This window comes from Cinclus cinclus, chromosome 12, assembly GCF_963662255.1.
Source record: "Cinclus cinclus chromosome 12, bCinCin1.1, whole genome shotgun sequence".
Classification (NCBI taxonomy): Eukaryota; Metazoa; Chordata; class Aves; order Passeriformes; family Cinclidae; genus Cinclus; species Cinclus cinclus.
In genome coordinates this window covers 21,909,924-21,981,210 of record NC_085057.1, presented here as the reverse complement: position 1 = coordinate 21,981,210, position 71,287 = coordinate 21,909,924, and positions in this window count along the sequence as shown.

Sequence of the window (71,287 nt, the reverse complement as noted above, 5' to 3'; positions counted from 1 at the left end):
TTGGTTTACTATTACTAGTAAATATGTCTATCTTCCTATTTTTGGTGATTCTGTAAAATCTATTTGTATTCTTTCAAAGGGTCTGTAAGCAGTTTTCCATCCTCCTGACGGACCTTGTTGCATACCTTTTTTTATGAATTTTCTGACAAGTTAAACAACCTTGTCCTTGCACTACTCTCGAAGATCTGTCTATAAACAATTTTTCTCCATCCTTAAGTTTAACGTCTTCCAAGTCAGGTCTAGTTTTTCTTTGTAATTCTATAATGTCCACACAATTATATTTTAAGTTTTCTCCTGGTTCCCCATATAGGAATTGTGCAGCACTTTGAGCAGTTGTTACTTTTAGCTCTAAATTTGGGGAAGTAATTAGAATAGCTTCATATTTTAATATTTAGGCATCGGTTAGCCATTTCTCAGCTTTTTGATTCAGAATTCCCCTGACATGATGAGGGGAGTGTACCATTAGGGGTGCCCCAGAGGTGACTTTTTGGGCTTCCTCAGTTAAAAGTGCTGTGGCCACTAGGGCTTGTAGACATGAGGGCCAGCCCCAACTGACAGGGTCTAGCAGTTTAGAATAATATCCCACTGGCCTTTGACTGCTTGCCCATTCCTGAGTGAGTACCCCATATGCTGTTTGATCAGAGGTGTTTACAAATAACTGAAATGGTCTCTCCAAATCCGGGAGACTTAGTACAGGGGCTTGAATTGAATCATGTTTGACTTTTTAAAAACTTTTGTCATTCACCTTTGTCCATTTTCTTAATAAATTATTTTCTGCCTCTGGCAGTAACAGTAGATTTGTAATTCAATTCTGCTCTGGGTCTCAATTTGCATATATTTAATAATAAGGACTCAAAATGGTTCACTTTTTGCTCCCATCACAAGTGCTGTTTCTCTACTAGGTTTGCACGTTTTTGGTAGGTGTTTAATTGTGGATATTTTTTTTTGGCTCTTGTATCTACTAAAAGTTCCACCTCCTCTCCATGGGGACCGATTTTTTAAAAATTATTTTTTCAAGGGCTCTTTCGATGGTATAGTCCCCAATTCATACAGCCCTTGACACCCTTATTCGTTCTTTTGGAACATTTTTTCATCCCGTATCCTCTCTTTACAATTTTTTTTTTTTTTTACTATGACCTTTCTTGTTACAGTAAAAGCAGGTTCGACTTAGTGAATTATTTCCTGCCTCATTTCCTTGTTTCCGTGGGGGTTTTCGTGTTTTCCCTCCCCCTTTCTTCCCTGGTGAGTAGGATACTTAATGTAGATTGTAATTCCATCCAAGTACACATACTTGGTCCGAGGAATTGATTTAGTGTCTCAGATACCCCTATAGGATCTTCCAATAGTTTTCCCATCTCTTTTTCTAAGTTTCTTACCTCCCCTGTGTTCAAGGGAACATTTACAAATCCAGTTAATTCAGTCTGTTGTCCCGCTAATGGGACTTCCCTCAGGGGGTAAAGGGGAGCCTTTGTGTCATTATCTCCCTCCTCTCTGCTGATCCTATCGCTCCTGGTATTTCTTTGACTCCAGGGAGTCCTTTGAGCTATTGGAGTACCAGAAGGGGAGGGAGCAGAGACATTGGGGGGGGGAGGGGGGGATCGCCTGTATTTTTTTGTATTATATGGAGGTGGGAGATTATCAAGGGATTCCCAGGTAACCTTTTTTGTTATCCTCATCCTCTTTTTCCTTGACCGTACATCCCGAGAATGGTTTATGCTGTTCTGTCCACAGAGCAGCACAGTCACATTCCTCTCTGTTAAATGGTTCTTTACAAGCATCCTAAGTGTTTAATGCCCCACAACTCCATTTTTTTCTTTACTTTTTCTTTTGTATAATTCCCTTGTGTCCCAACGTCATTCCCAAAGTGCTGCCCGGTGGTATTTCTGGCAACCTACTGGCCTTCTTTTTTCTTTTTTTTTTTATTTTTTTTATTTTGTTTTTAAGAACTTTGAACCCTTCGTGGGTTGTTTGGACTTAAAACCTTCCTCTTTCTTTGTCCTATTTTTACCTCAAAGGACTATCTTGAGGTATTTGTGCTTCCTCTTGTATTCCACCCGGATCCTGCCTCTCCTTGGGTCAGGATGGGAAGGAATTCTGCCTCTACCTGGGCTTGGGATGGGAAAAAGCAGCTTTTTCCCTCTTCCCCCGTGACTCCTGTGTTGCTCTCCAATCTTTCCCCCCCCCAAGTCCCTCCCCCCAAGTCCCACCTCTGCCTGGGTTGGGATGGGAAAAGAACCTGGCCTCTACCTGGGTTAGGATGGGAAAAAGCAGCACTCGCTTCGTCCCTTCACCGGCCGGGCCCCTGGCGGGAAACCAGAACCGCGGACAGAAGGACTCCACACTCGGTTCGTGGAAAAATCCACGTCTCGTTCAGCAAGCACACAGTCACCTCCACCAAACCAGACAGTCACTTACGGCTTCGACGCTCCTGTCTGGGTCTGCGTGCACAAGAATGACAGGTGATTTTGCCGTGGTCTTCCGGGGAGTTTTTTTCCTTGCTCAGTCTATATCGTGAGGTACGTCCATGGGTCCTGAGAACCACTGAGGAACCGGGGCCGTGGGAGCGGGGCGCCTCCCTGAAATTGCAGTGCCTCTCAAGGCTCCAAGGATGTCCCAGGTTTCAGCACCAAATTATTACAAATGAGAAACAAAGTCTCGATATTTAGCAAAATTTAGATTGCTTTATTTGGTATAGACGGAGCAAGCAGCGCTGGGGAACGTGAGGGGTCAGCGCCCACTCCACGCTCCGTCGAACGCTGGTTGGCAGCTCCTTTTTATAGGATGGTTCTCCTTGTAGTCTCGGGACAGTTTGCCAAGCAGCCATGTGGTCTTGGTAGATAAGGAACAGTAGACATGGGGGTCTTGTCTTAACAGCTGAGTTGCAATTGATTACACCAAGGCAGGAAATCTGGTAGTGCAAAATCTTTTAGGCTGCAATTGATTATACAAATGCAGGAAATCTGATTTTGCAATATCTTTCAGGCCGTGGGAAACCCCCGTTTTACAAACTGGTATCAGATACAATTTAATAAAAAATCATAATATTCATAATAGGGGGATTTAAACAAAATTATTTAATCATATGTATTTTCTCTGTCTAATGTCCATGCTTCATTTCAGACCTGAGTATTCTGGTTTATACAAACCCAGCTACTTTTATGATTGACACGAATCTTTTATCAATTATCACACATGGAACAGGTCTGGCTGGCTTGGCCTCCCAGGGGCTACCTGACAGGTCTGGCTGCCCATGGAATGTCCAGGGCTGCCTCTCATCAGTCTCTGGAGCACTGGGGCTCTGTGCCTTCCTTCCTAGGGAAAAGAACCGGCCTTCTTGTCCTTCCTGACCATGACCTAAATTGGAATTTGGCCTCCCAAATTCCATATATCCAAGGATTGCTCCCAGACAAAAGTAGCCAGGATAGACAGGTCAGGCTGGCCTGGTCCTGCGGTGAATTTCTCAGACTATGAGCAGAATTGGTTTATTTGCCAACATCTTGGAGAAAGTCCAGAGATCTCCTGGGATGGGGTTTGGAGGCCTCAAGCACATGACCACGATACAGGGACAAAGGAGCTCTGTGCTCAGTGGAGTGGAGGCTGAGGATGGTGGAGGAGAGCCCTGGGAGTGCCTGAAGGGTGGTTTCAGAGATGGTGGATCCTTTTGACATGGCAGAAAACAGCCAGAGATAGAAAAGATTAATGCCAAGGGCCGCTGGGGAGGGCCAGACTGGACCCAAGGAGAAAGGAATTTCTCTGCCAGGGCAGGGCTGTGGTGCAAGAAATCCCCCAGAAAGAGTGTGGAGCAGCCCAAGGCTTTGTGTGGCCAGGCAGAGGCAGGCAGGAGGCAGAGCTGGCAGCAAAGGAAGGGGCCAGCGAGGTGGGGCAGCCGGGGGCTGAGGACAGCCTGCAGGGACAGAGGGGCAGGGCATGGGCACCGTAGGACAGCCTGGGCTGCAGAGGGCACAGGGATGGGCAGCAGCTGAAAGGCCCTGCCAGAGCCAACTCCTGCAGCACTTTGGCCATGGCTGCTGGCCCCGGGAAGAGCCCTGAGCAATGAGGGAGGGACAGGATCTGCCTTGCCAGGGACTGGGGCTCAGGCTTTGGCCTTTGCATTCCTGAAACACATCCAGGTGAGCTCAGCACCAGGGACACCTTTCTATTTCTTGTCCCCACCTGCCATCAGTGCCTCCAGGGTTCAATGATTTTGAAATTGGAGACTTTAAAAAGTCCACTTTATTGTTTAAGAACATTTTCAATTTCATTTGTCTAAAATGGAGTTGCCATGAGCAAAGTGCACTTGTGTGGGGACCAGCAGGTCTGACTGCCCTGGGCACAGGGAGCCCAGTTTTCCCTCGGAGCTCCCCAGTGTGCAGGCTGAGAGCAATGCTGAAGATGAGGCAGCAAGACAAACCAGAGCTCAAAAACAAAGAAGCTGCGCCAAGATCCCCCCTAGGAAGAGAAGTCATATTGGTGAGATTCCCAAGAAATTAGACCAGAAATGACCAAGGGAAATCTGTCCCAGCTTGTCATTGCCTTCTTTCTACAGTCTCCAATGCCCGGAGTGAAGAAATGTCCAACAGCAGCTCCCGCAGCCACTTCCTCCTGCTGGCATTGGCAGACACGTGGCAGCTGCAGCTCCTGCACTTCTGCCTCTTCCTGGGCATCTCCCTGGCTGCCCTCCTGGCCAACGGCCTCATCATCAGCGCCGTAGCCTGCGGCCACCACCTGCACACCCCCATGTTCTTCTTCCTGCTCAACCTGGCCCTCAGCGACCTGGGCTCCACCTGCACCACTGTCCCCAAAGCCATGCACAATTCCCTCTGGGGCACCAGGCCCATCTCCTGTGCAGGATGTGCTGTACAGCTCTTTTGCTTGCTGTTCTTTACCACAGCAGAGTAGTATCTCCTGACCCTCGTGTGCTACAAGCACTACGTGTCCATCTGCACACCCCTGCACTAGGGGATCCCCCAGGGCAGCAGAGCTTGTGCCCACATGGCAGCAGCTGCCTGGGCCAGTGGCTTTCTCCATGCTCTCATGCACACTCCCAGTCCATTTTCACTGCCCCTGTGCCGGGGCAATTCCCTGGGCCAATTCTTCTGTGAAATGCCCCAGATCCTCAAGCTCTCCTGCTCCAAATTCTACCCCAGGGAACTTGGCCTACTCATGGGTGGTACCTGTTTAGCATTTGCTTCTTCTGTATTCATTGTTTTCTCCTATGTGCAGATCTTCAGGGCCGTGCTGAGGATCCCCTCTGAGCAGGGATGGGATAAAGCCTTTTCCACCTGCCTCCCTCACCTGGCCGTGCTCTCCCTGTTCCTCAGCAATGTCATGTTTGCCTACCTGAAGCCCCCCTCCATCTCCTGCCCATCCCTGCATCTGGCACTGTCACTTCTGTACTCAGTGCTGCCTCCAGCCCTGAACGCCCTCAGCTACAGCCTGAGGAACCAGGACCTGAAGGACACCCTGAGGACAATGATCACTGAGTGGTTTTCAGAAGCAATGAACTGTCATTCTTCTGCATAGCTGTTACTAAGTTACTCATTAATGCCCACTTTGTGTCCCGTATTTTTGCTGCTGACACAGGTGTTACACTTCTGAGAACTTGCTCGCACCAAAATCTTGGACTGTTCAGGCAAATATTTCAGTATTTGCCTTTCTAGTGTGACCCAGAGACTGTAGAAATGGGGAGCTCTAGTACAGTAAGTGTGTGCTGAAACAACAGAAAGAACTCTGTGTTGTCTTGTTTGCCTGACATCTTTCCTCCCTGACATCTCTGGAGCTGCAGGGTCAGTGCCTGTGGGCAGAGCAGGGGGAGAAGAGTCCCAGCAGAACAGCATTGCCAGGGAGCCCCAGGGCTTCTCCTGTGTAACCTCCTCTTCCTTCACTTCCACACTCCCCTTCAGAGCCCCTGTGCTGGTTTAAGGCCTCAGGGCTCTCTCAGCTTGGTCCCTGCCCTGCTGGGTGACTGTCCAGAGACTGCAGGCAAGGACAGGTTGTGGGCACTGCTGGGACAGAGCTGGGCTCTACAACAGCATTTCCATGGTGCAAGGGCATGTCCCCGGAGCAGGGCCCGAAAGCTTCAATCTTCTTCCCAATTTGTTCTCAAGGATGTGCCCAACACAGTGCCCTGGAGAGGAAATCAGCAGTGAAGAGAAAAATGTGGCAGTGTTCAGGGTGGTGGTCCCCAGGTGTGCCCCTGCAAAGGCAGCGCTGCTTCCAGCAGTGGCCTCTCAGCCCAGGTCACAGAGGTTGCTCTTCCCTCCATGGTGGGACATCAAGTGACCGGGTCAGGAGTCTGTGTTTGCAGTGCAAGGACAAGACACAGCCCTGAGCATCCTCTGTGTGGGGTGGGGGTGGGGACGACGACGACATAAACCCAGGGAGCACAAACACCTTCAGCTCTTCCTGGAGTTTCCAGAGAGTAAGGTCCCCTGGGAACTCCTGAATGCAGGGCTGGGATGAGCTCCTGTGCCCAGAGCTCCCCGTGTCCATCCCTCCGGCTGTGGGGCACCTGGGGCAGGGGCAGGGCAGGGTGACACCAGCAGGGCTGAGCTCCCTGCCAGGCTCTGGCAGCGGCAGCAGAGCCCCGGGAGCCGCTGCCCGTGCTGCAATGAACTGTCTGTGTGTGTGCCAGGGAAGGACTCGTGTCCCTGGATGCCCCTGGGGCTGTGAGCGGGGCATGAGCCCAGCTCAGGGCTGGGCACCTGACAGAGCCCTGACATTGCTGGCTGTGCCCAGAAGAGAAGGCTTAGGAAAGGTGACCATGGTTAAACCTCTCTGTCGATCAAGTGACAGCCAAGTGTCTGTCACTGGCCCTCCTCAGTCAGACAACAGGAGAAAATAAGCTGAAAACCTGTGGGTCAACAGAAAGAGAGATTAATGGGCAGGGCAGGGCAAGGAAGTAAAAAGCAAAGGCCAAATGCAGAAGCAAAGGAAACCACAGGGAGGCAAGAATTCAGTAGATGTAGTGGTTGCTTTGGAAGACAAACGTATTAATAGAGAAAATTCAGAGACCATCTCACGCCCTTCCTTGCCCTCAGTGTATTGCTGCCCTTGACATCGCATGCAATGGGAGAGCCCTTGGGTCACCCCAGCCAAGCTGTCCCCTCCCTGTGCCCTAAGGAACACTTGCCCATCCCCAGCCCATTGGTTGGGGGTTGCAGAGACAGCCTGGGCAGAAGTCAGGGCAGGGTGGGCAGTGGCAGGGCAGAGCCAGGGGGGCAGCGAGATGGGAGTGTGCAGCCTGCAGGGGCACAGCAGCAGCTGTGGGACAGTGCAGGACAAGCTGTGCTGGACATGGCCAAGGGCCCTGGCAGGGCTGGCAGTGCCCAGGAGAAGCCAAGTCTTGGTGCCCTGGGGCACAGCAGCGTCTGTGCCACCAAGGGCTGGGAGGAGACACCTTGTCCTGAGCCACTGGGGCCTCCTGGCACAGCCCCAGCAAGGCTGGGCACTGTCACCCCCTTGTCCTGCCCTCAGCATCCTCCCCTGCCCCACACCCCGGTGGCCTCAGGGATCTGCTGGCATGAGTCCCTGGGGAGCCTTGGTCAGGAATGGCCCTGGGGGGCTCCTGAATGCTTCCAGGGACTGCAGGTTTTTCAAAGGACCTTGGCCTTTGCTCTTGCCTTGGAGTCTCTCAGAGCTTCCTACAATCCTGGTCTTCAATTATCTGCTCTAATGAGTCCCTGGAGATTCTTAGTCATTACCAACACTCAGTGGGGCTCATTAATGCTTCAGGGTACTCCAGATTTTTCAAGTACTAGGTGTTTCCCTTTTGATACCGACTCCAGGAGAGGTTTGTGCAATCTTGACCTCCAATTATCTACTTTAAGGAGTCCCTTGATTGCTCTGTATGGACACTGGGAGGGGCGCTCATTAATGCTTTGAGATAACCAAGGTATTTTAAGGCACTTTGCATTTTCCTTCCCACACTGAGTCTCTGTGAGGATTTTGTGCAATCCTGGCCTCCAATTCCCTCCTGCAAGGAGCCCATGAGCAGCCTGTGCTGCAGCTGGACCTCAGTGGGACATATTAATGCCTCCAGACCCTTTGCATTCTTTTTCTGACTTGGACTCCTGGAGAGGTTTCTGCAGTCTCCTCTCAGGCCCTGAGATTGTAGCATTGTGTGATGGATATTGCTCCAGGGTCTCTCCTAAGGAGGTCTGGCCTGCTCAGAGAAGCTGTGCCTTGAGGTTTGACCCGGTGGGTGTGGACAACCTTGCTCCACATTCCCCAACCGAATCCTGTCTGTCCTGACTCAGCTGACACCCCTGCTTTGCTTGGAGAACTGGCTGCACACACCCTAAGAAGGGTTTTCCTATTTTTTTTTTTTCTACACCAACCTACAACAGTTTTGATTGCTCCAAACAACGAAAAGTTCCCCACTGAAAACAGACACCCTCCTCAAGTGTGTGCCAAGCCCCAGGCAGCACCAAGACCATTCCAGAGCTGCCCTGCCCAGCTGTGAGGGTGGATTAGCATCCCAAGGTGCCCTGGGCCATTGCAAGGGACTGTTGCCAGGGACACTGCACTGACCCCCACTAGTGGGTTTGGGTGCCAGGGCAACCCTCATCAGTTCAAGTTGCCTTGGAAACCACCCCAAGGAGCCATTTGTGCAGTCAGGTTCCATGGGCACTTGCATGCAGACCTGTTGTGTCCTCAGCTGCCATGGCAAGCCTGAGGACAAAGCGGTGCCGGGGCTGGTCCAGCTTGAACTGCACTGACACTCATTGATGCAGTCAGGTGCCATGGCAACAGCCACAGAGACCCCTTCCTCAGTTTGGTGCCACGGCAGCCAACGCCTGGAGCCATTGTGATGGCTGCTTGTCATGGAAACCTGCCCTGGGCCCCTTGCTCAGGGCTGCTGTCACTGCCCAGAGCCAGAGGGGATCCCTCGCTGGGGGCTTGTGCCATGGCCACCTGCCCTGTGCCGCGCTGGCTGGGCAGGCGCAGCGGGACCAGCAGCAAACCCCAGGGCCAGGGCCAAAGGCCAGCTCAGCCAGACAGAAAGGTCAGCTGGGCACTGTTTCCATGGCAAGCCTCACTGGGACAGGACACCTGGGTCACCTGGCATGGCACTTGCCATGGAAACCCCTTGTAGGGCCTGATGCCATGGACGCTGGCACCGAGACACTGCTGGGGTCGGGTGCTGAGCACAGGCTCCATCACACACAGATGGTTTTGCTCTTGCTGAGCTTGCACAGAGCCAAGGCCTTTCCTGCCCCTCGTCCAGCCATGCTGGTGAGGGGCTGGGGGTGCAGGGGAGCTTGGGAGGGGACACAGCCAGGACAGGTGACCCCAACTGACCCGGGGGAGATCCCGGACCATGGGACATCATGCTCAGCGTATAAAGTGGGGGGAAGAAGGCAGAAACCAGGGGACATTTGCAGTGGTGGCGTTTGTCTTCCCAGGTAACTCCTAGGCACGATGGGACTCAGTTTCACCAGTGGCCAGGGTCAGCACCAAAGACACAGACACCAGCTGAAGGAATTGCGTAATTTATATAACGCAAAACTGCAAAGAATCACAACAGGAGAAGCTCAGCAATGCACCCAGACATCACTCCCAAGAAGTGCCCGCAGTGATTAAGAAAGATCCATCAGCAGTTCCCCCCAGACTTTACCATCACCCAGATGCACACATCAGCTGGGGGAAGCTGTCACAGCCAAGGACTGCAGAGCCACTCCCGGACACTGGGAATTCCTGCAGGTGCCTCCAGCCACAGCTGAGGCTTCCAGCCCTGCTGAGAGAGGGCCCAGCTCTGATGGTGTTGAACAGAGAATCTGACAGCACTCCTAGTGCAGGAACATGGGTTTAAGTCTCCTGTTTGGTTCCTCCCAATGCCTGGCCAGGGCTCAAGGAGGAACCAAGGGAGTTCACTTGGACCAAACACCCCCAAACAAGGCCAGATGGGACCTTGTTGGATTTCTAAATGCTGAAAGGTAAATCCTTCTTTCACCAATACACAGATACAGAGATCGTATTGCTAAAAAAGCCTCAATGATGAGCAGATAAAAATATAACATTTGCTTGGAAGGTGCATCTAGAGGTCAGCTTTGGCTCAGGGCCTGATGTTCAGGCCTTGGTACTTCAACCAGTGCTTTGACCAAGGCATGAACCACAACCTCCATAACAATTCCTTCAATAATGGATTCTTGGATTTAGGTATGAGGCACAAAGGCATCACCTCTTGTTCTTCAATTAAGCATTAATTGAAGAACAGTTCATTACTCAGAGCTGTAATTTGCAACTCTTTTAAAACATGCCTAATTAGTTGCTCTTCTCTGTTGTTTCTCAAATCCCCACTTTCTCTTGAGACTGTGTCTCTCTTGAGACAAGTCTCAGTGCTCCATTTCCCAGCACAAAGTGTCACAACAACTCTAACATGGAATCATTACACACCAAGGGCTCACACTGCAATGTTTGCAGTGACTGCCACAAATGCATTTCACAGCAGCCTCCAATTTGGCAGGCATGAAGGCAATCTCAGCAAGAAGAATTTTCTTCTTTCTGCCACTCTTCTACTGCTCTTCCTATTGAGGTGATTCCTGATTGCTGCACTTCAGACTCATCACTGATAGAAGTGCAACATTCCTGTCCCGTCATAGCCCAGGCTCCTCCTTGCCCAGCAAGCAGATGATCCAAGGCCATGAGGTTCTGTAGAGCCCCATTTGTGTTTGTTGGAGCTCACAGCATGTGCTACTGGATATTTGCACAGTATCCTTTTCTACTTCTTCAAATAATCCATGTAGCTCATTAATGTGAACTCCATAGGACGAGGCAGTGCTCATGGGGCACAGGGTGAACCAGAGTCTTTGGCTTTCTGAGACCAAAGGCACTCTGTGGGGGGAAATGTTCTCTCGGCCCAAACTCTTCCTTCTGCTTGTTGCTGAAGTACCCCCAAGGGAGGCATCAACACTGCCTGAAAAACAGGACCCAAACACATTGAGGGAAGCCTTTACAGGCATTGTCTCTGCACATCCAGCAGGTCCCATTCCCAGTACCAAAGGTCTGATTTCCCATTTCCCACTGTGGGCTGCTGATGCATCCAGGGCTCCTCCCTGTGCTCCTCTTGTGTCCCCCGTGCCTTTGGGCCACAGCAGTTTCACAGTGGCCCTGCAGCTGGCAGTGCTCTAACACTGACCCTGACCAGCTCCAGCACCCCAAGTTCTATGGACATTGGGAGTGATGGCAAAGCACAGAAATCCTTTCACACTGGGGCCTCTAACTCCAACAGGGTTCAGTTTCTACTGAAGGGAAATCTTAGTGAACCCTGTGAAGCTGATCATTGTATTCCTTTTTTGCACAGCACAGTTTTCTTTAACTGTCCCTGCACTGACTCTGTTAGGAGTCAGAGCCCATGGACAGAGCTCTGGCCACCCCACAGGGTGGGCCCTCCAAGGGACCCCCATTCCTCCCAACATTAGTTGAGGACATACCCAGCAATTACTTACATAGAGTATTTTGGCTACTAAGATCTTTACATTTTCAGAACAATTTCAGGACTAATCCCTGATGAAACTCTACAGGTGTTTCTGGCAAACAAAGATTCTGGCTGACTCTCAAGACACAACTTACAGACATAAGCACTACTTTAGTGACAAGGTGACTCATTCTTTTTCCTCAGTCTCATCCGGGTTAGGAACAGTAATTCCACTGTCCATGCAGCTGGTGCCCATTTAATTCCAGAATAATGTCCCGAGGGACCTTTGCTGTTCAGCTTTCCCGCGCTGTCTGCGGGTAACAAGGCTTGCTGGGGTCCTTTCCCCTTTGGCTGGAGAGGTGCCGGGTCCCAGGCCCTGAGGGACCCCCAGGCTCCTGGCTGGAATTCGTCTGGAAGTGCCTCAGTGTCACATCAGCCTTCACATGGAGCCCCGTGGATCAGAGCATTTCCCAAACGGGACCCTTGGGGCAAACACGCAGATGTGGTCTGGCACGATCTCTAAAACAATATCCCAAAACATCCACTTGTTCTCACATAGAGCACTTGGCTGCAGGGACATATTGCTAGGTTCCAGCATTCCAACAGTCTTGTCTTTCCCCAGAGCTGTTCCTGCAGCTGGCTCAGGAGGGCCACTTGGCCTCTCCACCCACACTTTGGCTCCATTATTAGGACTGCTGCATCCAAAGCCTTGATCTCCACAAACAGTGCTGATTTGAGCTGGATCTCCTTCCTTCACTGATGTTTCGAAAGCTGGAAGATCAATAATGGTGCTACTGTGCCACAGGGCTAAATCATCCAATCTTGTTCACTATTGCTGAAAAGGATTACTTTGATTTCTCCTTGACAATCTGCATCAATTCCTCTTCCCGTGACGTGAACCCTTTGCAAGGCCAAGCTCCAGTGAGCAGTTCCCCAAACAAAGTGTCCTTGAGGAATCTGAACTCCTCTTTCCGTATTGATAACTCTCATTTGCTTCTGATTTATCCTAATTAATTCCAGTGCATCACAGTCCAGCCCTGCAGCCTCTGGGGGGCCCTGTCAGGGGCCGTGGCACCCAGAACAATTTCCCAGGAAGTCCAAGTCTCACTGGCCATGGTTGTATTTGCAAACCGGGAGCAGCCATGCACATCCAGGGCCTTTCCATTTCCCAGTGGGCCCATTGCTAAGGGTAGGGAGCACATCTGGGAGTTGGCTTCTCCATCGGGACAGCTTCTCAGCTCCTCATTTTTTCAACTGCTCTTTTAACAAACATTCATCTGTCCAACCAATGCCGCAGCTTGTGGATAGCCTGCTGTATGAAAAAACCAGCAGTCTTAATCACTGTGTTTTCCACACTAACAAAAAACACATTCCACATCACAGGGTCAGCAAACCCCATGAAAGCAGCCAATTTCATCCCTTCCTCCTGTATTCATTATAAACAGTCTCACAAAGTTTGCCGTGACGTTGATGTCCTTGTTAAAGCTTTTCTGTAGGGTATTCAGTGTTACATCCCTGAGCAACCAAAGCTAACACACGAGTACTGTCAGCATTATTTCACATTATCATTATTATTATTTATATAAAAATAAAAATATTATTTCATGACATGTAAGATATGCGTACACATATGTAGATATAACACAGTAACATTATTATATCACAAGCACAATGAAATTCAAGCTCAAGATTAAAACTTTTTCTGTGTCTCCATGTGGGAGTGTTCCAACACAAATTGTTCCTTCTGTTGCTGCTGTTTCCAATATGCTCTTAACAAAATCCATCCTCATCCTCCCAAAACACACAAGTTCTTTTCCTTTTTCCATATGCAATTTTGGGATGCATTTGAAGACACCCACTGGTTCAGCCTCTTTTAACTCACGGCTCCACTGCTCCCACAGTGCTCTGACCTCAGCCCACTCCTGAGACACACAACTCTAGGGAAGGGCTTCGCATCCAGCAATTTCCAACGGGACGGACTCCTTACATTTACATTTTTAAAGTGACATTTTGTTGTGATCCAGCCAGACTACGCCACTTTGCTTTTACCAGTGGGCAAGGTCAGCACCAAAGACACAGACACCAGCTGAAGGAATTGCTTAATTTTCTAAAGTTCAAAGCAGCAAAGAATCACAGAAGGAGAAGCTCAGCAATGCACCCAGTCCTCACTCCCAAGAAGTGCCCGCAGTGATTAAGAAAGATCCATCAGCAGTTCCCCCCAGACTTTACCATCACCCAGAAACAAACTGACAGCACTTCTAGTGCAGCAACATGTGGTTTCATTCTCCTCTTGGCTCACACCCAGAGCCTGGCCAGGGCTCAAGGAGGAACCCAAGGAGTTGGCTTTGACCAAACACACCCCAAACAAGGCCAGATGTTGGATTTCATGGCCTTGTTCGGCTTCTAAATACACAAAGGTCAATCCACCTTTCACTCATGAGTGCATACATCTATCACAGCGCTCATGTCCGTGCATAGTTTGGTCATGTGTGGATACAAAGATAACATTTGGTTGGAAGGTTCATCCAGAGATCCCCTTTGGCTCAGGGCCTGGTGTTCAGCCCTCAGTCAGGGCCTCTTGTCCAGCCTTTGGTACTTCAGGCATGCGATTTACTGCTGGGCTTGACAGTGCTGGGTGAACAGCAGGACTGCATGAGCTCTGAGGTCTTTCCCAACTGGAAGGATTCTGTAATTCCAGGATTCCATCTGCTGCATTCGGCTAGGTCCATGTTAGCAGCATTCCTTGAGTCCAAAAGGCCCCTCTTGGTCAGCCCTTGTGGCCTAAGGCTCCAGCTCCTTTAGCTCCTGCTGCTAAGCTGCTCATGCTGAACGAGAGGGCTCAGGGAGAAGAAGAATACAGCTCATGCAATTCCTTCTGGGACGCTGAGAGGGGAGGGTGTGGCACCAGGAGCATTGTTTGCTGTGGCCTCCTCTCTACCCTTCAGGCCCTTCAGTGCTTTGAAGCAGCCAAGAGCTTTCTTCAAGGGTGCAAGGAAGCAGCTGTTCCTGCTCCCAGCTCTGGCTCTTCCCACTCTCTGACCTTGACTGGTTTTGTCCCTCTGGCTGTGCCCTCTGCTCCCCCTGTGCTTGGTGGCTGCTGCCCAGGACTGTGGCACTGGCACACATCAAGGGCTCCAGCCCCTCCTTTCTCTGCCCTTGCAGCTGCCTGCTCACAGCAGCCTTTTCCACCTGGAAGCTCCCCATGGAGAGGGAGTCCCCACCTCTGTTCCCTGCACAACCTCCAGGATGCCAGCGCTGCCATCTCCAGTCCCTGCTGGCACTGAGGGCTCCCAGGTGCCCCAGGCTGCTGTGACACCACTGCACACCGCAGGGAACAGTGCCAGGAGGAGTTCAGCTGTGCTGCTCCATCAGTCTGTGCCCACCAAAGGGGAAAAATCCTCAGCCCTACAGGGCCAAGGGCTGCTCACAACTCTTGTGGCCAGAATGTCTGCTGAGGGCCAGCCAGGCTGCTGCAGTGGCACCGACCTCCCAGCTACCACCATTGCAGTCATGTCCCCTGGGCCTGGCTCTTCCCTTTCCTCTGTCCCTCTCCTGCCCCTGCAGGGATGAAGAGTTTTGCCATTAATATCTTGTCCCCAAGGTGCTGGGGCCAATTGCTTCCCAGTCGGGTTCCTGGAGCACGAGTGGCTTTGCAGAGCCCAGCCAGAAATGACCCCTGAAGCTGCAGCTCTGCTGTGGTGGCCACCAGGCCGGGTTGCCAAGGGAGGCTTGTGGCCATGCCCTGGAAGCAGCTGCTGCTGCCAAGGTGCCTTTGGTGTCTCAGGCTCTCCCTGGCACAGGTGCCACCACGGCACTCTGCACTTGTGCCCGAGGCCTTCCCTGTCTTGGGGCTGGCCTGGGCCTTTTCCTGCAGCGGGGTCTGCCCTGGCCATGGCACAGGAAAGGCAGTTCCTGCTGCAGCAGGAGGCTCTGCCTGGAATGGGCTCAAACAACTCCAACAAGGCTCTGTTTGCAAAGCTCCCGGTGGGAAATGAAGAGGGGGATCACGCTGCTTTTGGGGTCAACAATGCTGAAACCAGTCTGACTCCTCCATCCCCAAGATCAACATCCTGAGAGGGAGCTGAAGCTGTGGCAGAGCTGGTAAAATGCCCAGAGAAAGGAACAACCAAGTGCCACCGCTGAGAACTTCTGCAGAGCTGCTGAGTTGGCACAGCCTGGGCACATCTGCCTGACAGGGCAGCACTTCAGACTGGAAGAGCCCCGTGCCAGATTTTAACGGCAGCGTGTCCCAACATTTCCCTCCTTGGAGGGGCGGGGGCCTTCCTCCCTGCAGTGGGGACACCCCTCAAGGTCACTGCGCCAGGCTGAGCCAAAGGGACTTGCCCACGGTTGTTGGTTTGGGGCAAGGACATCAATCTCTACTTAATAACTGGTTTTGCTTTAACACAATTGCTTCAAAATTGCATCCTGTCTCACCCTGAGTGTCCCTGCAGAGGAACAGACACGCAGTTCCACAAGCTCAGGGTTCTCCTTTGATGAGGAATCTGGCATGCAAATGGCCTTGTAAGAAGCATAAAAGCAGAGGGAATGGACTAGAAATTATTAGAAAAAAATGACCCTTCTTTCAGACAAAGTTCACCCAGTTCACCTGCATTTCCCCGTTTTAGATTCTTTTTGTCATCTACTCTGGGAGGGCTGCAGTCAGGGCTGCATTCCCTTACAATTCCTGGTCGATGACTTGTGAGTCTTAGACACTGTAAAGTACCATGAGCTGCAGAGAGTTTGCCTTCCCGTGGCTTTGTTGGAAAGCAATGCTGGAGACATAAGGGCAGTGCTTGGGTGGGGCAGGAATCCTCCAGCCAGGGAACGTGCCCCGGCGGCAGTGTGTGAGCCTCAGCGGGGCCAATGCACAGCAGCGAGCGAGGGGATTGCTGTGTCACTGTGCGGGAGTCAGGACTCTGGGCCTTGGCTGAACAGGGCAAAGTTCCCGTGTTTGGACAGACTCAGGGGCTGCCCCGGGGCGCGCGGGGCTCGGGCATGGGGCGTGTGGGGCGAGCGGCGAACGGACACGCGGACACGCGGACAAACGGCCCCGGCGCTTCGGCAGCAGCGGCAGCAGCGGCAGCAGCGGCAGCAGCAGCAGCAGCAGCGAGTCTACAAGCCCTCTTACTCTCTTTCTTGTTCATTCTATCCCTTCTCCCCGGGCTCCGTTCCCCAGACCCCCCCGTCGTCTCCCCCTCTCCCCCTGCCGGACCGGGCCATGCCCCCGGCCCGCCCCCGGCCTCGGGCGGGGCTGCCCCGTCACCTGCCCCGTCCGTCCCACCCCGGGCTCGCCTCTGCCCGGCTCTGGCTTTCGTGGCTGTGGCGGTGCTGGGCGGGCATCAGTGCCTGGGGCTGGGGCAGCATCGCTGCCCTTTGGCTTTGCCTGGCCGGAGCCCGAACCCGAGCCCGGCCCCGGCCCCGACCCCGAGCCCGGCCCCGACCCCCGCCCTTACCCCGGCTCCGGCCCCGCCTCCGGCCCCTGGCCCGGCTGCGGCCCCTGCCCCGGCCCCGGCCCCGGCTCCTCCAGGGGCCCGCTGAGGACACACGCGGCGCGGCCGCTCCCGCCGCCTCCGCTGCGGCTTCCCCGGCCCGAGCTCCGCCGCTCGGCAGCGCGGCCGCCGGCCCCGAGCCGCCAGGGCCCGGGGCGGGTGGGGATGCCCGGCCCGGGACGGTCGGGGGGCGGTCGGGGGCCGTGTGTGGCCCCGGGCCGAGCGCTGACGGCCGCGTGTCGCCCGCAGGGAAGGCGCAGGGGGCCTTGCAGGAGCGGTACCGGCTGGGTTCGCTGCTGGGCAGCGGCGGCTTCGGCAGCGTCTTCTCGGGGACCCGGCTCGCGGACGGCGCCCCGGTGAGTGGCGGGGCCGGCGGCGGGCGGAGGAGGAGGAGAAGGAGGAGGAGGAGGAGGAGGAAGAGGAAGAGGAAGAGATGGAGGGCGGAGGAGGAGGCCGGGGCGCCGCGGGCCGGGCGGCGATCTGAGCCCGCTGCTGCCCCTTGGTTCGCAGGTGGCCATCAAATGCGTGCGGCGGGATCGCATCCGCCATTGGGGCGAGCTGGTGAGTGAGCGGGGCCAGCGGCAGAAGCCGGGGCGTTGCGGGCGGCGGGGAGCCGGGGCCCGGCAGGCTGGGAGCCGCCGGGAGCCCTGCAAGGAGAGCGGGCGTGGGCTGAGCGGGGGATGCAGAGCATCCCGGGCTGGCTGAGGCGTTCCAGAGCCCTGGCACGGCCTCAGCCCCACTGACGGCATCGTGGTCCTCGCGCAGCCCAACGGCGCCCGTGCGCCCCTGGAGGTCGTGCTGCTGGACAAGGTGTCCACTGGGTTCCGTGGAGTAATTCAGCTCCTGGAGTGGTTTGAGCTGCCCAGCTGCGTCTTGTTGGTGCTGGAGCGTCCCGAGCCATGTCAGGACCTCTTGGATTTCATCGTGGCTCGGGGCTCCCTGCCGGAGGAGGAGGCGCGGGGGCTGTTCCGCCAGGTGCTGGAGGCCGTGCGGCACTGCAGCAGCTGCGGGGTCCTGCACCGCGACATCAAACCTAGCAACATCCTCATCGACCTGGCCACCGGACAGGCCAAACTGATTGACTTTGGCTGTGGCACCTTCCTCCAGGACACACTCTACACCCAGTTTGCAGGTGAGCCCAGCCTGGGGGATGCCCCTGGGCATCTCATGGCCCAGCCTGACTGTGGCACCCCGCTTGGATTCCCCGCTTTGCTGCAGGTCATGGGATTGCTTCTCCTGCACCAAAAGTTGCTTTTGAGTGGGGATCAGAGGGGAGCCAGCTCCCAGCCCTGCCAACGGCATTCACCACCCACTCAGCCGTGGCTGGAGCTGGGGCAGCCAGCCCGACACAAACCCCCTGGGGGGAGCAAGAGAGGGGGCTCAGACCCGTGCACGGCTCCGTTTGGTGTGCAGGCGAGGAAGGGCTTGGACTGCTTTGCTGCCCCTGTTTGCCTTGGCTTGTTAATGTTTATTGGGGGCAATGCAAGCAGAGAGGAGAGTGGGTTTTTCCCACCCTCGGGTGGGTTTTTCTTCTGGGTGTCATGGTTGGGCCTTCCCAGGGCTTCTGCTGCCCTCTCCCAACACCAGTGGTTTCTTTTCCGTCCCTCCTTTTTGTACGCCGGAGTCAGGTGTTGGTGACGAGGCAGCGGGTCACTCCTGTGCCACTGGTGCGGTCCCCCCAATCCCAGGGATGCTGGGGCGAGGCGCTGGGAGCAGCAGCATCCCCGTGATGAGCTCCATCTGTATTCCATAGGGACACGGTCCTACAGCCCCCCAGAGTGGACCCACCTGAAATGCTACCACGGCGAGGCAGCAACGGTCTGGTCCCTGGGTATCCTGCTGTACCAGATGGTCTGCGGGAAGCACCCGTTCAAGAAGGGCCGGGACATCGTCTGGGGCCAGCTCATGTTCCCACGAGGGCTCTCTCAAGGTGAATCCTCATCTCTGGGATGTGGCACATGTCCTGCTCTCCTGCTCTCCTCCAAAACAGGGAATTGACTGCAAAGCTCAGGCCCAGCTCTGAGCAGATCCAGCAGAGCCTGGGCACGGGAACAGTGGGGCAAAGTGAACAGGATCCTCCTCCAGCTGACCGGTGATTTGTGGTTTCTCTCCCCAGAGTGCCAAGATGTTATCAGATGGTGTTTATGCATGCACTCCATGGACAGGCCATCTTTGGAAGATCTCTTCTATGACCCCTGGCTGCAGGGTGTTCACCTGCCCTAGAAGATGGGAGAGATTCACAGGCACCGTTTGATCCGGGAGCCTGGATCAAACAGCTCCACACGTGTCTTGGTGATAAGAAGCAAAGAAACACAGACTTTTTTCTCCTGCCTGTACCATGGAGCAGGGGTCATCAGATGGGAACGTCCGTTCTGGAGCTGAGCTGGTCTTGCAAGCACTGGCGGCCACCATGCATCCTGGTTTTACTTGTCCTGCTTCAGTGATGGCTGAGTCCCTGGGCAGAACACTGACAGCCTGGTCTGGCCCCCAGGGGAGGAGCAGCAGCCCCTGGAGAAGCTGTACCACGTGGAGCTGCTGCAAGGACAACCTCAAGGCTGACAGCCTCTTCCTCGACCTGGCCACTGGCAGCAGGAGATGATGGACTTTGATTCTGGCACCTTCTTCAAAGACACGCTCCATGCCCAGTGTGCAGGTGAGTCAGTCCACAGCTAGGGGCATGCTCCCAGATCTGGGCATGGCCTGGCCCCTGGCTGGCAACCAAAGGTTCCCCCTTTGCTGGAGTAGATGCAAGGAGTTCTTCAGTGGGCTGCCTAGGTGCTTTTTGGCTCTGGGCAGCTGCTGAGGGGCTGGATGTGCCATGGCTGGCTGCAGGCTGGGCACGTGTCCTGCCCTCGTGCTCTGCTCCCAGAGGCAGCAGTGACTGGGAGGTTTGTGCCCAGCTCTGGGCACAGGCAGCATGGCCTGGGCACTGCTCGTGGTTGGGACAAGGGGGACAGGAGCCTTCAGCTGAGGGGTGGTTTCTGGGTTCTCTCCTTGCAGCCGGGCTCTGCGGATGCTGAGGCAGCTCTGGGCCGTGCCAGGGCTCTGCTGGGCTCAGCCCTGGGCACGGCTGGGCCCGCTCTGCCCTCACAGGGCTCTGAGAGCTTTGCATCACACGAGCCCGTTCCCAGCACACCGCCTGAGCTTTCTGCTTTTGCAGGTGAGGGAGACTCTCCTGCAGGCCAAGAGATTGCAGTTAGGGACACACACCCAATTGGCAAGAACCCAAACTCTCCACGGTCCCAGCTGAATGCCTGGATCTCCACAGGATGTTTTGTCTGTCTCCATTCCTTTTTGTCTGGAATTGTGCCGTAGCAATTGTGCAATTTCTTCCTCCTCCAGAAGTGCCACGAGTGGGCAAAACCTGGCGAGTGGGCTGTGTTCCTAAGGCAGTGCAGTCTGGAGCTGATGGATGGAGAGTTGCCCTTCTGCACTTCCAAACCAGAGCAAAAAGCTGTAAGTGGGTCTTTCCATCTTGAAGAAATCACTGACAATTTCAAAGGGAACAGCGCACCTCATCTGAAGGGTGAGAAGGAAGGGCATCTTCAAAAAGGATTTGGGGTTTGACAGAGTTTAGTTTCCCAGTCCTGCTTGGAGCTGGCAGGGCACAAAGCAATTTCCTCTTGCTTCAACCACAATTGAAAATAACAATATTGGAAATAAACCCCAACATCGTTTTAAATAGGCTGCTGAGGTCAGTAAGATGGATCCATACCATCAGCACGTTTCTAAAGTAAATAACTTAGTCCTTGTTTTAAAAAGATCGGTTGCCCCTTTATCCAAAGGTCTGGACTACTTTTCACTAACACGTTGTTTTGTTTGTATCTTTCACATGTTTTCTGTGGTTTTTTTTCCTTTTCTATGTTTTTTGTTTTTCCTAGAACAGAAATCCTCTCCTAAAACAGGAGTGTCCTTCGCTCCTGGTTCCCGTGTGGAGCAGCTCCTTCCCGCTGGCTGAGCTGCCCAGGCAGAGCCCAGCAGCTCCTGGCCCTGCAGGCCTGAGGCTTTTCCCATTGCTGGGCACGGACTGATGGAGCAGCACAGCTGAACACAGGGACACACAGAGGGACCAGGAGCAGCTGCCTTTGTCCACCTGGAGCTCCAAGGGCCAAACTCTCAGCAGACAGGGCTGGAAGAGACTTGCAGGCTCCCTGTTTGCTGTGCTGCCCCCCTTGTGCCTGGCCCAGCTCTGTGGGGGCAGAGGGAGAAGAAGGGGCAGAGGGAGAAGAAGGGGCAGCTGCCTCCCAGCTCCCAACCCCCAGCCCAGGGACCCCCGTGTGTACTTGGGGCACTGTCAGCACCCGCTGCTCCAGCCACCGCTTCTGCTGGCACTGACAGCAACAGCCAAATTGTGGCTGATCCCGAGGGAGCAGCAGCAGTGCCTGGATCTGATCCCTGACTCTGGGCAGGGCGGCAAAAAAACGACACCCACAGCAGCAGCAGCAGTAGCAGCAGCAGCAGCAGCAGCACATGGACCTGACTTTGAGCACAGCCCCTGGCACTGTTCCTGCCGTGTGCAGTGGTGTCACAGCAGCCTGGGGCACCTGGGAGCCCTCAGTGCCAGCAGGGACTGGCGATGGCAGCGCTGGCATCCTGGAGGTTGTGCAGGGAACAGAGGTGGGGACTCCCTCTCCATGGGGAGCTTCCAGGTGGAAAAGGCTGCTGTGAGCAGGCAGCTGCAAGGGCAGAGAAAGGAGGGGCTGGAGCCCTTGATGTGTGCCAGTGCCACAGTCCTGGGCAGCAGCCACCAAGCACAGGGGGAGCAGAGGGCACAGCCAGAGGGACAAAACCAGTCAAGGTCAGAGAGTGGGAAGAGCCAGAGCTGGGAGCAGGAGCAGCTGCTTCCTTGCACCCTTGAAGAAAGCTCTTGGCTGCTTCAAAGCACTGAAGGGCCTGAAGGGTAGAGAGGAGGCCACAGCAAACAATGCTCCTGGTGCCACACCCTCCCCTCTCAGCGTCCCAGAAGGAATTGCATGAGCTGTATTCTTCTTCTCCCTGAGCCCTCTCGTTCAGCATGAGCAGCTTAGCAGCAGGAGCTAAAGGAGCTGGAGCCTTAGGCCACAAGGGCTGACCAAGAGGGGCCTTTTGGACTCAAGGAATGCTGCTAACATGGACCTAGCTGAATGCAGCAGATGGAATCCTGGAATTACAGAATCCTTCCAGTTGGGAAAGACCTCAGAGCTCATGCAGTCCTGCTGTTCACCCAGCACTGTCAAGCCCAGCAGTAAATCGCATGCCTGAAGTACCAAAGGCTGGACAAGAGGCCCTGACTGAGGGCTGAACACCAGGCCCTGAGCCAAAGGGGATCTCTGGATGAACCTTCCAACCAAATGTTATCTTTGTATCCACACATGACCAAACTATGCACGGACATGAGTGCTGTGATAGATGTATGCACTCATGAGTGAAAGGTGGATTGACCTTTGTTTATTTAGAAGCCGAACAAGGCCATGAAATCCAACATCTGGCCTTGTTTGGGGTGTGTTTGGTCAAAGCCAACTCCTTGGGTTCCTCCTTGAGCCCTGGCCAGGCTCTGGGTGTGAGCCAAGAGGAGAATGAAACCAGATGTTGCTGCACTAGAAGTGCTGTCAGTTTGTTTCTTCAGCGCTGTCAGAGCTGGGCCCTCTCTCAGCGGGGCTGGAAGCCTCAGCTGTGGCTGGAGGCACCTGCAGGAATTCCCAGTGTCCGGGAGTGGCTCTGCAGTCCTTGGCTGTGACAGCTTCCCCCAGCTGATGTGTGCATCTGGGTGATGGTAAAGTCTGGGGGGAACTGCTGAGGCATCTTTCTTAATCACTGCGGGCACTTCTTGGGAGTGAGGACTGGGTGCATTGCTGAGCTTCTCCTTCTGTGATTCTTTGCTGCTTTGAACTTTAGAAAATTAAGCAATTCCTTCAGCTGGTGTCTGTGTCTTTGGTGCTGACCTTGCCCACTGGTAAAAGCAAAGTGGCGTAGTCTGGCTGGATCACAACAAAATGTCACTTTTAAAATGTAAATGTAAGGAGTCCGTCCCGTTGGAAATTGCTGGATGCGAATCCCTTCCCTAGAGTTGTCTGTCTCAGGAGTGGGCTGAGGTCAGAGCACTGTGGGAGCAGTGGAGCCGTGAGTTAAAAGAGGCTGAACCAGTGGGTGTCTTCAAATGCATCCCAAAATTGCATATGGAAAAAGGAAAAGAACTTGTGGGTTTGGGAGGATGAGGATGGATTTTGTTAAGAGCATATTGGAAACAGCAGCAACAGAAGGAACAATTTGTGTTGGAACACTCCCACATGGAGACACAGAAAAAGTTTTAATCTTGAGCTTGAATTTCATTGTGCTTGTGATATAATAATGTTACTGTGTTATATCTACATATGTGTACGCATATCTTACATGTCATGAAATAATATTTTTATTTTTATATAAATAATAATAATGATAATGTGAAATAATGCTGACAGTACTCGTGTGTTAGCTTTGGTTGCTCAGGGATGTAACACTGAATACCCTACAGAAAAGCTTTAACGAGGACATCAACGTCACGGCAAACTTTGTGAGACTGTTTATAATGAATACAGGAGGAAGGGATGAAATTGGCTGCTTTCATGGGGTTTGCTGACCGTGTGATGTGGAATGTGTTTTTTGTTAGTGTGGAAAACACAGTGATTAAGACTGCTGGGTTTTTCATACAGCAGGCTATCCACAAGCTGCGGCATTGGTTGGACAGATGAATGTTTGTTAAAAGAGCAGTTGAAAAAATGAGGAGCTGAGAAGCTGTCCCGATGGAGAAGCCAACTCCCAGATGTGCTCCCTACCCTTAGCAATGGGCCCACTGGGAAATGGAAAGGCCCTGGATGTGCATGGCTGCTCCCGGTTTGCAAATACAACCATGGCCAGTGAGACTTGGACTTCCTGGGAAATTGTTCTGGGTGCCACGGCCCCTGACAGGGCCCCCCAGAGGCTGCAGGGCTGGACTGTGATGCACTGGAATTAATTAGGATAAATCAGAAGCAAATGAGAGTTATCAATACGGAAAGAGGAGTTCAGATTCCTCCAGGACACTTTGTTTGGAGAACTGCTCACTGGAGCTTGGCCTTGCAAAGGGTTCACGTCATGGGAAGAGGAATTGATGCAGATTGTCAAGGAGAAATCAAAGTAATCCTTTTCAGCAATAGTGAACAAGATTGGATGATTTAGCCCTGTGGCACAGTAGCACCATTATTGATCTTCCAGCTTTCCAAACATCAGTGAAGGAAGGAGATCCAGCTCAGATCAGCACTGTTTGTGGAGATCAAGGCTTTGGATGCAGCAGTCCTAATAATGGAGCCAAAGTGTGGGTGGAGAGGCCAAGTGGCCCTCCCGAGCCAGCTGCAGGAACAGCTCTGGGGAAAGACAAGACTGTTGGAATGCTGGAACCTGGCAATATGTCCCTGCAGCCAAGTGCTCTATGTGAGAACAAGTGGATGTTTTGGGATATTGTTTTAGAGATCGTGCCAGACCACATCTGCGTGTTTGCCCCAAGGGTCCCGTTTGGGAAATGCTCTGATCCACGGGGCTCCATGTGAAGGCTGATGTGACACTGAGGCACTTCCAGACGAATTCCAGCCAGGAGCCTGGGGGTCCCTCAGGGCCTGGGACCCGGCACCTCTCCAGCCAAAGGGGAAAGGACCCCAGCAAGCCTTGTTACCCACAGACAGCGTGGGAAAGCTGAACAGCAAAGGTCCCTCGGGACATTATTCTGGAATTAAATGGGCACCAGCTGCATGGACAGTGGAATTACTGTTCCTAACCTGGATGAGACTGAGGAAAAAGAATGAGTCACCTTGTCACTAAAGTAGTGCTTATGTCTGTAAGTTGTGTCTTGAGAGTCAGCCAGAATCTTTGTTTGCCAGAAACACCTGTAGAGTTTCATCAGGGATTAGTCCTGAAATTGTTCTGAAAGTGTAAAGATCTTAGTAGCCAAAATACTCTATGTAAGTAATTGCTGGGTATGTCCTCAACTAATGTTGGGAGGAATGGGGGTCCCTTGGAGGGCCCACCCTGTGGGGTGGCCAGAGCTCTGTCCATGGGCTCTGACTCCTAACAGAGTCAGTGCAGGGACAGTTAAAGAAAACTGTGCTGTGCAAAAAAGGAATACAATGATCAGCTTTACAGGGTTCACTAAGATTTCCCTTCAGTAGAAACTGAACCCTGTTGGAGTTAGAGGCCCCAGTGTGAAAGGATTTCTGTGCTTTGCCATCACTCCCAATGTCCATAGAACTTGGGGTGCTGGAGCTGGTCAGGGTCAGTGTTAGAGCACTGCCAGCTGCAGGGCCACTGTGAAACTGCTGTGGCCCAAAGGCACGGGGGACACAAGAGGAGCACAGGGAGGAGCCCTGGATGCATCAGCAGCCCACAGTGGGAAATGGGAAATCAGACCTTTGGTACTGGGAATGGGACCTGCTGGATGTGCAGAGACAATGCCTGTAAAGGCTTCCCTCAATGTGTTTGGGTCCTGTTTTTCAGGCAGTGTTGATGCCTCCCTTGGGGGTACTTCAGCAACAAGCAGAAGGAAGAGTTTGGGCCGAGAGAACATTTCCCCCCACAGAGTGCCTTTGGTCTCAGAAAGCCAAAGACTCTGGTTCACCCTGTGCCCCATGAGCACTGCCTCGTCCTATGGAGTTCACATTAATGAGCTACATGGATTATTTGAAGAAGTAGAAAAGGATACTGTGCAAATATCCAGTAGCACATGCTGTGAGCTCCAACAAACACAAATGGGGCTCTACAGAACCTCATGGCCTTGGATCATCTGCTTGCTGGGCAAGGAGGAGCCTGGGCTATGACGGGACAGGAATGTTGCACTTCTATCAGTGATGAGTCTGAAGTGCAGCCATCAGGAATCACCTCAATAGGAAGAGCAGTAGAAGAGTGGCAGAAAGAAGAAAATTCTTCTTGCTGAGATTGCCTTCATGCCTGCCAAATTGGAGGCTGCTGTGAAATGCATTTGTGGCAGTCACTGCAAACATTGCAGTGTGAGCCCTTGGTGTGTAATGATTCCATGTTAGAGTTGTTGTGACACTTTGTGCTGGGAAATGGAGCACTGAGACTTGTCTCAAGAGAGACACAGTCTCAAGAGAAAGTGGGGATTTGAGAAACAACAGAGAAGAGCAACTAATTAGGCATGTTTTAAAAGAGTTGCAAATTACAGCTCTGAGTAATGAACTGTTCTTCAATTAATGCTTAATTGAAGAACAGGAGGTGATGCCTTTGTGCCTCATGCCTAAATCCAAGAATCCATTATTGAAGGAATTGTTATGGAGGCTGTAGTTCATGCTTTGGTCAAAGCACTGGTTGAAGTACCAAGGCCTGAACACCAGGCCCTGAGCCAAAGCTGACCTCTAGATGCACCTTCCAAGCCAATGTTATATTTTTATCTGCTCATCAATGAGGCATTTTTAGCAATACGATCTCTGTATCTGTGTATTGGTGAAAGAAGGATTTACCTTTCAGCATTTAGAAATCCAACAAGGTCCCATCTGGCCTTGTTTGGGGGTGTTTGGTCCAAGTGAACTCCCTTGGTTCCTCCTTGAGCCCTGGCCAGGCGTTGGGAGGAACCAAACAGGAGACTTAAACCCATGTTCCTGCACTAGGAGTGCTGTCAGATTCTCTGTTCAACACCATCAGAGCTGGGCCCTCTCTCAGCAGGGCTGGAAGCCTCAGCTGTGGCTGGAGGCACCTGCAGGAATTCCCAGTGTCCGGGAGTGGCTCTGCAGTCCTTGGCTGTGACAGCTTCCCCCAGCTGATGTGTGCATCTGGGTGATGGTAAAGTCTGGGGGGAACTGCTGATGGATCTTTCTTAATCACTGCGGGCATTTCTTGGGAGTGATGTCTGGGTGCATTGCTGAGCTTCTCCTGTTGTGATTCTTTGCAGTTTTGCGTTATATAAATTACGCAATTCCTTCAGCTGGTGTCTGTGTCTTTGGTGCTGACCCTGGCCACTGGTGAAACTGAGTCCCATCGTGCCTAGGAGTTACCTGGGAAGACAAACGCCACCACTGCAAATGTCCCCTGGTTTCTGCCTTCTTCCCCCCACTTTATACGCTGAGCATGATGTCCCATGGTCCGGGATCTCCCCCGGGTCAGTTGGGGTCACCTGTCCTGGCTGTGTCCCCTCCCAAGCTCCCCTGCACCCCCAGCCCCTCCCCAGCGTGGCTGGACGAGGGGCAGGAAAGGCCTTGGCTCTGTGCAAGCTCAGCAAGAGCAAAACCATCTGTGTGTGATGGAGCCTGTGCTCAGCACCCGACCCCAGCAGTGTCTCGGTGCCAGCGTCCGTGGCATCAGGCCCTACAAGGGGTTTCCATGGCAAGTGCCATGCCAGGTGACCCAGGTGTCCTGTCCCAGTGAGGCTTGCCATGGAAACAGTGCCCAGCTGACCTTTCTGTCTGGCTGAGCTGGCCTTTGGCCCTGGCCCTGGGGTTTGCTGCTGGTCCCGCTGCGCCTGCCCAGCCAGCGCGGCACAGGGCAGGTGGCCATGGCACAAGCCCCCAGCGAGGGATCCCCTCTGGCTCTGGGCAGTGACAGCAGCCCTGAGCAAGGGGCCCAGGGCAGGTTTCCATGACAAGCAGCCATCACAATGGCTCCAGGCGTTGGCTGCCGTGGCACCAAAGTGAGGAAGGGGTCTCTGTGGCTGTTGCCATGGCACCTGACTGCATCAATGAGTGTCAGTGCAGCTGAAGCTGGACCAGCCCCGGCACCGCTTTGTCCTCAGGCTTGCCATGGCAGCTGAGGACCCAACAGGTCTGCATGCAAGTGCCCATGGAACCTGACTGCACAAATGGCTCCTTGGGGTGGTTTCCAAGGCAACTTGAACTGATGAGGGTTGCCCTGGCACCCAAACCCACTAGTGGGGGTCAGTGCAGTGTCCCTGGCAACAGTCCCTTGCAATGGCCCAGGGCACCTTGGGATGCTAATCCACCCTCACAGCTGGGCAGGGCAGCTCTGGAATGGTCTTGGTGCTGCCTGGGGCTTGGCACACACTTGAGGAGGGTGTCTGTTTTCAGTGGGGAACTTTTCGTTGTTTGGAGCAATCAAAACTGTTGTAGGTTGGTGTAGAAAAAAAAAAAAAATAGGAAAACCCTTCTTAGGGTGTGTGCAGCCAGTTCTCCAAGCAAAGCAGGGGTGTCAGCTGAGTCAGGACAGACAGGATGCGGTTGGGGAATGTGCAGCAAAGTTGTCCACACCCACCGGGTCAAACCTCAAGGCACAGCTTCTCTGAGCAGGCCAGACCTCCTTAGGAGAGACCCTGGAGCAATATCCATCACACAATGCTACAATCTCAGGGCCTGAGAGGAGACTGCAGAAACCTCTCCAGGAGTCCAAGTCAGAAAAAGAATGCAAAGGGTCTGGAGGCATTAATGGGTCCCACTGAGGTCCAGCTGCAGCACAGGCTGCTCATGGGCTCCTTGCAGGAGGGAATTGGAGGCCAGGATTGCACAAAATCCTCACAGAGACTCAGTGTGGGAAGGAAAATGCAAAGTACCCTAAAACACCTTGGTTATCTCAAAGCATTAATGAGCGCCCCCCCAGTGTCAATACAGAGCAATCAAGGGACTCCTTAAAGTAGATAATTGGAGGTCAAGATTGCACAAACCTCTCCTGGAGTCGGTATCAAAAGGGAAACACCTAGTACTTGAAAAATCTGAAGTACCCTGAAGCATTAATGAGCCCCACTGAGTGTTGGTAATGATTAAGAATCTCCAGGGACTCATTAGAGCAGATAATTGAAGACCAGGATTGTAGGAAGCTCTGAGAGACTCCAAGGCAAGAGCAAAGGCCAAGGTCCTTTGAAAAACCTGCAGTCCCTGGAAGCATTCAGGAGCCCCCCAGGGCCATTCCTGACCAAGGCTCCCCAGGGACTCATGCCAGCAGATCCCTGAGGCCACCGGGGTGTGGGGCAGGGGAGGATGCTGAGGGCAGGACAAGGGGGTGACAGTGCCCAGCCTTGCTGGGGCTGTGCCAGGAGGCCCCAGTGGCTCAGGACAAGGTGTCTCCTCCCAGCCCTTGGTGGCACAGACGCTGCTGTGCCCCAGGGCACCAAGACTTGGCTTCTCCTGGGCACTGCCAGCCCTGCCAGGGCCCTTGGCCATGTCCAGCACAGCTTGTCCTGCACTGTCCCACAGCTGCTGCTGTGCCCCTGCAGGCTGCACACTCCCATCTCGCTGCCCCCCTGGCTCTGCCCTGCCACTGCCCACCCTGCCCTGACTTCTGCCCAGGCTGTCTCTGCAACCCCCAACCAATGGGCTGGGGATGGGCAAGTGTTCCTTAGGGCACAGGGAGGGGACAGCTTGGCTGGGGTGACCCAAGGGCTCTCCCATTGCATGCGATGTCAAGGGCAGCAATAAACTGAGGGCAAGGAAGGGCGTGAGATGGTCTCTGAATTTGTAGTGATCTTACACTCCTCCCTGATCTGAACATCCCACATTGCTTCTTTTGTGAAGCAGAGGTGCGCTTCTCCTACTGGGAAACTTTGGTATGCTGATGGAGCCCACCCTTTTTTCTAAATTGGTGTCTACCCAGTAACTTTTCCCATAGTAGTGCAAGTTTCTAAGTTGTGCTTATTATAGCAGGCCGAATAGATATGTGTGTGGAAGGCAAGGGTGGATACCGTGTGTCCACTGTACCGGATTGTCTGGTAAGGCTTGGAACAAGCATCAGCTCTGTTTCCTTTTATCATGATGAGCAATAGGATGACTCTCAGGACTATGTTCATCCCTCTGCCTCCCTCAAGGCCTACGGGGTTGCTGCCAGTAGCCGAGGTTTGTTTCATCTTCTCCTTCTCGGCAGCAGGGACTATGTCCTGGGGTGTCCCACTTTGTCCTTTTCTTCTGGTGTTGTTTCTTACTTTTGTTCCAGCTTTTAGCTTTATCCCCAGGACCAGGTACAGCAGTAAGAGCACGGTATACACAACCCTTTCTGGCACTCTTTTGCCAAAACCTTTGCTTTGGCTTTTGTTTTTTGTTTTGGCTTTTTTTTTTTTTGTTTGCTTTGTCCCATTCTCAAATAACGCCCACCAATTGTGATCATTAATTTCGATTTCTCCTTGTGCTGATAGGGTATTAAGTACCTTAATAGTTTCCTTCTATTCATTTCTTCTACATTGGATACGTGATGCGAATGGGAGGTACCCACCATAGGAATGACTCCACCACAACTCGGTACAATATGGACACCTTTTCTTGATGAACGGGCTACAATCACACCCAGGTTCAGGACAGGTGACTTTCAGTCCTGACTGGGAGGCCTTTGAGAAGAATTGATCTGGTATCCACAGCAAGTCCTCCGAATTCGCACTTTGAGGCCTCTGGGCTCGGATGTCACGGTCCAACCTGTCTTGGCTTAATCGTATGTATGGCAAATCCTAGAGGTATGGTTTGAGCTAAAATTCTCTTCTTCCTTAATTCTCGCAAGTCTTTGTTGATTGTTATTATGTAGTTTTGAAGAGAAGGGTCCTGAACTAAGCCGGATCAAGGCGTACTCCTTTAGGGTAAGGCATACCATCCAGCATTTCATATGGTGAAATCCCTGTTTTCGAATTTGGCGTTGCCATGTATTAGACAGGGCCAGTGGGAGGCACTTTGTCCATGGCATTTTAGTCTCAATCATTAATTTTGACAGCTGCTGTTCTAAAGGTTGATTCATCATTTCAACTCTTCCAGAACTCTGAGGGTGCCAGGGTGTATGATACTCCCAGCTGATGCCTAGTGCCGAGGTCAGTAACTTCAGCACTGTAATAAAAACAACATAAAAATTGTTCATTAAAATAGAAGGACTACCAAGAGTTCAATAAAATAACAAAGAATAGAACCAGATCTGAGAGGGCACAAGTCATGCACCCGTAGTCCACAAGAATGTCTTGATTAGTTTGAGCTGAGTTAATTAACCATACCTAAGTATCCATTGTTCAACGTGTAAAAAGGATCTACTGATAAGGCAGAGGTTCTGCCGGGAAGAGGAGTCTTCTTCATTCCAACGACCACAGGAGGGCAAAGTACGACCCCTATCAACAGGCAGTGCAAGCGCAGACACGATTGCAAAAGGGACACGTACACCAGAAACAAGGGGTATAAAACCCAAAGGACTGAGAGAGGAAAGTGCGCGCCGTTGGTAGAGTGCTAACTCCCGGCCGCCCAGCGCTGCTTTTGCTTGTTACCGCTTGCTTAATAAATTCCCCTTGTTGATGTTCAATTGGCTCTGAGTCAGTGTGTGTGACAAACACTTATAACAAGCACTTCCAATGTAAAGTGTGTCCCTGGTCTGAGTCTATTGCTCGGACCAGCCCATACCTTGGTATTATGTGTTCTGTCAATATTCTGGCTACCACTTGTGATGTGTCTCCAGCTGCAGGGTATGCCTCTACCCAGTGGCTTAATTGGTTTACTATTACTAGTAAATATGTCTATCTTCCTATTTTTGGTGATTCTGTAAAATCTATTTGTATTCTTTCAAAGGGTCTGTAAGCAGTTTTCCATCCTCCTGACGGACCTTGTTGCATACCTTTTTTTATGAATTTTCTGACAAGTTAAACAACCTTGTCCTTGCACTACTCTCGAAGATCTGTCTATAAACAATTTTTCTCCATCCTTAAGTTTAACGTCTTCCAAGTCAGGTCTAGTTTTTCTTTGTAATTCTATAATGTCCACACAATTATATTTTAAGTTTTCTCCTGGTTCCCCATATAGGAATTGTGCAGGACTTTGAACAGTTGTTACTTTTAGCTCTAAATTTGGGGAAGTAATTAGAATAGCTTCATATTTTAATATTTAGGCATCGGTTAGCCATTTCTCAGCTTTTTGATTCAGAATTCCCCTGACATGATTGTTATAAGTGTTTGTCACACACACTGACTCAGAGCCAATTGAACATCAACAAGGGGAATTTATTAAGCAAGCGGTAACAAGCAAAAGCAGCGCTGGGCGGCCGGGAGTTAGCACTCCACCAACGGCGCGCGCTTTCCTCTCTCAGTCCTTTGGGTTTTATACCCCTTGTTTCTGCTGTACGTGTCTCTTTTGCAATCGTGTCTCCGCTGGCGCTGCCTGTTGATAGGGGTCGTACTTTGCCCTCCGGTGGTCGTTGCAATGAAGAAGACTCCTCTTCCCGGCAGAACCTCTGCCTTATCAGTAGATCCTTTTTACACGTTGAACAATGGACACTTAAGTATGGTTAATTAACTCAGCTCAAACTAATCAAGACATTCTTATGGACTACGGGTGCATGACTTGTGCCCTCTCAGATCTGGTTTTATTCTTTGTTATTTTATTGAACTCTTGGTAGTCCTTCTATTTTAATGAACAATTTTTATGTTGTTTTTATTACAATCCCTCCTTTTTTTTTTTCTTTCATAATTTGTTCATTAAATCTTTTTAATTCTTGATAGCTCAATGCAAGCTCTTTTCCCACCTCCTCATTATTTAAGATGTGCTCGTATTTAGCTTTAATTAACATCAGGTGAGCAGCTTCTAATCGCCTTTTTACAATTTCTATGATCTTATTAAAGATGCAAGGTCCGAAAGTTAATCCGAACACCAGAAATAACAAAGGACCTGCAATTGTAGATAGCAGAGTAGTAAGCCAGGGAGAACTGTTAAACCAAGTTTCATACCAGGACTGTTGAGCTTCTCTTTCTCGCCTTTTTTGCTCTAGCCTTTCTCTCAGTTTAGCCATTGTATCTCTAACAATCCCGGTGTGATCTGCATAAATGCAACATTCTTCTTTAAGTGCTGCACACAGTCCTCCTTGCTGAAGGAAGATTAAATCCAGCCCCCTTCGGTTTTGTAATACTACCTCAGATAAAGATCGAACAGATTTTTCTAAGGCTGTGATTGATTCTTCTATTCTAGCTAAATCTTCATCTACTGCTATCCTTAATGTATTAAATTCTGTTGTTTGTCTCACTAGGGAAGCTATTCCTGTACCAGCTCCCTCAGTGCCCACCAACATAAGTGTGGCTACAGTAAGAGCTGTAAAGGGCTCTCTTTTTTGTAAATGATGTTCTGGGGTATTTTGGGCTTGATATACATATTCCTCTGGATGGTATATAATTTTGGGGTCTCTTTTACCACTGGGTTAGGACTGACACCCACTAGGTCTTTTGGAGCTATTTCTTTCTTTATTAGTATTAATCTTCCTCGGTCTGTGCCAGGTTCCCAAAATCGAATTCACCAGATTTTCCCAGTATTTCACCCTGGATCCTGTGGATTGGTTATGTTAAGGTAAATCATCCAACAGGTATTTCGATTTCTCCCTTGCACTGTGTCATCATATCCATGTTTGGGTATTTGACATCCAGGTTGTCCTCACCTGACTCTAAGGTATCTGTCTTGGCCTGCCCCCGGTTCCCAATCAGAGGCAATAGTTTCGCATCCCCAATATGCACAATAGTAATGTCCAGGCCAATTGCAATAACCCCATCCTGGATTTGAGCTTGGGCACATATAAAAGGCCTTAGATTGTACTTGTCTTTTGTATGTGTTATCAGTCCCTGCTCGAATAATTGAGCTCAAATGTGTTTGGAAGCTTGGGGCTGCAGTTGTAATTGTTGAGTTTATAACTATCGAGTCTTCTATTTGTATCAAAGACCATTTGAAAGGTTGATGCTTGTTCGCATAAGCATCTACTTGGCTGATTTGTATATATATTACAGCTAAAATTCCCATAACCTGCCAAGAAGGGTGTGGTCCTGGTGGATTTTTATTTTTAATTCCTTTGTGTTTTAATGTGAATTTTTTTTTTTTTTTTTGCACCCCCCCTTCTGGGTCTATGAGTGATTTCTGGGATTTAAAATCCTTGAGGCAGTTCTCGGAACATTTCTGAATTGTTCCAGTCTGTGGGTTCTCTCCTCCACCTTTTCTTATCCCTCTGCCTCGCTCGCCGACTCGGTTGCTTCGAGCCGCGAGGGGAACCATCTTCTCGGCAGCAAGGATATTCTTCAGGAGGGCCATGTCGTTTTTTTGTTGCCTCTTTTTATAAGATTCCCAGTTCTTATCCTTCACTTGTGGTGAAGAACACCAGACCCCAGGTACTGCTTTTCTACAATTTCCCTTAATGATTTTAGCTATGAAAGGAACTGGTTCATTAGGATGGAAGCAATAATTTTCTGACTTTGCCCCCCCTTGTGAATACCCTTCCCCTTCATGTAAAATCCTTTTAGTAAGCTCCCGTTTTAGTTGATAGCAATTCTTACAAACACTGCTAGGTGGACTTCCTCTCTAACAATGGACCCACCACCGTTCTTGGCAAATTTTACAAACAAAACATACAAATGGATAACAACCACAATCCTTGTTCGAGCAATATGTCTTGAAATATCCAGTTATCAAGTAGTTACACTTAATTTCGCTGTCTCATTGTACCCGAACTACCTTCACAGTGTTCATTTAAGTCCGTTTTAGGGTGACTCTAAGATCTCCTGGAGCGCTGGTTACTTTCCAGGGTTCCTCGGAGGAGGGGTGTATAGGTCCTTTATCCTGCTTGCATGAGTCCAGCCTTTTTCCGCGGTTCTGATGGCAGTTTCTGTGGTAACACAACATAGGGACCTTCCCAAGTTGGAGTTAACGTATTTTCTTTCCATGTTTTAACCAAAACCTTATCACCCACTTTTATATTGTGAATTGCTAAGTCAAGAGGAGGTCTTTGTACCAATAATCCAGCTTTTCTGAGTTTATCACGAGCTTGTGTCAGCTGTATTATGTAATGATTAATTTGTTGATTACTTATCTCGGGATGATCTGCTGCGGCATCCATACTATACGGCATTCCATAAAGCATTTCAAAGGGGGAAATCCCTACATCAGTCCGGGGTTGAGTGCGTATATTTAGCAAAGCTAAAGGTAAACATTTTACCCAAGATAATTGTGTTTCATACATCAGCTTGGTTAGTTGTTTCTTTATTTCTCCATTTATTCTTTCTACTTTCCCCGAACTCTGTGGGTGCCAAGGAGTGTGATACTTCCATTTTGTCCCCAGGGCTGAAACAATTTCTTTAGCGATTTTAGATGTAAAATGTGCCCCCCTGTCTGAATCTATCACCTCTATTAACCCATATCGAGGGATGATATCTTCTAGCAAAATTTTCACCACTGCTTGTGTAGTTGCTCTAGAGGTAGGAAAAGCTTCTACAAAATGGGTTAAATGATCAATTATCACTTACAAATGTTTGTATCTCCCTACCTTAGGCAAATCAGTAAAGTCAATTTGAATGTGTGAAAAAGGTCTGTACGCTAAATCCCTTCCCCCAGCTTCCCGTTGTCTCCACTGCTTCTTATTCACCTTTTGACAGGTTAAACATCGTTGTGTGACCTGTTTGGCTAAGTTATAAATCCCAATACAGACATATTTAATAGCAAAATGATCTATCAAGGCTTGTGTACCCCAGTGAGTTTTGGAGTGGATGGCTTCCAAAATTCTTCGGGCTACCGGTTTTGGAAGAACTTCGCGACCGTCTGGCAATTCTCGTTTATTTCCCTTCTTCACTACCCCCATTTCATTCAATTTCTGTTGTTCTCTCTCAGTGAATGTGAGTATTTGAATTGGCCCGTGATAATAACAATGCGTCTTAGTGGGGTTCAAACAGACACATTCTATCTTATCTATTTTGGAATCTTCCCAGCAAAGCATACAAGGTAATTTGTTTAAATCTTTTTCACAAAAGGAGCAATTTCTCTTAACTCCTGCAGCCTTTTCTTTTAATACCCTGAGGGCTGCGGCCTTTGCTTCGTGATCTGCTAGGTTATTTCCCCTCACTCGATTGTTTACTCCAGTCTGGTGCCCTTTTACATGGACCACAGCTATTTCAGTGGGCCACCTTAGAGCCTGTAAAACCTTCCTTACTAAATCTTCATGAATTAATCTTTTTCCTTGGGAACTAATTAAACCTCTCTCTTCTCAAATTTTTCCAAAGGTATGCACCACCCCATAAGCATATTTTGAGTCTGTAAAGATTGTTCTTGCTTTTCCTCTCAATAATTTCAGTGCTCGCCATACAGCATACAATTCACAAGCCTGCGCTGACCACACAGAATTTAGTGGTCCTGATTCTATTACCTCTAGGGTCTTTCTATTAATTACTGCATAACCAGATTTTCTCCTTTCTTCAACTACTCGGGAAGACCCATCCACAAACAGTTTTTCCCCATATTCTAATTCTTCCTCTTCTAGGTCTGGTCTGATTTTTGTTTGTTCTTCTATTACCCTTGAACAATCATGCCTTAAGTTTTCACTCGGTTCCCCATATAAAAATTGGGCGGGATTTTGGAGAGAGGTAGTCTCTAAGCTCAATTTAGGAGAAGATATAAGGATCTTTTCATATTTTAAAAGCCGAGCATCAGTTATCTATTTGTCTGCTTTCTGTTGGAGGACCCCCCTTATGTTGTGAGGAGACAAAACATGCAACTCTCCCCCGAAAGTGATTTTTACAGCTTCTTCTACTAACAGAGCAGCAGCCACTATCGACTGCAAACATGTTGGCCAACCCCTTGATACTGGATCTAGTAATTTAGATAGGTAGGCCACAGGCTTTTTACTACCAGCCCAATCCTGGGCTAACACCCCATATGCTGTTCCTTCCGTTGTGTTTACAGAGAGATAAAAAGGCCTTTTTAAATCTGGGAGGCTTAATACAGGTTCATTTACCAACTCTGTCTTGAGAATTTGTAATTTGTCTTCATCTAACTGATTCCACTTAAGTAAACCAGTCTTGGTTAATTTTTCATATAAAAATTTTACTTTCCCACTAAACCCCTCAATCCATTGTCTACAATATCTAAATAATCCCAGTAATTGCCTCACCTCTCGTTTTGTTTGTAGCCTTGGCATAGATAAGATCCCTTTTATTCTATCCAGATCTATCTTTTTCATTCCTTGCTTCAGCCTGTATCCCAGGTATTTTACTTCTTCTACAAATTGGAGTTTAGATTTTGATACCTTCAGTCCTTTTAAACTAAGGAAGTTCAACAGCTTTATGCTCTCTTGCCTTACCACCCATTCCTCTTTGCCAGCAATCAACAAGTCATCCGCATATTGAATCAACACGGCCCCTTCTCCTAACTTATAATCACTTAGTAATTGTTCAAGTGCTTGGCCGAACAAATTGGGGGACTCAGTAAATCCTTGAGGAAGAACCGTCCAGCGAAGCTGCTGTTTTCTATGAGTATCTGGGTCTTCCCACTCAAATGCAAAATAATCCCTACAATTCTTTTTCAAGGGGCACGCCCAAAAAGCATCTTTTAAATCTATTACACTATACCATTGATTATCAGGTCCTAATTGGCTCAACAGGGTGTAAGGGTTTGCTACTACGGGAAATCGTTCCACGGTTCTTTTATTAATTTCCCGTAAATCATGTACTAACCGGTATTTCCCATCAGGTTTCTTAACAGGGAGAATGGGTGTATTAAAAGGGGACATGCAGGGTTCCAACAATCCTTGTTTTAGAAGTCTTTCAACTTCGGGTTTTATCCCCATTTTCCCTTCATCTGAAATTGGATATTGCTTAATCTTTACTGGAATGTCAGGGTCTTTCAATGTCACTTCAAACGGTTCTATCTCCAATCGACCCACAGTGTCGGGGGTATACCAAACTTCTGGGTTTATTTCCTGTTCATCCTCTACTCGCAATGGACATAATTTTACTGTTAATCGTTTATTTTCTATACTAATTTCAATTCCTAATTCTACCATAAGATCTCTTCCTAAAAGATTGTAATCAGCTTCAGGTACCAACAGGAGGGTTCCTAAACCCAATTTTGAGCTGCTTTCAAAAGCTACATCTTTAATCACAGGTACACTAAAAGGTTCTCCCTTCGCTCCCACAACTTGGATTCTTTCTTTTGATATTTTACATCCTAAAGGGAGGCTTTGTACTGTGGACCTTTCTGCTCCAGTGTCAATTAAAAACTCAATTTCCTGTTGCTGGGGACCTACTTTCAGCTTTACCAGGGGCTCTGATCTTTCTCGGGTCCCCAGCAAATAGAGCCCTTGACCCCCCTAATCTTCCTTAAATTCTTTCTCATCTGCAATCCTTTTCCGACAATCTCTCCGAAAATGCCCTCTCTTTCCACAATAATAACAAGTCCCCTGGGTGCCCTCCTTTTCTCTAGGCACATTTCTGGTTCTAGGAGGGCCCGCCTTCGAGGGGAATCGACTAGTTGTTACCCGTTGCCCCTCACGTACTACTGCCATCATTACTTTAGCCTGCTTCCTGTGTCCTTCTTCCTCTCTCCGGACATACACCTTCTGCGCTTCCCGCAACAATTCATCTAAACCACGATCATGCCAATCCTCAATTTTCTCTAACTTTTTCCTGATGTCAGGCCAAGATTTTGCTACAAATTGAGTTTTTAATAACACTTGACCTTCTGGAGTATCAGGATTCACTCCGGAATATAGTTGAAATGACCTTCGGAGCCTCTCTATCCATTCAGTAGGGTCTTCATCTTTCTTTTGGCTTTCACAGAAGGCTTTATTTACATTTTGTCCCCGAGGGACAGATTCCCGGATTCCTTGGATTAGGATAGTTCTTAAATCTGCCATATGGGCTCGGTGCTGTGGATTTTGCTTATCCCAGTTGGGGCATTGCAATGGCCACTTCACATCAGCTTGGGGACCTGCCTGGTGGTCCCTGTCCCACACCCTCATTCCCGCTGTTCTGATCATTCTCCTTTCCTCAGAAGAGAACAAAATTCCTATGATAGACTGCATTTCATCCCACGTATATATATTGGGACCCAAAAATTGATCAACCCTTTCCGCCACCCCAAGGGGATCTTCTAGCAAATGTCCCATCTCTTTCTTGAATTCTCTAACATCTCCAGAATTAAGGGGCACTTCTACATAGCCTATGCCCGGTATTTGGGCAGGCTGCCCCTGTTGTCCAGCATTTGGATTAGGGATCATCCCCAGGCCCACTTCTCTTAATGGATACAGGGTTGGACCTTCTCTATCCCTCCTAGACTGGCTGCGAGTGATCCTTCGGTTATCTTCGGATCTTAACTCGTGGTTCCCCAATTCTCGTTCCCCGGATTCTTCTTCATGATCTGACTCTAGGACTTGTGCCTGGGGAGGTGGGGGAACTGGGAGAGGAGGAGATATGTATGGCGGGGGGGGAGCAGTCGGGACCTCCTCGGATCGTTTAGATTTCTTTTTTCCTCCCCAGGTGTTTAGGGCAAACAATCCAGTCCTAGTTTCTCCCACTATCCAAAGGGCAGCATATTCACTTTCTTCCAGGCAAAAAGGTTCTTTAGAGTTTACATAAATATTTAATGCCTGGCAAATCCAATTTTTGGAACTTCCGAATACTGGCCAAAACAGATTATCCCCACGGATCTGTTTCCCTCCCCACACCTCCATACAATAATGTATCATTTTGACCTTATCCTTCCCTTTCCTAGAAGAATAATCATTCCAATATTTAATCATCATCCCTAACGGACTGTCAGGGGGTATCTGGGGGAGCTTTACTGGGGTCCCCTTACCCATGGGATCAGAGGGCTTGCTTTTCCCCTGTCCCATCTTCCAGAACACCAACAAACACTCACACACACGTTTCCCTCTTTTTGTGGCCCAGTCCCTCGCGGGATTTGGGAACCGCACTACTCAGAGGTCCGCACTCACTTCGCCCACATTGGACGTCTCATTTGCTGTGTCCTGGGATACCCAACCCCAACCGAGCGGATTCCCAAATATACTTACGCTTCCTGCGTCTTCGCCCGGGGCTTCGTGCACAAAGATTATGGGGTTACCGGTTTTCCTCTGCTTGTTACCAATTTAGGGTTCGTCGGTAAGGGTCCAGGAGGGTGGACGCAGCACCAAGGCCGCTAAAAGCGGGGCGCCTCCCTGGTGGAGGTCTCCCACCGGGTTGCCCTTATCCGAGTCACGGCACCAATTTGTTATAAGTGTTTGTCACACACACTGACTCAGAGCCAATTGAACATCAACAAGGGGAATTTATTAAGCAAGCGGTAACAAGCAAAAGCAGCGCTGGGCGGCCGGGAGTTAGCACTCCACCAACGGCGCGCGCTTTCCTCTCTCAGTCCTTTGGGTTTTATACCCCTTGTTTCTGCTGTACGTGTCCCTTTTGCAGTCGGGTCTGCGCTTGCACTGCCTGTTGATAGGGGTCGTACTTTGCCCTCCGGTGGTCGTTGGAATGAAGAAGACTCCTCTTCCCGGCAGAACCTCTGCCTTATCAGTAGATCCTTTTTACACGTTGAACAATGGACACTTAAGTATGGTTAATTAACTCAGCTCAAACTAATCAAGACATTCTTATGGACTACGGGTGCATGACTTGTGCCCTCTCAGATCTGGTTTTATTCTTTGTTATTTTATTGAACTCTTGGTAGTCCTTCTATTTTAATGAACAATTTTTATGTTGTTTTTATTACAATGATGAGGGGAGTGTACCATTAGGGGTGCCCCAGAGGTGACTTTTTGGGCTTCCTCAGTTAAAAGTGCTGTGGCCACTAGGGCTTGTAGACATGAGGGCCAGCCCCAACTGACAGGGTCTAGCAGTTTAGAATAATATCCCACTGGCCTTTGACTGCTTGCCCATTCCTGAGTGAGTACCCCATATGCTGTTTGATCAGAGGTGTTTACAAATAACTGAAATGGTCTCTCCAAATCCGGGAGACTTAGTACAGGGGCTTGAATTGAATCATGTTTGACTTTTTAAAAACTTTTGTCATTCACCTTTGTCCATTTTCTTAATAAATTATTTTCTGCCTCTGGCAGTAACAGTAGATTTGTAATTCAATTCTGCTCTGGGTCTCAATTTGCATATATTTAATAATAAGGACTCAAAATGGTTCACTTTTTGCTCCCATCACAAGTGCTGTTTCTCTACTAGGTTTGCACGTTTTTGGTAGGTGTTTAATTGTGGATATTTTTTTTTGGCTCTTGTATCTACTAAAAGTTCCACCTCCTCTCCATGGGGACCGATTTTTTAAAAATTATTTTTTCAAGGGCTCTTTCGATGGTATAGTCCCCAATACATACAGCCCTTGACACCCTTATTCGTTCTTTTGGAACATTTTTTCATCCCGTATCCTCTCTTTACAATTTTTTTTTTTTTTTACTATGACCTTTCTTGTTACAGTAAAAGCAGGTTCGACTTAGTGAATTATTTCCTGCCTCATTTCCTTGTTTCCGTGGGGGTTTTCGTGTTTTCCCTCCCCCTTTCTTCCCTGGTGAGTAGGATACTTAATGTAGATTGTAATTCCATCCAAGTACACATACTTGGTCCGAGGAATTGATTTAGTGTCTCAGATACCCCTATAGGATCTTCCAATAGTTTTCCCATCTCTTTTTCTAAGTTTCTTACCTCCCCTGTGTTCAAGGGAACATTTACAAATCCAGTTAATTCAGTCTGTTGTCCCGCTAATGGGACTTCCCTCAGGGGGTAAAGGGGAGCCTTTGTGTCATTATCTCCCTCCTCTCTGCTGATCCTATCGCTCCTGGTATTTCTTTGACTCCAGGGAGTCCTTTGAGCTATTGGAGTACCAGAAGGGGAGGGAGCAGAGACATTGGGGGGGGGAGGGGGGGATCGCCTGTATTTTTTTGTATTATATGGAGGTGGGAGATTATCAAGGGATTCCCAGGTAACCTTTTTTGTTATCCTCATCCTCTTTTTCCTTGACCGTACATCCCGAGAATGGTTTATGCTGTTCTGTCCACAGAGCAGCACAGTCACATTCCTCTCTGTTAAATGGTTCTTTACAAGCATCCTAAGTGTTTAATGCCCCACAACTCCATTTTTTTCTTTACTTTTTCTTTTGTATAATTCCCTTGTGTCCCAACGTCATTCCCAAAGTGCTGCCCGGTGGTATTTCTGGCAACCTACTGGCCTTCTTTTTTCTTTTTTTTTTTATTTTTTTTATTTTGTTTTTAAGAACTTTGAACCCTTCGTGGGTTGTTTGGACTTAAAACCTTCCTCTTTCTTTGTCCTATTTTTACCTCAAAGGACTATCTTGAGGTATTTGTGCTTCCTCTTGTATTCCACCCGGATCCTGCCTCTCCTTGGGTCAGGATGGGAAGGAATTCTGCCTCTACCTGGGCTTGGGATGGGAAAAAGCAGCTTTTTCCCTCTTCCCCCGTGACTCCTGTGTTGCTCTCCAATCTTTCCCCCCCCCAAGTCCCTCCCCCCAAGTCCCACCTCTGCCTGGGTTGGGATGGGAAAAGAACCTGGCCTCTACCTGGGTTAGGATGGGAAAAAGCAGCACTCGCTTCGTCCCTTCACCGGCCGGGCCCCTGGCGGGAAACCAGAACCGCGGACAGAAGGACTCCACACTCGGTTCGTGGAAAAATCCACGTCTCGTTCAGCAAGCACACAGTCACCTCCACCAAACCAGACAGTCACTTACGGCTTCGACGCTCCTGTCTGGGTCTGCGTGCACAAGAATGACAGGTGATTTTGCCGTGGTCTTCCGGGGAGTTTTTTTCCTTGCTCAGTCTATATCGTGAGGTACGTCCATGGGTCCTGAGAGCCACTGAGGAACCGGGGCCGTGGGAGCGGGGCGCCTCCCTGAAATTGCAGTGCCTCTCAAGGCTCCAAGGATGTCCCAGGTTTCAGCACCAAATTATTATAAATGAGAAACAAAGTCTCGATATTTAGCAAAATTTAGATTGCTTTATTTGGTATAGACGGAGCAAGCAGCGCTGGGGAACGTGAGGGGTCAGCGCCCACTCCACGCTCCGTCGAACGTTGGTTGGCAGCTCCTTTTTATAGGATGGTTCTCCTTGTAGTCTCGGGACAGTTTGCCAAGCAGCCATGTGGTCTTGGTAGATAAGGAACAGTAGACATGGGGGTCTTGTCTTAACAGCTGAGTTGCAATTGATTACACCAAGGCAGGAAATCTGGTAGTGCAAAATCTTTTAGGCTGCAATTGATTATACAAATGCAGGAAATCTGATTTTGCAATATCTTTCAGGCCGTGGGAAACCCCCGTTTTACAAACTGGTATCAGATACAATTTAATAAAAAATCATAATATTCATAATAGGGGGATTTAAACAAAATTATTTAATCATATGTATTTTCTCTGTCTAATGTCCATGCTTCATTTCAGACCTGAGTATTCTGGTTTATACAAACCCAGCTACTTTTATGATTGACACGAATCTTTTATCAATTATCACACATGGAACAGGTCTGGCTGGCTTGGCCTCCCAGGGGCTACCTGACAGGTCTGGCTGCCCATGGAATGTCCAGGGCTGCCTCTCATCAGTCTCTGGAGCACTGGGGCTCTGTGCCTTCCTTCCTAGGGAAAAGAACCGGCCTTCTTGTCCTTCCTGACCATGACCTAAATTGGAATTTGGCCTCCCAAATTCCATATATCCAAGGATTGCTCCCAGACAAAAGTAGCCAGGATAGACAGGTCAGGCTGGCCTGGTCCTGAGGTGAATTTCTCAGACTATGAGCAGAATTGGTTTATTTGCCAACATCTTGGAGAAAGTCCAGAGATCTCCTGGGATGGGGTTTGGAGGCCTCAAGCACATGACCACGATACAGGGACAAAGGAGCTCTGTGCTCAGTGGAGTGGAGGCTGAGGATGGTGGAGGAGAGCCCTGGGAGTGCCTGAAGGGTGGTTTCAGAGATGGTGGATCCTTTTGACATGGCAGAAAACAGCCAGAGATAGAAAAGATTAATGCCAAGGGCCGCTGGGGAGGGCCAGACTGGACCCAAGGAGAAAGGAATTTCTCTGCCAGGGCAGGGCTGTGGTGCAAGAAATCCCCCAGAAAGAGTGTGGAGCAGCCCAAGGCTTTGTGTGGCCAGGCAGAGGCAGGCAGGAGGCAGAGCTGGCAGCAAAGGAAGGGGCCAGCGAGGTGGGGCAGCCGGGGGCTGAGGACAGCCTGCAGGGACAGAGGGGCAGGGCATGGGCACCGTAGGACAGCCTGGGCTGCAGAGGGCACAGGGATGGGCAGCAGCTGAAAGGCCCTGCCAGAGCCAACTCCTGCAGCACTTTGGCCATGGCTGCTGGCCCCGGGAAGAGCCCTGAGCAATGAGGGAGGGACAGGATCTGCCTTGCCAGGGACTGGGGCTCAGGCTTTGGCCTTTGCATTCCTGAAACACATCCAGGTGAGCTCAGCACCAGGGACACCTTTCTATTTCTTGTCCCCACCTGCCATCAGTGCCTCCAGGGTTCAATGATTTTGAAATTGGAGACTTTAAAAAGTCCACTTTATTGTTTAAGAACATTTTCAATTTCATTTGTCTAAAATGGAGTTGCCATGAGCAAAGTGCACTTGTGTGGGGACCAGCAGGTCTGACTGCCCTGGGCACAGGGAGCCCAGTTTTCCCTCGGAGCTCCCCAGTGTGCAGGCTGAGAGCAATGCTGAAGATGAGGCAGCAAGACAAACCAGAGCTCAAAAACAAAGAAGCTGCGCCAAGATCCCCCCTAGGAAGAGAAGTCATATTGGTGAGATTCCCAAGAAATTAGACCAGAAATGACCAAGGGAAATCTGTCCCAGCTTGTCATTGCCTTCTTTCTACAGTCTCCAATGCCCGGAGTGAAGAAATGTCCAACAGCAGCTCCCGCAGCCACTTCCTCCTGCTGGCATTGGCAGACACGTGGCAGCTGCAGCTCCTGCACTTCTGCCTCTTCCTGGGCATCTCCCTGGCTGCCCTCCTGGCCAACGGCCTCATCATCAGCGCCGTAGCCTGCGGCCACCACCTGCACACCCCCATGTTCTTCTTCCTGCTCAACCTGGCCCTCAGCGACCTGGGCTCCACCTGCACCACTGTCCCCAAAGCCATGCACAATTCCCTCTGGGGCACCAGGCCCATCTCCTGTGCAGGATGTGCTGTACAGCTCTTTTGCTTGCTGTTCTTTACCACAGCAGAGTAGTATCTCCTGACCCTCGTGTGCTACAAGCACTACGTGTCCATCTGCACACCCCTGCACTAGGGGATCCCCCAGGGCAGCAGAGCTTGTGCCCACATGGCAGCAGCTGCCTGGGCCAGTGGCTTTCTCCATGCTCTCATGCACACTCCCAGTCCATTTTCACTGCCCCTGTGCCGGGGCAATTCCCTGGGCCAATTCTTCTGTGAAATGCCCCAGATCCTCAAGCTCTCCTGCTCCAAATTCTACCCCAGGGAACTTGGCCTACTCATGGGTGGTACCTGTTTAGCATTTGCTTCTTCTGTATTCATTGTTTTCTCCTATGTGCAGATCTTCAGGGCCGTGCTGAGGATCCCCTCTGAGCAGGGATGGGATAAAGCCTTTTCCACCTGCCTCCCTCACCTGGCCGTGCTCTCCCTGTTCCTCAGCACTGTCATGTTTGCCTACCTGAAGCCCCCCTCCATCTTCTGCCCATCCCTGCATCTGACACTGTCACTTCTGTACTCAGTGCTGCCTCCAGCCCTGAACGCCCTCAGCTACAGCCTGAGGAACCAGGACCTGAAGGACACCCTGAGGACAATGATCACTGAGTGGTTTTCAGAAGCAATGAACTGTCATTCTTCTGCATAGCTGTTACTAAGTTACTCATTAATGCCCACTTTGTGTCCCGTATTTTTGCTGCTGACACAGGTGTTACACTTCTGAGAACTTGCTCGCACCAAAATCTTGGACTGTTCAGGCAAATATTTCAGTATTTGCCTTTCTAGTGTGACCCAGAGACTGTAGAAATGGGGAGCTCTAGTACAGTAAGTGTGTGCTGAAACAACAGAAAGAACTCTGTGTTGTCTTGTTTGCCTGACATCTTTCCTCCCTGACATCTCTGGAGCTGCAGGGTCAGTGCCTGTGGGCAGAGCAGGGGGAGAAGAGTCCCAGCAGAACAGCATTGCCAGGGAGCCCCAGGGCTTCTCCTGTGTAACCTCCTCTTCCTTCACTTCCACACTCCCCTTCAGAGCCCCTGTGCTGGTTTAAGGCCTCAGGGCTCTCTCAGCTTGGTCCCTGCCCTGCTGGGTGACTGTCCAGAGACTGCAGGCAAGGACAGGTTGTGGGCACTGCTGGGACAGAGCTGGGCTCTACAACAGCATTTCCATGGTGCAAGGGCATGTCCCCGGAGCAGGGCCCGAAAGCTTCAATCTTCTTCCCAATTTGTTCTCAAGGATGTGCCCAACACAGTGCCCTGGAGAGGAAATCAGCAGTGAAGAGAAAAATGTGGCAGTGTTCAGGGTGGTGGCCCCCAGGTGTGCCCTTGCAAAGGCAGCGCTGCTTCCAGCAGTGGCCTCTCAGCCCAGGTCACAGAGGTTGCTCTTCCCTCCATGGTGGGACATCAAGTGACCGGGTCAGGAGTCTGTGTTTGCAGTGCAAGGACAAGACACAGCCCTGAGCATCCTCTGTGTGGGGTGGGGGTGGGGACGACGACGACATAAACCCAGGGAGCACAAACACCTTCAGCTCTTCCTGGAGTTTCCAGAGAGTAAGGTCCCCTGGGAACTCCTGAATGCAGGGCTGGGATGAGCTCCTGTGCCCAGAGCTCCCCGTGTCCATCCCTCCGGCCGTGGGGCACCTGGGGCAGGGGCAGGGCAGGGTGACACCCGCAGGGCTGAGCTCCCTGCCAGGCTCTGGCAGCGGCAGCAGAGCCCAGGGAGCCGCTGCCCGTGCTGCAATGAACTGTCTGTGTGTGTGCCAGGGAAGGACTCGTGTCCCTGGATGCCCCTGTGGCTGTGAGCGGGGCATGAGCCCAGCTCAGGGCTGGGCACCTGACAGAGCCCTGACATTGCTGGCTGTGCCCAGAAGAGAAGGCTTAGGAAAGGTGACCATGGTTAAACCTCTCTGTCGATCAAGTGACAGCCAAGTGTCTGTCACTGGCCCTCCTCAGTCAGACAACAGGAGAAAATAAGCTGAAAACCTGTGGGTCAACAGAAAGAGAGATTAATGGGCAGGGCAGGGCAAGGAAGTAAAAAGCAAAGGCCAAATGCAGAAGCAAAGGAAACCACAGGGAGGCAAGAATTCAGTAGATGTAGTGGTTGCTTTGGAAGACAAACGTATTAATAGAGAAAATTCAGAGACCATCTCACGCCCTTCCTTGCCCTCAGTTTATTGCTGCCCTTGACATCGCATGGAATGGGAGAGCCCTTGGGTCACCCCAGCCAAGCTGTCCCCTCCCTGTGCCCTAAGGAACACTTACCCATCCCCAGCCCATTGGTTGGGGGTTGCAGAGACAGCCTGGGCAGAAGTCAGGGCAGGGTGGGCAGTGGCAGGGCAGAGCCAGGGGGGCAGCGAGATGGGAGTGTGCAGCCTGCAGGGGCACAGCAGCAGCTGTGGGACAGTGCAGGACAAGCTGTGCTGGACATGGCCAAGGGCCCTGGCAGGGCTGGCAGTGCCCAGGAGAAGCCAAGTCTTGGTGCCCTGGGGCACAGCAGCGTCTGTGCCACCAAGGGCTGGGAGGAGACACCTTGTCCTGAGCCACTGGGGCCTCCTGGCACAGCCCCAGCAAGGCTGGGCACTGTCACCCCCTTGTCCTGCCCTCAGCATCCTCCCCTGCCCCACACCCCGGTGGCCTCAGGGATCTGCTGGCATGAGTCCCTGGGGAGCCTTGGTCAGGAATGGCCCTGGGGGGCTCCTGAATGCTTCCAGGGACTGCAGGTTTTTCAAAGGACCTTGGCCTTTGCTCTTGCCTTGGAGTCTCTCAGAGCTTCCTACAATCCTGGTCTTCAATTATCTGCTCTAATGAGTCCCTTGAGATTCTTAGTCATTACCAACACTCAGTGGGGCTCATTAATGCTTCAGGGTACTTCAGATTTTTCAAGTACTAGGTGTTTCCCTTTTGATACCGACTCCAGGAGAGGTTTGTGCAATCTTGACCTCCAATTATCTACTTTAAGGGGTCCCTTGATTGCTCTGTATGGACACTGGGGGGGCGCTCATTAATGCTTTGAGATAACCAAGGTATTTTAAGGTACTTTGCATTTTCCTTCCCACACTGAGTCTCTGTGAGGATTTTGTGCAATCCTGGCCTCCAATTCCCTCCTGCAAGGAGCCCATGAGCAGCCTGTGCTGCAGCTGGACCTCAGTGGGACCCATTAATGCCTCCAGACCCTTTGCATTCTTTTTCTGACTTGGACTCCTGGAGAGGTTTCTGCAGTCTCCTCTCAGGCCCTGAGATTGTAGCATTGTGTGATGGATATTGCTCCAGGGTCTCTCCTAAGGAGGTCTGGCCTGCTCAGAGAAGCTGTGCCTTGAGGTTTGACCCGGTGGGTGTGGACAACCTTGCTGCACATTCCCCAACCGCATCCTGTCTGTCCTGACTCAGCTGACACCCCTGCTTTGCTTGGAGAACTGGCTGCACACACCCTAAGAAGGGTTTTCCTATTTTTTTTTTTTCTACACCAACCTACAACAGTTTTGATTGCTCCAAACAACGAAAAGTTCCCCACTGAAAACAGACACCCTCCTCAAGTGTGTGCCAAGCCCCAGGCAGCACCAAGACCATTCCAGAGCTGCCCTGCCCAGCTGTGAGGGTGGATTAGCATCCCAAGGTGCCCTGGGCCATTGCAAGGGACTGTTGCCAGGGACACTGCACTGACCCCCACTAGTGGGTTTGGGTGCCAGGGCAACCCTCATCAGTTCAAGTTGCCTTGGAAACCACCCCAAGGAGCCATTTGTGCAGTCAGGTTCCATGGGCACTTGCATGCAGACCTGTTGGGTCCTCAGCTGCCATGGCAAGCCTGAGGACAAAGCGGTGCCGGGGCTGGTCCAGCTTCAGCTGCACTGACACTCATTGATGCAGTCAGGTGCCATGGCAACAGCCACAGAGACCCCTTCCTCACTTTGGTGCCACGGCAGCCAACGCCTGGAGCCATTGTGATGGCTGCTTGTCATGGAAACCTGCCCTGGGCCCCTTGCTCAGGGCTGCTGTCACTGCCCAGAGCCAGAGGGGATCCCTCGCTGGGGGCTTGTGCCATGGCCACCTGCCCTGTGCCGCGCTGGCTGGGCAGGCGCAGCGGGACCAGCAGCAAACCCCAGGGCCAGGGCCAAAGGCCAGCTCAGCCAGACAGAAAGGTCAGCTGGGCACTGTTTCCATGGCAAGCCTCACTGGGACAGGACACCTGGGTCACCTGGCATGGCACTTGCCATGGAAACCCCTTGTAGGGCCTGATGCCACGGACGCTGGCACCGAGACACTGCTGGGGTCGGGTGCTGAGCACAGGCTCCATCACACACAGATGGTTTTGCTCTTGCTGAGCTTGCACAGAGCCAAGGCCTTTCCTGCCCCTCGTCCAGCCACGCTGGGGAGGGGCTGGGGGTGCAGGGGAGCTTGGGAGGGGACACAGCCAGGACAGGTGACCCCAACTGACCCGGGGGAGATCCCGGACCATGGGACATCATGCTCAGCGTATAAAGTGGGGGGAAGAAGGCAGAAACCAGGGGACATTTGCAGTGGTGGCGTTTGTCTTCCCAGGTAACTCCTAGGCACGATGGGACTCAGTTTCACCAGTGGCCAGGGTCAGCACCAAAGACACAGACACCAGCTGAAGGAATTGCGTAATTTATATAACGCAAAACTGCAAAGAATCACAACAGGAGAAGCTCAGCAATGCACCCAGACATCACTCCCAAGAAGTGCCCGCAGTGATTAAGAAAGATCCATCAGCAGTTCCCCCCAGACTTTACCATCACCCAGATGCACACATCAGCTGGGGGAAGCTGTCACAGCCAAGGACTGCAGAGCCACTCCCGGACACTGGGAATTCCTGCAGGTGCCTCCAGCCACAGCTGAGGCTTCCAGCCCTGCTGAGAGAGGGCCCAGCTCTGATGGTGTTGAACAGAGAATCTGACAGCACTCCTAGTGCAGGAACATGGGTTTAAGTCTCCTGTTTGGTTCCTCCCAATGCCTGGCCAGGGCTCAAGGAGGAACCAAGGGAGTTCACTTGGACCAAACACCCCCAAACAAGGCCAGATGGGACCTTGTTGGATTTCTAAATGCTGAAAGGTAAATCCTTCTTTCACCAATACACAGATACAGAGATCGTATTGCTAAAAAAGCCTCAATGATGAGCAGATAAAAATATAACATTTGCTTGGAAGGTGCATCTAGAGGTCAGCTTTGGCTCAGGGCCTGATGTTCAGGCCTTGGTACTTCAACCAGTGCTTTGACCAAGGCATGAACTACAACCTCCATAACAATTCCTTCAATAATGGATTCTTGGATTTAGGTATGAGGCACAAAGGCATCACCTCTTGTTCTTCAATTAAGCATTAATTGAAGAACAGTTCATTACTCAGAGCTGTAATTTGCAACTCTTTTAAAACATGCCTAATTAGTTGCTCTTCTCTGTTGTTTCTCAAATCCCCACTTTCTCTTGAGACTGTGTCTCTCTTGAGACAAGTCTCAGTGCTCCATTTCCCAGCACAAAGTGTCACAACAACTCTAACATGGAATCATTACACACCAAGGGCTCACACTGCAATGTTTGCAGTGACTGCCACAAATGCATTTCACAGCAGCCTCCAATTTGGCAGGCATGAAGGCAATCTCAGCAAGAAGAATTTTCTTCTTTCTGCCACTCTTCTACTGCTCTTCCTATTGAGGTGATTCCTGATGGCTGCACTTCAGACTCATCACTGATAGAAGTGCAACATTCCTGTCCCGTCATAGCCCAGGCTCCTCCTTGCCCAGCAAGCAGATGATCCAAGGCCATGAGGTTCTGTAGAGCCCCATTTGTGTTTGTTGGAGCTCACAGCATGTGCTACTGGATATTTGCACAGTATCCTTTTCTACTTCTTCAAATAATCCATGTAGCTCATTAATGTGAACTCCATAGGACGAGGCAGTGCTCATGGGGCACAGGGTGAACCAGAGTCTTTGGCTTTCTGAGACCAAAGGCACTCTGTGGGGGGAAATGTTCTCTCGGCCCAAACTCTTCCTTCTGCTTGTTGCTGAAGTACCCCCAAGGGAGGCATCAACACTGCCTGAAAAACAGGACCCAAACACATTGAGGGAAGCCTTTACAGGCATTGTCTCTGCACATCCAGCAGGTCCCATTCCCAGTACCAAAGGTCTGATTTCCCATTTCCCACTGTGGGCTGCTGATGCATCCAGGGCTCCTCCCTGTGCTCCTCTTGTGTCCCCCGTGCCTTTGGGCCACAGCAGTTTCACAGTGGCCCTGCAGCTGGCAGTGCTCTAACACTGACCCTGACCAGCTCCAGCACCCCAAGTTCTATGGACATTGGGAGTGATGGCAAAGCACAGAAATCCTTTCACACTGGGGCCTCTAACTCCAACAGGGTTCAGTTTCTACTGAAGGGAAATCTTAGTGAACCCTGTGAAGCTGATCATTGTATTCCTTTTTTGCACAGCACAGTTTTCTTTAACTGTCCCTGCACTGACTCTGTTAGGAGTCAGAGCCCATGGACAGAGCTCTGGCCACCCCACAGGGTGGGCCCTCCAAGGGACCCCCATTCCTCCCAACATTAGTTGAGGACATACCCAGCAATTACTTACATAGAGTATTTTGGCTACTAAGATCTTTACACTTTCAGAACAATTTCAGGACTAATCCCTGATGAAACTCTACAGGTGTTTCTGGCAAACAAAGATTCTGGCTGACTCTCAAGACACAACTTACAGACATAAGCACTACTTTAGTGACAAGGTGACTCATTCTTTTTCCTCAGTCTCATCCGGGTTAGGAACAGTAATTCCACTGTCCATGCAGCTGGTGCCCATTTAATTCCAGAATAATGTCCCGAGGGACCTTTGCTGTTCAGCTTTCCCGCGCTGTCTGCGGGTAACAAGGCTTGCTGGGGTCCTTTCCCCTTTGGCTGGAGAGGTGCCGGGTCCCAGGCCCTGAGGGACCCCCAGGCTCCTGGCTGGAATTCGTCTGGAAGTGCCTCAGTGTCACATCAGCCTTCACATGGAGCCCCGTGGATCAGAGCATTTCCCAAACGGGACCCTTGGGGCAAACACGCAGATGTGGTCTGGCACGATCTCTAAAACAATATCCCAAAACATCCACTTGTTCTCACATAGAGCACTTGGCTGCAGGGACATATTGCTAGGTTCCAGCATTCCAACAGTCTTGTCTTTCCCCAGAGCTGTTCCTGCAGCTGGCTCGGGAGGGCCACTTGGCCTCTCCACCCACACTTTGGCTCCATTATTAGGACTGCTGCATCCAAAGCCTTGATCTCCACAAACAGTGCTGATTTGAGCTGGATCTCCTTCCTTCACTGATGTTTGGAAAGCTGGAAGATCAATAATGGTGCTACTGTGCCACAGGGCTAAATCATCCAATCTTGTTCACTATTGCTGAAAAGGATTACTTTGATTTCTCCTTGACAATCTGCATCAATTCCTCTTCCCGTGACGTGAACCCTTTGCAAGGCCAAGCTCCAGTGAGCAGTTCCCCAAACAAAGTGTCCTGGAGGAATCTGAACTCCTCTTTCCGTATTGATAACTCTCATTTGCTTCTGATTTATCCTAATTAATTCCAGTGCATCACAGTCCAGCCCTGCAGCCTCTGGGGGGCCCTGTCAGGGGCCGTGGCACCCAGAACAATTTCCCAGGAAGTCCAAGTCTCACTGGCCATGGTTGTATTTGCAAACCGGGAGCAGCCATGCACATCCAGGGCCTTTCCATTTCCCAGTGGGCCCATTGCTAAGGGTAGGGAGCACATCTGGGAGTTGGATTCTCCATCGGGACAGCTTCTCAGCTCCTCATTTTTTCAACTGCTCTTTTAACAAACATTCATTTGTCCAACCAATGCCGCAGCTTGTGGATAGCCTGCTGTATGAAAAACCCAGCAGTCTTAATCACTGTGTTTTCCACACTAACAAAAAACACATTCCACATCACAGTGTCAGCAAACCCCATGAAAGCAGCCAATTTCATCCCTTCCTCCTGTATTCATTATAAACAGTCTCACAAAGTTTGCCGTGACGTTGATGTCCTTGTTAAAGCTTTTCTGTAGGGTATTCAGTGTTACATCCCTGAGCAACCAAAGCTAACACACGAGTACTGTCAGCATTATTTCACATTATTATTATTATTATTTATATAAAAATAAAAATATTATTTCATGACATGTAAGATATGCGTACACATATGTATGTATAACACAGTAACATTATTATATCACAAGCACAATGAAATTCAAGCTCAAGATTAAAACTTTTTCTGTGTCTCGATGTGGGAGTGTTCCAACACAAATTGTTCCTTCTGTTGCTGCTGTTTCCAATATGCTCTTAACAAAATCCCTCCTCATCCTCCCAAACCCACAAGTTCTTTTCCTTTTTCCATATGCAATTTTGGGATGCATTTGAAGACACCCACTGGTTCAGCCTCTTTTAACTCACGGCTCCACTGCTCCCACGGTGCTCTGACCTCAGCCCACTCCTGAGACACACAACTCTAGGGAAGGGCTTCGCATCCAGCAATTTCCAACGGGACGGACTCCTTACATTTACATTTTTAAAGTGACATTTTGTTGTGATCCAGCCAGACTACGCCACTTTGCTTCTACCAGTGGGCAAGGTCAGCACCAAAGACACAGACACCAGCTGAAGGAATTGCGTAATTTTCTAAAGTTCAAAGCAGCAAAGAATCACAGAAGGAGAAGCTCAGCAATGCACCCAGACATCACTCCCAAGAAGTGCCCGCAGTGATTAAGAAAGATCCCTCAGCAGTTCCCCCCAGACTTTACCATCACCCAGATGCACACATCAGCTGGGGGAAGCTGTCACAGCCAAGGACTGCAGAGCCACTCTCGGACACTGGGAATTCCTGCAGGTGCCTCCAGCCACAGCTGAGGCTTCCAGCCCCGCTGAGAGAGGGCCCAGCTCTGACAGCGCTGAAGAAACAAACTGACAGCGCTTCTAGTGCAGCAACATGTGGTTTCATTCTCCTCTTGGCTCACACCCAGAGCCTGGCCAGGGCTCAAGGAGGAACCCAAGGAGTTGGCTTTGACCAAACACACCCCAAACAAGGCCAGATGTTGGATTTCACGGCCTTGTTCGGCTTCTAAATACACAAAGGTCAATCCACCTTTCACTCATGAGTGCATACATCTATCACAGCGCTCATGTCCGTGCATAGTTTGGTCATGTGTGGATACAAAGATAACATTTGGTTGGAAGGTTCATCCAGAGATCCCCTTTGGCTCAGGGCCTGGTGTTCAGCCCTCAGTCAGGGCCTCTTGTCCAGCCTTTGGTACTTCAGGCATGTGATTTACTGCTGGGCTTGACAGTGCTGGGTGAACAGCAGGACTGCATGAGCTCTGAGGTCTTTCCCAACTGGAAGGATTCTGTAATTCCAGGATTCCATCTGCTGCATTCAGCTAGGTCCATGTTAGCAGCATTCCTTGAGTCCAAAAGGCCCCTCTTGGTCAGCCCTTGTGGCCTAAGGCTCCAGCTCCTTTAGCTCCTGCTGCTAAGCTGCTCAGGCTGAACGAGAGGGCTCAGGGAGAAGAAGAATACAGCTCATGCAATTCCTTCTGGGACGCTGAGAGGGGAGGGTGTGGCACCAGGAGCATTGTTTGCTGTGGCCTCCTCTCTACCCTTCAGGCCCTTCAGTGCTTTGAAGCAGCCAAGAGCTTTCTTCAAGGGTGCAAGGAAGCAGCTGTTCCTGCTCCCAGCTCTGGCTCTTCCCACTCTCTGACCTTGACTGGTTTTGTCCCTCTGGCTGTGCCCTCTGCTCCCCCTGTGCTTGGTGGCTGCTGCCCAGGACTGTGGCACTGGCACACATCAAGGGCTCCAGCCCCTCCTTTCTCTGCCCTTGCAGCTGCCTGCTCACAGCAGCCTTTTCCACCTGGAAGCTCCCCATGGAGAGGGAGTCCCCACCTCTGTTCCCTGCACAACCTCCAGGATGCCAGCGCTGCCATCTCCAGTCCCTGCTGGCACTGAGGGCTCCCAGGTGCCCCAGGCTGCTGTGACACCACTGCACACGGCAGGGAACAGTGCCAGGGGCTGTGCTCAAAGTCAGGTCCATGTGCTGCTGCTGCTGCTGCTGCTGCTGCTGTGGGTGTCGTTTTTTTCCAGCCCTGCCCAGAGTCAGGGATCAGATCCAGGCACTGCTGCTGCTCCCTCGGGATCAGCCACAATTTGGCTGTTGCTGTCAGTGCCAGCAGAAGCGGTGTCTGGAGCAGCGGGTGCTGACAGTGCCCCAAGCACACACAGGGGTCCCTGGGCTGGGGGTTGGGAGCTGGGAGGCAGCTGCCCCTTCTTCTCCCTCTGCCCCTTCTTCTCCCTCTGCCCCCACAGAGCTGGGCCAGGCACAAGGGGGGCAGCACAGCAAACAGGGAGCCTGCAAGTCTCTTCCAGCCCTGTCTGCTGAGAGTTTGGCCCTTGGAGCTCCAGGTGGACAAAGGCAGCTGCTCCTGGTCCCTCTGTGTGTCCCTGTGTTCAGCTGTGCTGCTCCATCAGTCCGTGCCCAGCAATGGGAAAAGCCTCAGGCCTGCAGGGCCAGGAGCTGCTGGGCTCTGCCTGGGCAGCTCAGCCAGCGGGAAGGAGCTGCTCCACACGGGAACCAGGAGCGAAGGACACTCCTGTTTTAGGAGAGGATTTCTGTTCTAGGAAAAACAAAAAACATAGAAAAGGAAAAAAAAAACCACAGAAAACATGTGAAAGATACAAACAAAACAACGTGTTAGTGAAAAGTAGTCCAGACCTTTGGATAAAGGGGCAACCGATCTTTTTAAAACAAGGACTAAGTTATTTACTTTAGAAACGTGCTGATGGTATGGATCCATCTTACTGACCTCAGCAGCCTATTTAAAACGATGTTGGGGTTTATTTCCAATATTGTTATTTTCAATTGTGGTTGAAGCAAGAGGAAATTGCTTTGTGCCCTGCCAGCTCCAAGCAGGACTGGGAAACTAAACTCTGTCAAACCCCAAATCCTTTTTGAAGATGCCCTTCCTTCTCACCCTTCAAATGAGGTGCGCTGTTCCCTCTGAAATTGTCAGTGATTTCTTCAAGATGGAAAGACCCACTTACAGCTTTTTGCTCTGGTTTGGAAGTGCAGAAGGGCAACTCTCCATCCATCAGCTCCAGACTGCACTGCCTTAGGAACACGGCCCACTCGCCAGGTTTTGCCCACTCGTGGCACTTCTGGAGGAGGAAGAAATTGCACAATTGCTACGGCACAATTCCAGACAAAAAGGAATGGAGACAGACAAAACATCCTGTGGAGATCCAGGCATTCAGCTGGGACCGTGGAGAGTTTGGGTTCTTGCCAATTGGGTGTGTGTCCCTAACTGCAATCTCTTGGCCTGCAGGAGAGTCTCCCTCACCTGCAAAAGCAGAAAGCTCAGGCGGTGTGCTGGGAACGGGCTCGTGTGATGCAAAGCTCTCAGAGCCCTGTGAGGGCAGAGCGGGCCCAGCCGTGCCCAGGGCTGAGCCCAGCAGAGCCCTGGCACGGCCCAGAGCTGCCTCAGCATCCGCAGAGCCCGGCTGCAAGGAGAGAACCCAGAAACCACCCCTCAGCTGAAGGCTCCTGTCCCCCTTGTCCCAACCACGAGCAGTGCCCAGGCCATGCTGCCTGTGCCCAGAGCTGGGCACAAACCTCCCAGTCACTGCTGCCTCTGGGAGCAGAGCACGAGGGCAGGACACGTGCCCAGCCTGCAGCCAGCCATGGCACATCCAGCCCCTCAGCAGCTGCCCAGAGCCAAAAAGCACCTTGGCAGCCCACTGAAGAACTCCTTGCATCTACTCCAGCAAAGGGGGAACCTTTGGTTGCCAGCCAGGGGCCAGGCCATGCCCAGATCTGGGAGCATCCCCCTAGCTGTGGACTCACCTGCACACTGGGCGTGGAGCGTGTCTTTGAAGAAGGTGCCAGAATCAAAGTCCATCATCTCCTGCTGCCAGTGGCCAGGTCGAGGAAGAGGCTGTCAGCCTTGAGGTTGTCCTTGCAGCAGCTCCACGTGGTACAGCTTCTCCAGGGGCTGCTGCTCCTTCCCTGGGGGCCAGACCAGGCTGTCAGTGTTCTGCCCAGGGACTCAGCCATCACTGAAGCAGGACAAGTAAAACCAGGATGCATGGTGGCCGCCAGTGCTTGCAAGACCAGCCCAGCTCCAGAACGGACGTTCCCATCTGATGACCCCTGCTCCATGGTACAGGCAGGAGAAAAAAGTCTGTGTTTCTTTGCTTCTTATCACCAAGACACGTGTGGAGCTGTTTGATCCAGGCTCCCGGATCAAACGGTGCCTGTGAATCTCTCCCATCTTCTAGGGCAGGTGAACACCCTGCAGCCAGGGGTCATAGAAGAGATCTTCCAAAGATGGCCTGTCCATGGAGTGCATGCATAAACACCATCTGATAACATCTTGGCACTCTGGGGAGAGAAACCACAAATCACCGGTCAGCTGGAGGAGGATCCTGTTCACTTTGCCCCACTGTTCCCGTGCCCAGGCTCTGCTGGATCTGCTCAGAGCTGGGCCTGAGCTTTGCAGTCAATTCCCTGTTTTGGAGGAGAGCAGGAGAGCAGGACATGTGCCACATCCCAGAGATGAGGATTCACCTTGAGAGAGCCCTCGTGGGAACATGAGCTGGCCCCAGACGATGTCCCGGCCCTTCTTGAACGGGTGCTTCCCGCAGACCATCTGGTACAGCAGGATACCCAGGGACCAGACCGTTGCTGCCTCGCCGTGGTAGCATTTCAGGTGGGTCCACTCTGGGGGGCTGTAGGACCGTGTCCCTATGGAATACAGATGGAGCTCATCACGGGGATGCTGCTGCTCCCAGCGCCTCGCCCCAGCATCCCTGGGACTGGGGGGACCGCACCAGTGGCACAGGAGTGACCCGCTGCCTCGTCACCAACACCTGACTCTGGCGTACAAAAAGGAGGGACGGAAAAGAAACCACTGGTGTTGGGAGAGGGCAGCAGAAGCCCTGGGAAGGCCCAACCATGACACCCAGAAGAAAAACCCACCCAGGGGTGGGAAAAACCCACTCTCCTCTCTGCTTGCATTGCCCCCAATAAACATTAACAAGCCAAGGCAAACAGGGGCAGCAAAGCAGTCCAAGCCCTTCCTCGCCTGCACACCAAACGGAGCCGTGCACGGGTCTGAGTCCCCTCTCTGCTCCCCCCAGGGGGTTTGTGTCGGGCTGGCTGCCCCAGCTCCAGCCACGGCTGAGTGGGTGGTGAATGCCGTTGGCAGGGCTGGGAGCTGGCTCCCCTCTGATCCCCACTCAAAAGCAACTTTTGGTGCAGGAGAAGCAATCCCATGACCTGCAGCAAAGCGGGGAATCCAAGCGGGGTGCCACAGTCAGGCTGGGCCATGAGATGCCCAGGGGCATCCCCCAGGCTGGGCTCACCTGCAAACTGGGTGTAGAGTGTGTCCTGGAGGAAGGTGCCACAGCCAAAGTCAATCAGTTTGGCCTGTCCGGTGGCCAGGTCGATGAGGATGTTGCTAGGTTTGATGTCGCGGTGCAGGACCCCGCAGCTGCTGCAGTGCCGCACGGCCTCCAGCACCTGGCGGAACAGCCCCCGCGCCTCCTCCTCCGGCAGGGAGCCCCGAGCCACGATGAAATCCAAGAGGTCTTGACATGGCTCGGGACGCTCCAGCACCAACAAGACGCAGCTGGGCAGCTCAAACCACTCCAGGAGCTGAATTACTCCACGGAACCCAGTGGACACCTTGTCCAGCAGCACGACCTCCAGGGGCGCACGGGCGCCGTTGGGCTGCGCGAGGACCACGATGCCATCAGTGGGGCTGAGGCCGTGCCAGGGCTCTGGAACGCCTCAGCCAGCCCGGGATGCTCTGCATCCCCCGCTCAGCCCACGCCCGCTCTCCTTGCAGGGCTCCCGGCGGCTCCCAGCCTGCCGGGCCCCGGCTCCCCGCCGCCCGCAACGCCCCGGCTTCTGCCGCTGGCCCCGCTCACTCACCAGCTCGCCCCAATGGCGGATGCGATCCCGCCGCACGCATTTGATGGCCACCTGCGAACCAAGGGGCAGCAGCGGGCTCAGATCGCCGCCCGGCCCGCCGCGTCCCGGCCTCCTCCTCCGCCCTCCATCTCTTCCTCTTCCTCCTCCTCCTCCTTCTCCTCCTCCGCCCGCCGCCGGCCCCGCCACTCACCGGGACGCCGTCCGCGAGCCGGGTCCCCGAGAAGACGCTGCCGAAGCCGCCGCTGCCCAGCAGCGAACCCAGCCGGTACCGCTCCGGCAAGGCCCCCTGCGCCTTCCCTGCGGGCGACACGCGGCCGTCAGCGCTCGGCCCGGGGCCACACACGGCCCCCGACCGCCCCCCGACCGTCCCGGGCCGGGCATCCCCACCCGCCCCGGGCCCTGGCGGCTCGGGGCCGGCGGCCGCGCTGCCGAGCGGCGGAGCTCGGGCCGGGGAAGCCGCAGCGGAGGCGGCGGGAGCGGCCGCGCCGCGTGTGTCCTCAGCGGGCCCCTGGAGGAGCCGGGGCCGGGGCCGGAGGCGGGGCCGGAGCCGGGGTAGGGGCGGGGGTCGGGGCCGGGCTCGGGTTCGGGCTCCGGCCAGGCAAAGCCAAAGGGCAGCGATGCTGCCCCAGCCCCAGGCACTGATGCCCGCCCAGCACCGCCACAGCCACGAAAGCCAGAGCCGGGCAGAGGCGAGCCCGGGGTGGGACGGACGGGGCAGGTGACGGGGCAGCCCCGCCCGAGGCCGGGGGCGGGCCGGGGGCATGGCCCGGTCCGGCAGGGGGAGAGGGGGAGACGACGGGGGGGTCTGGGGAACGGAGCCCGGGGAGAAGGGATAGAATGAACAAGAAAGAGAGTAAGAGGGCTTGTAGACTCGCTGCTGCTGCTGCTGCTGCTGCCGCTGCTGCTGCCGCTGCTGCCGCTGCTGCCGAAGCGCCGGGGCCGTTTGTCCGCGTGTCCGCGTGTCCGTTCGCCGCTCGCCCCACACGCCCCATGCCCGAGCCCCGCGCGCCCCGGGGCAGCCCCTGAGTCTGTCCAAACACGGGAACTTTGCCCTGTTCAGCCAAGGCCCAGAGTCCTGACTCCCGCACAGTGACACAGCAATCCCCTCGCTCGCTGCTGTGCATTGGCCCCGCTGAGGCTCACACACTGCCGCCGGGGCACGTTCCCTGGCTGGAGGATTCCTGCCCCACCCAAGCACTGCCCTTATGTCTCCAGCATTGCTTTCCAACAAAGCCACGGGAAGGCAAACTCTCTGCAGCTCATGGTACTTTACAGTGTCTAAGACTCACAAGTCATCGACCAGGAATTGTAAGGGAATGCAGCCCTGACTGCAGCCCTCCCAGAGTAGATGACAAAAAGAATCTAAAACGGGGAAATGCAGGTGAACTGGGTGAACTTTGTCTGAAAGAAGGGTCATTTTTTTCTAATAATTTCTAGTCCATTCCCTCTGCTTTTATGCTTCTTACAAGGCCATTTGCATGCCAGATTCCTCATCAAAGGAGAACCCTGAGCTTGTGGAACTGCGTGTCTGTTCCTCTGCAGGGACACTCAGGGTGAGACAGGATGCAATTTTGAAGCAATTGTGTTAAAGCAAAACCAGTTATTAAGTAGAGATTGATGTCCTTGCCCCAAACCAACAACCGTGGGCAAGTCCCTTTGGCTCAGCCTGGAGCAGTGACCTTGAGGGGTGTCCCCACTGCAGGGAGGAAGGCCCCCGCCCCTCCAAGGAGGGAAATGTTGGGACACGCTGCCGTTAAAATCTGGCACGGGGCTCTTCCAGTCTGAAGTGCTGCCCTGTCAGGCAGATGTGCCCAGGCTGTGCCAGCTCAGCAGCTCTGCAGAAGTTCTCAGCGGTGGCACTTGGTTGTTCCTTTCTCTGGGCATTTTACCAGCTCTGCCACAGCTTCAGCTCCCTCTCAGGATGTTGATCTTGGGGATGGAGGAGTCAGACTGGTTTCAGCATTGTTGACCCCAAAAGCAGCGTGATCCCCCTCTTCATTTCCCACCGGGAGCTTTGCAAACAGAGCCTTGTTGGAGTTGTTTGAGCCCATTCCAGGCAGAGCCTCCTGCTGCAGCAGGAACTGCCTTTCCTGTGCCATGGCCAGGGCAGATCCCGCTGCAGGAAAAGGCCCAGGCCAGCCCCAAGACAGGGAAGGCCTCGGGCACAAGTGCAGAGTGCCGTGGTGGCACCTGTGCCAGGGAGAGCCTGAGACACCAAAGGCACCTTGGCAGCAGCAGCTGCTTCCAGGGCATGGCCACAAGCCTCCCTTGGCAACCCGGCCTGGTGGCCACCACTGCAGAGCTGCAGCTTCAGGGGTCATTTCTGGCTGGGCTCTGCAAAGCCACTCGTGCTCCAGGAACCTGACTGGGAAGCAATTGGCCCCAGCACCTTGGGGACAAGATATTAATGGCAAAACTCTTCATCCCTGCAGGGGCAGGAGAGGGACAGAGGAAAGGGAAGAGCCAGGCCCAGGGGACATGACTGCAATGGTGGTGGCTGGGAGGTCGGTGCCACTGCAGCAGCCTGGCTGGCCCTCAGCAGACATTCTGGCCACAAGAGTTGTGAGCAGCTCTTGGCCCTGCAGGGCTGAGGATTTTTCCCCTTTGGTGGGCACAGACTGATGGAGCAGCACAGCTGAACTCCTCCTGGCACTGTTCCCTGCGGTGTGCAGTGGTGTCACAGCAGCCTGGGGCACCTGGGAGCCCTCAGTGCCAGCAGGGACTGGAGATGGCAGCGCTGGCATCCTGGAGGTTGTGCAGGGAACAGAGGTGGGGACTCCCTCTCCATGGGGAGCTTCCAGGTGGAAAAGGCTGCTGTGAGCAGGCAGCTGCAAGGGCAGAGAAAGGAGGGGCTGGAGCCCTTGATGTGTGCCAGTGCCACAGTCCTGGGCAGCAGCCACCAAGCACAGGGGGAGCAGAGGGCACAGCCAGAGGGACAAAACCAGTCAAGGTCAGAGAGTGGGAAGAGCCAGAGCTGGGAGCAGGAACAGCTGCTTCCTTGCACCCTTGAAGAAAGCTCTTGGCTGCTTCAAAGCACTGAAGGGCCTGAAGGGTAGAGAGGAGGCCACAGCAAACAATGCTCCTGGTGCCACACCCTCCCCTCTCAGCGTCCCAGAAGGAATTGCATGAGCTGTATTCTTCTTCTCCCTGAGCCCTCTCGTTCAGCATGAGCAGCTTAGCAGCAGGAGCTAAAGGAGCTGGAGCCTTAGGCCACAAGGGCTGACCAAGAGGGGCCTTTTGGACTCAAGGAATGCTGCTAACATGGACCTAGCTGAATGCAGCAGATGGAATCCTGGAATTACAGAATCCTTCCAGTTGGGAAAGACCTCAGAGCTCATGCAGTCCTGCTGTTCACCCAGCACTGTCAAGCCCAGCAGTAAATCGCATGCCTGAAGTACCAAAGGCTGGACAAGAGGCCCTGACTGAGGGCTGAACACCAGGCCCTGAGCCAAAGGGGATCTCTGGATGAACCTTCCAACCAAATGTTATCTTTGTATCCACACATGACCAAACTATGCACGGACATGAGCGCTGTGATAGATGTATGCACTCATGAGTGAAAGGTGGATTGACCTTTGTGTATTTAGAAGCCGAACAAGGCCATGAAATCCAACATCTGGCCTTGTTTGGGGTGTGTTTGGTCAAAGCCAACTCCTTGGGTTCCTCCTTGAGCCCTGGCCAGGCTCTGGGTGTGAGCCAAGAGGAGAATGAAACCACATGTTGCTGCACTAGAAGTGCTGTCAGTTTGTTTCTTCAGCACTGTCAGAGCTGGGCCCTCTCTCAGCGGGGCTGGAAGCCTCAGCTGTGGCTGGAGGCACCTGCAGGAATTCCCAGTGTCCGGGAGTGGCTCTGCAGTCCTTGGCTGTGACAGCTTCCCCCAGCTGATGTGTGCATCTGGGTGATGGTAAAGTCTGGGGGGAACTGCTGATGGATCTTTCTTAATCACTGCGGGCACTTCTTGGGAGTGATGTCTGGGTGCATTGCTGAGCTTCTCCTTCTGTGATTCTTTGCTGCTTTGAACTTTAGAAAATTACGCAATTCCTTCAGCTGGTGTCTGTGTCTTTGGTGCTGACCTTGCCCACTGGTAGAAGCAAAGTGGCGTAGTCTGGCTGGATCACAACAAAATGTCACTTTTAAAATGTAAATGTAAGGAGTCCGTCCCGTTGGAAATTGCTGGATGCGAAGCCCTTCCCTAGAGTTGTGTGTCTCAGGAGTGGGCTGAGGTCAGAGCACCGTGGGAGCAGTGGAGCCGTGAGTTAAAAGAGGCTGAACCAGTGGGTGTCTTCAAATGCATCCCAAAATTGCATATGGAAAAAGGAAAAGAACTTGTGGGTTTGGGAGGATGAGGAGGGATTTTGTTAAGAGCATATTGGAAACAGCAGCAACAGAAGGAACAATTTGTGTTGGAACACTCCCACATGGAGACACAGAAAAAGTTTTAATCTTGAGCTTGAATTTCATTGTGCTTGTGATATAATAATGTTACTGTGTTATATCTACATATGTGTACGCATATCTTACATGTCATGAAATAATATTTTTATTTTTATATAAATAATAATAATAATAATGTGAAATAATGCTGACAGTACTCGTGTGTTAGCTTTGGTTGCTCAGGGATGTAACACTGAATACCCTACAGAAAAGCTTTAACAAGGACATCAACGTCACGGCAAACTTTGTGAGACTGTTTATAATGAATACAGGAGGAAGGGATGAAATTGGCTGCTTTCATGGGGTTTGCTGACCCTGTGATGTGGAATGTGTTTTTTGTTAGTGTGGAAAACACAGTGATTAAGACTGCTGGGTTTTTCATACAGCAGGCTATCCACAAGCTGCGGCATTGGTTGGACAGATGAATGTTTGTTAAAAGAGCAGTTGAAAAAATGAGGAGCTGAGAAGCTGTCCCGATGGAGAATCCAACTCCCAGATGTGCTCCCTACCCTTAGCAATGGGCCCACTGGGAAATGGAAAGGCCCTGGATGTGCATGGCTGCTCCCGGTTTGCAAATACAACCATGGCCAGTGAGACTTGGACTTCCTGGGAAATTGTTCTGGGTGCCATGGCCCCTGACAGGGCCCCCCAGAGGCTGCAGGGCTGGACTGTGATGCACTGGAATTAATTAGGATAAATCAGAAGCAAATGAGAGTTATCAATATGGAAAGAGGAGTTCAGATTCCTCCAGGACACTTTGTTTGGGGAACTGCTCACTGGAGCTTGGCCTTGCAAAAGGTTCACGTCACGGGAAGAGGAATTGATGCAGATTGTCAAGGAGAAATCAAAGTAATCCTTTTCAGCAATAGTGAACAAGATTGGATGATTTAGCCCTGTGGCACAGTAGCACCATTATTGATCTTCCAGCTTTCGAAACATCAGTGAAGGAAGGAGATCCAGCTCAAATCAGCACTGTTTGTGGAGATCAAGGCTTTGGATGCAGCAGTCCTAATAATGGAGCCAAAGTGTGGGTGGAGAGGCCAAGTGGCCCTCCCGAGCCAGCTGCAGGAACAGCTCTGGGGAAAGACAAGACTGTTGGAATGCTGGAACCTGGCAATATGTCCCTGCAGCCAAGTGCTCTATGTGAGAACAAGTGGATGTTTTGGGATATTGTTTTAGAGATCGTGCCAGACCACATCTGCGTGTTTGCCCCAAGGGTCCCGTTTGGGAAATGCTCTGATCCACGGGGCTCCATGTGAAGGCTGATGTGACACTGAGGCACTTCCAGACGAATTCCAGCCAGGAGCCTGGGGGTCCCTCAGGGCCTGGGACCCGGCACCTCTCCAGCCAAAGGGGAAAGGACCCCAGCAAGCCTTGTTACCCGCAGACAGCGCGGGAAAGCTGAACAGCAAAGGTCCCTCGGGACATTATTCTGGAATTAAATGGGCACCAGCTGCATGGACAGAGGAATTACTGTTCCTAACCCGGATGAGACTGAGGAAAAAGAATGAGTCACCTTGTCACTAAAGTAGTGCTTATGTCTGTAAGTTGTGTCTTGAGAGTCAGCCAGAATCTTTGTTTGCCAGAAACACCTGTAGAGTTTCATCAGGGATTAGTCCTGAAATTGTTCTGAAAATGTAAAGATCTTAGTAGCCAAAATACTCTATGTAAGTAATTGCTGGGTATGTCCTCAACTAATGTTGGGAGGAATGGGGGTCCCTTGGAGGGCCCACCCTGTGGGGTGGCCAGAGCTCTGTCCATGGGCTCTGACTCCTAACAGAGTCAGTGCAGGGACAGTTAAAGAAAACTGTGCTGTGCAAAAAAGGAATACAATGATCAGCTTCACAGGGTTCACTAAGATTTCCCTTCAGTAGAAACTGAACCCTGTTGGAGTTAGAGGCCCCAGTGTGAAAGGATTTCTGTGCTTTGCCATCACTCCCAATGTCCATAGAACTTGGGGTGCTGGAGCTGGTCAGGGTCAGTGTTAGAGCACTGCCAGCTGCAGGGCCACTGTGAAACTGCTGTGGCCCAAAGGCACGGGGGACACAAGAGGAGCACAGGGAGGAGCCCTGGATGCATCAGCAGCCCACAGTGGGAAATGGGAAATCAGACCTTTGGTACTGGGAATGGGACCTGCTGGATGTGCAGAGACAATGCCTGTAAAGGCTTCCCTCAATGTGTTTGGGTCCTGTTTTTCAGGCAGTGTTGATGCCTCCCTTGGGGGTACTTCAGCAACAAGCAGAAGGAAGAGTTTGGGCCGAGAGAACATTTCCCCCCACAGAGTGCCTTTGGTCTCAGAAAGCCAAAGACTCTGGTTCACCCTGTGCCCCATGAGCACTGCCTCGTCCTATGGAGTTCACATTAATGAGCTACATGGATTATTTGAAGAAGTAGAAAAGGATACTGTGCAAATATCCAGTAGCACATGCTGTGAGCTCCAACAAACACAAATGGGGCTCTACAGAACCTCATGGCCTTGGATCATCTGCTTGCTGGGCAAGGAGGAGCCTGGGCTATGACGGGACAGGAATGTTGCACTTCTATCAGTGATGAGTCTGAAGTGCAGCCATCAGGAATCACCTCAATAGGAAGAGCAGTAGAAGAGTGGCAGAAAGAAGAAAATTCTTCTTGCTGAGATTGCCTTCATGCCTGCCAAATTGGAGGCTGCTGTGAAATGCATTTGTGGCAGTCACTGCAAACATTGCAGTGTGAGCCCTTGGTGTGTAATGATTCCATGTTAGAGTTGTTGTGACACTTTGTGCTGGGAAATGGAGCACTGAGACTTGTCTCAAGAGAGACACAGTCTCAAGAGAAAGTGGGGATTTGAGAAACAACAGAGAAGAGCAACTAATTAGGCATGTTTTAAAAGAGTTGCAAATTACAGCTCTGAGTAATGAACTGTTCTTCAATTAATGCTTAATTGAAGAACAGGAGGTGATGCCTTTGTGCCTCATGCCTAAATCCAAGAATCCATTATTGAAGGAATTGTTATGGAGGCTGTAGTTCATGCTTTGGTCAAAGCACTGGTTGAAGTACCAAGGCCTGAACACCAGGCCCTGAGCCAAAGCTGAATTCTAGATGCACCTTCCAAGCCAATGTTATATTTTTATCTGCTCATCAATGAGGCATTTTTAGCAATACGATCTCTGTATCTGTGTATTGGTGAAAGAAGGATTTACCTTTCAGCATTTAGAAATCCAACAAGGTCCCATCTGGCCTTGTTTGGGGGTGTTTGGTCCAAGTGAACTCCCTTGGTTCCTCCTTGAGCCCTGGCCAGGCGTTGGGAGGAACCAAACAGGAGACTTAAACCCATGTTCCTGCACTAGGAGTGCTGTCAGATTCTCTGTTCAACACCATCAGAGCTGGGCCCTCTCTCAGCAGGGCTGGAAGCCTCAGCTGTGGCTGGAGGCACCTGCAGGAATTCCCAGTGTCCGGGAGTGGCTCTGCAGTCCTTGGCTGTGACAGCTTCCCCCAGCTGATGTGTGCATCTGGGTGATGGTAAAGTCTGGGGGGAACTGCTGATGGATCTTTCTTAATCACTGCGGGCATTTCTTGGGAGTGATGTCTGGGTGCATTGCTGAGCTTCTCCTGTTGTGATTCTTTGCAGTTTTGCGTTATATAAATTACGCAATTCCTTCAGCTGGTGTCTGTGTCTTTGGTGCTGACCCTGGCCACTGGTGAAACTGAGTCCCATCGTGCCTAGGAGTTACCTGGGAAGACAAACGCCACCACTGCAAATGTCCCCTGGTTTCTGCCTTCTTCCCCCCACTTTATACGCTGAGCATGATGTCCCATGGTCCGGGATCTCCCCCGGGTCAGTTGGGGTCACCTGTCCTGGCTGTGTCCCCTCCCAAGCTCCCCTGCACCCCCAGCCCCTCCCCAGCATGGCTGGACGAGGGGCAGGAAAGGCCTTGGCTCTGTGCAAGCTCAGCAAGAGCAAAACCATCTGTGTGTGATGGAGCCTGTGCTCAGCACCCGACCCCAGCAGTGTCTCGGTGCCAGCGTCCGTGGCATCAGGCCCTACAAGGGGTTTCCATGGCAAGTGCCATGCCAGGTGACCCAGGTGTCCTGTCCCAGTGAGGCTTGCCATGGAAACAGTGCCCAGCTGACCTTTCTGTCTGGCTGAGCTGGCCTTTGGCCCTGGCCCTGGGGTTTGCTGCTGGTCCCGCTGCGCCTGCCCAGCCAGCGCGGCACAGGGCAGGTGGCCATGGCACAAGCCCCCAGCGAGGGATCCCCTCTGGCTCTGGGCAGTGACAGCAGCCCTGAGCAAGGGGCCCAGGGCAGGTTTCCATGACAAGCAGCCATCACAATGGCTCCAGGCGTTGGCTGCCGTGGCACCAAAGTGAGGAAGGGGTCTCTGTGGCTGTTGCCATGGCACCTGACTGCATCAATGAGTGTCAGTGCAGCTGAAGCTGGACCAGCCCCGGCACCGCTTTGTCCTCAGGGTTGCCATGGCAGCTGAGGACACAACAGGTCTGCATGCAAGTGCCCATGGAACCTGACTGCACAAATGGCTCCTTGGGGTGGTTTCCAAGGCAACTTGAACTGATGAGGGTTGCCCTGGCACCCAAACCCACTAGTGGGGGTCAGTGCAGTGTCCCTGGCAACAGTCCCTTGCAATGGCCCAGGGCACCTTGGGATGCTAATCCACCCTCACAGCTGGGCAGGGCAGCTCTGGAATGGTCTTGGTGCTGCCTGGGGCTTGGCACACACTTGAGGAGGGTGTCTGTTTTCAGTGGGGAACTTTTCGTTGTTTGGAGCAATCAAAACTGTTGTAGGTTGGTGTAGAAAAAAAAAAAAATAGGAAAACCCTTCTTAGGGTGTGTGCAGCCAGTTCTCCAAGCAAAGCAGGGGTGTCAGCTGAGTCAGGACAGACAGGATGCGGTTGGGGAATGTGCAGCAAAGTTGTCCACACCCACCGGGTCAAACCTCAAGGCACAGCTTCTCTGAGCAGGCCAGACCTCCTTAGGAGAGACCCTGGAGCAATATCCATCACACAATGCTACAATCTCAGGGCCTGAGAGGAGACTGCAGAAACCTCTCCAGGAGTCCAAGTCAGAAAAAGAATGCAAAGGGTCTGGAGGCATTAATGGGTCCCACTGAGGTCCAGCTGCAGCACAGGCTGCTCATGGGCTCCTTGCAGGAGGGAATTGGAGGCCAGGATTGCACAAAATCCTCACAGAGACTCAGTGTGGGAAGGAAAATGCAAAGTACCCTAAAACACCTTGGTTATCTCAAAGCATTAATGAGCGCCCCCCCAGTGTCAATACAGAGCAATCAAGGGACTCCTTAAAGTAGATAATTGGAGGTCAAGATTGCACAAACCTCTCCTGGAGTCGGTATCAAAAGGGAAACACCTAGTACTTGAAAAATCTGAAGTATCCTGAAGCATTAATGAGCCCCACTGAGTGTTGGTAATGATTAAGAATCTCCAGGGACTCATTAGAGCAGATAATTGAAGACCAGGATTGTAGGAAGCTCTGAGAGACTCCAAGGCAAGAGCAAAGGCCAAGGTCCTTTGAAAAACCTGCAGTCCCTGGAAGCATTCAGGAGCCCCCCAGGGCCATTCCTGACCAAGGCTCCCCAGGGACTCATGCCAGCAGATCCCTGAGGCCACCGGGGTGTGGGGCAGGGGAGGATGCTGAGGGCAGGACAAGGGGGTGACAGTGCCCAGCCTTGCTGGGGCTGTGCCAGGAGGCCCCAGTGGCTCAGGACAAGGTGTCTCCTCCCAGCCCTTGGTGGCACAGACGCTGCTGTGCCCCAGGGCACCAAGACTTGGCTTCTCCTGGGCACTGCCAGCCCTGCCAGGGCCCTTGGCCATGTCCAGCACAGCTTGTCCTGCACTGTCCCACAGCTGCTGCTGTGCCCCTGCAGGCTGCACACTCCCATCTCGCTGCCCCCCTGGCTCTGCCCTGCCACTGCCCACCCTGCCCTGACTTCTGCCCAGGCTGTCTCTGCAACCCCCAACCAATGGGCTGGGGATGGGCAAGTGTTCCTTAGGGCACAGGGAGGGGACAGCTTGGCTGGGGTGACCCAAGGGCTCTCCCATTCCATGCGATGTCAAGGGCAGCAATACACTGAGGGCAAGGAAGGGCGTGAGATGGTCTCTGAATTTTCTCTATTAATACGTTTGTCTTCCAAAGCAACCACTACATCTACTGAATTCTTGCCTCCCTGTGGTTTCCTTTGCTTCTGCATTTGGCCTTTGCTTTTTACTTCCTTGCCCTGCCCTGCCCATTAATCTCTCTTTCTGTTGACCCACAGGTTTTCAGCTTATTTTCTCCTGTTGTCTGACTGAGGAGGGCCAGTGACAGACACTTGGCTGTCACTTGATCGACAGAGAGGTTTAACCATGGTCACCTTTCCTAAGCCTTCTCTTCTGGGCACAGCCAGCAATGTCAGGGCTCTGTCAGGTGCCCAGCCCTGAGCTGGGCTCATGCCCTGCTCAAAGCCCCAGGGGCATCCAGGGACACGAGTCCTTCCCTGGCACACACACAGACAGTTCATTGCAGCACGGGCAGCGGCTCCCTGGGCTCTGCTGCCGCTGCCAGAGCCTGGCAGGGAGCTCAGCCCTGCGGGTGTCACCCTGCCCTGCCCCTGCCCCAGGTGCCCCACGGCCGGAGGGATGGACACGGGGAACTCTGGGCACAGGAGCTCATCCCAGCCCTGCATTCAGGAGTTCCCAGGGGACCTTACTCTCTGGAAACTCCAGGAAGAGCTGAAGGTGTTTGTGCTCCCTGGGTTTATGTCGTCGTCGTCCCCACCCCCACCCCACACAGAGGATGCTCAGGGCTGTGTCTTGTCCTTGCACTGCAAACACAGACTCCTGACCCGGTCACTTGATGTCCCTCCATGGAGGGAAGAGCAACCTCTGTGACCTGGGCTGAGAGGCCACTGCTGGAAGCAGCGCTGCCTTTGCAAGGGCACACCTGGGGGCCTCCACCCTGAACACTGCCACGTTTTCCTCTTCACTGCTGGTTTCCTCTCCAGGGCACTGTGTTGGGCACATCCTTGAGAACAAATTGGGAAGAAGATTGAAGCTTTTTGGCCCTGCTCCGGGGACATGCCCTTGCATCATGGAAATGCTCTTGTAGAGCCCAACTCTGTCCCAGCAGTGCCCACAACCTGTCCTTGCCTGCAGTCTCTGGACAGTCACCCAGCAGGGCAGGGACCAAGCTGAGAGAGCCCTGAGGCCTTAAACCAGCACAGGGGCTCTGAAGGGGAGTGTGGAAGTGAAGGAAGAGGAGGTTACACAGGAGAAGCCCTGGGGCTCCCTGGCAATGCTGTTCTGCTGGGACTCTTCTCCCCCTGCTCTGCCCACAGGCACCGACCCTGCAGCTCCAGAGATGTCAGGGAGGAAAGATGTCAGGCAAACAAGACAACACAGAGTTCTTTCTGTTGTTTCAGCACACACTTACTGTACTAGAGCTCCCCATTTCTACAGTCTCTGGGTCACACTAGAAAGGCAAATATTGAAATATTTGCCTGAACAGTCCAAGATTTTGGTGCGAGCAAGTTCTCAGAAGTGTAACACCTGTGTCAGCAGCAAAAATACGGGACACAAAGTGGGCATTAATGAGTAACTTAGTAACAGCTATGCAGAAGAATGACAGTTCATTGCTTCTGAAAACCACTCAGTGATCATTGTCCTCAGGGTGTCCTTCAGGTCCTGGTTCCTCAGGCTGTAGCTGAGGGCGTTCAGGGCTGGAGGCAGCACTGAGTACAGAAGTGACAGTGTCAGATGCAGGGATGGGCAGAAGATGGAGGGGGGCTTCAGGTAGGCAAACATGACAGTGCTGAGGAACAGGGAGAGCACGGCCAGGTGAGGGAGGCAGGTGGAAAAGGCTTTATCCCATCCCTGCTCAGAGGGGATTCTCAGCACAGCCCTGAAGATCTGCACATAGGAGAAAACAATGAATACAGAAGAAGCAAATGCTAAACAGGTACCACCCATGAGTAGGCCAAGTTCCCTGGGGTAGAATTTGGAGCAGGAGAGCTTGAGGATCTGGGGCATTTCACAGAAGAATTGGCCCAGGGAATTGCCCCGGCACAGGGGCAGTGAAAATGGACTGGGAGTGTGCATGAGAGCATGGAGAAAGCCACTGGCCCAGGCAGCTGCTGCCATGTGGGCACAAGCTCTGCTGCCCTGGGGGATCCCCTAGTG